The sequence below is a fragment of the Photinus pyralis genome, unplaced genomic scaffold (assembly GCF_008802855.1).
Source record: "Photinus pyralis isolate 1611_PpyrPB1 unplaced genomic scaffold, Ppyr1.3 Ppyr1.4_LG7, whole genome shotgun sequence".
Taxonomy (NCBI): Eukaryota; Metazoa; Arthropoda; class Insecta; order Coleoptera; family Lampyridae; genus Photinus; species Photinus pyralis.
In genome coordinates, this window is record NW_022170738.1 from 38,200,431 (window position 1) to 38,272,519 (window position 72,089).

General features: G+C 36.4%; 3 protein-coding genes and 1 long non-coding RNA gene across 12 annotated transcripts in view; 3 read left to right on the forward strand and 1 right to left on the reverse strand.

Annotated features, from left to right (window-relative positions):
* The window catches only part of LOC116176060 (guanylate kinase-associated protein mars-like), a 2,198-nt gene extending 2,079 nt beyond the window's left edge, over nt 1-119 (forward strand). For both annotated transcript variants that reach the window (XM_031494526.1, XM_031494527.1), the window contains exon 7: nt 1-119. This exon is cut by the window's left edge and continues 70 nt beyond it. The gene's annotated coding sequence lies outside the window, so the exon portion shown is untranslated.
* Nucleotides 120-1,336: 1,217 nt separating this feature from the next.
* LOC116176059 (rotatin) lies at nt 1,337-24,700 on the forward strand. 5 transcript variants are annotated; one of them, XM_031494521.1, is made up of 28 exons: nt 1,337-1,488; nt 1,535-1,722; nt 1,774-2,066; nt 3,434-3,668; nt 3,722-3,862; nt 8,010-8,222; nt 8,280-8,446; nt 8,615-8,834; nt 8,880-9,138; nt 9,183-9,388; nt 9,435-9,644; nt 9,691-9,906; nt 16,262-16,571; nt 16,622-16,825; nt 16,999-17,257; nt 17,305-17,489; nt 17,537-17,806; nt 17,854-18,104; nt 18,154-18,316; nt 18,369-18,556; nt 18,647-18,776; nt 18,830-19,055; nt 19,104-19,300; nt 19,347-19,538; nt 22,769-23,575; nt 23,624-23,835; nt 23,943-24,213; nt 24,268-24,700. In XM_031494521.1, exons 1-28 carry the CDS (start codon nt 1,446-1,448, stop codon nt 24,525-24,527), a joined length of 6,516 nt encoding a protein of 2,171 aa, XP_031350381.1. In that variant the 5' UTR covers nt 1,337-1,445; the 3' UTR covers nt 24,528-24,700. The 5 variants fall into 5 exon arrangements, with proteins under 5 accessions (XP_031350381.1, XP_031350382.1, XP_031350385.1 ...); XM_031494522.1 differs by having other exon boundaries at nt 8,615-8,828; XM_031494524.1 differs by lacking the exons at nt 1,337-1,488; nt 1,535-1,722; nt 1,774-2,066 and adding an exon at nt 2,965-3,079.
* Nucleotides 24,701-29,372: 4,672 nt separating this feature from the next.
* LOC116177217 (leucine-rich repeat transmembrane neuronal protein 1-like) lies at nt 29,373-42,126 on the forward strand. 2 transcript variants are annotated; one of them, XM_031496125.1, is made up of 3 exons: nt 29,373-29,603; nt 34,714-34,803; nt 40,726-42,126. In XM_031496125.1, the coding sequence occupies exons 1-3, from the start codon at nt 29,532-29,534 to the stop codon at nt 42,007-42,009; spliced, it is 1,446 nt and encodes a 481-aa protein (XP_031351985.1). In that variant the 5' UTR covers nt 29,373-29,531; the 3' UTR covers nt 42,010-42,126. The 2 variants fall into 2 exon arrangements, with proteins under 2 accessions (XP_031351985.1, XP_031351986.1); XM_031496126.1 differs by lacking the exons at nt 29,373-29,603; nt 34,714-34,803 and adding an exon at nt 40,445-40,621.
* Nucleotides 42,127-48,163: 6,037 nt separating this feature from the next.
* LOC116177012 lies at nt 48,164-50,205 on the reverse strand. Of its 3 annotated transcripts, none has more exons than XR_004146583.1 (4): nt 49,686-50,205; nt 49,227-49,639; nt 49,019-49,173; nt 48,164-48,974 (listed from the first exon to the last, which is right to left on the reverse strand). It is a non-coding gene; the product is annotated as an uncharacterized LOC116177012 (long non-coding RNA). The 3 variants fall into 3 exon arrangements; XR_004146584.1 differs by having other exon boundaries at nt 48,164-48,407; nt 48,516-49,173; XR_004146582.1 differs by having other exon boundaries at nt 48,164-49,173.
* Between the last annotated feature and the right edge of the window lie 21,884 nt (nt 50,206-72,089).

A 72,089-nucleotide genomic window follows, 5' to 3' on the forward strand; every position in this document is an offset into this window, starting at 1 on the left:
GTATTTCATTGTCAATGTACAAATTATTTTAATTTTAGAGTGCAAATTTGCAAAAATATACATAAATATGTAATTGTTTGAAAATGTGAATTTAAACAAGGTGTTTGTGATTACAAAAATTACGTCTGTCTGTCTGATGTTAGGCATCCGCTCCTCTGGACCTATTCACACATTTGGCACATGATCTAAAGTGGATCTGAGTGCCGGATCAGAAATAATCCAGTGTTAAACAGTAGATTTTAGACGGCTTTGAATTCCTTACTTTTAAGAATTTTTAAAGTCATTATTAAGCGTATAAAAAGCTCTGAGCAACCCATATGATATAAATGAAAATGAAGCTGTTGTCCTGAACTATATACCTATTTCATTCTTTCGCTAACTTATTGTTGAAAGGGAGAGATAATAGAAAGGAATGGTGAAACAGAGAGGGTACAGAAGAGAAATAGAATAATGTGATGGCCAAAGAAAGAAAGGGAGAAATAGAGGGGGATCGCTGGAAGAATAGAAAAAGTACAAAAGAAAAAAGATGGAGAAACTGAAAGATATGAAGAACAAGTCAGAAAAATAAAAATAGAAAAGACCCCCTGGAAGACGAGAAACATGAGAGAGAAAAACACAAGTGGTAGCCTGGAAGCAGCACCTTTATTACAAGGTACAGAGTACGCTCAAGTTCAAAATGTATTTCGCGCAACGTCTACGCGCGTGAATTTAGTATGGCAGTTACTTTGAGTATACTAAAGAAGAGTAGAGTAAGCGACGTAATTTATATTATGTCTATTACAACATTTATATTTTTTCTTAATAAAGAGAATTCCTCTGCCTCTGCAAAACTTGTCGCCTGTGAGGTGTACCTATACACTATTATATCTTCATCTCTATCTATATAGCCCACGCGAAGAAAAGAACAAGTTTTTTTTTTAAGTTTTGCAGTGAGCGACTATACCTACTGCTACTGTTTTTATACTAGACGGCCTGTAATATGGAGTTTCCATACTCCTTTTTACTTCATCTGTTTTCTTCTCAACAACGTACTTATAATTTATTCTCATCTTGTACCACAGTCTAGATTCAAATCTAGACTGTAGGTGCAACGTACAAAAAGTAAAACATACATTTTTACAATAAATGACAAGAATGACAATTAGCTTGTAAAATCTTCCCAGTAAAATGCAATTTCTCACAGACTTTATACAAAACTTTGAATGGTTTGATATCGAAAATCCCGATGACTTGTGCGTCCTATTTCTATTTTGCCACATATTTGCATGGTCAGTTATCATTTGGAAACTACAAGATTAACCATCCTAGATGTACAATTATGTGATTCTTAATAAAGAATAAAAAGCACTTTCAAATTTTCCCGCCTTTTTTAAAATTTACCGTTACGGGAGGATGGTAAACAAATTTTTCAAAAACATAACCCAATATTTTTTGAAAAGTAAAACATGACAGACCGATTTATATCGTCTATACATATTGAAAAATTAGGTGAGAATGTTCTGGTAATTGCAATAATATAACCTTTAAATTTTAGGCCACAAATTACAAGAGATTCGTGAGCGAGCACTGCTTAATATCTTATCGAAATTGGATCATGGATTTGTTTACGACAATGATCTGGCACGCAGTAGAGAATTATTGTCCAAACTTTTCCAGTGGTTCGAGTTCAAGCCGTGTTTATACCAAGAGGAGGTGCTAAAGCTGATACAACGCATACTTACGGTAGCTAAACTCATGAAGAGTCTACTGATCTGATACGTTATTGCTTTCCAGTCAGATAGTGGTTCAATTCTAATAAATCATTATGGCACTAAAACTATTGTTGACGAAATTCGACAAATGCGATCCAACATGGATCGAAAATTGTACCCGGATGTCGACATGCTTTTACATGCAGTTGAGGAGAACGGAAACGGCGGTGTTCCACCTTTACGCAGTGACCTGCCATTAAGTTATCGAAGTGGAGAGGAAGGGTTGGAGATTCGACCCGCACTTACAGTTGGATCTACTGCCACAACAATTGAAGGCATTATTCAACACGATTCCAGTTTGGAACCACAAACTGGGTAGGTACTTATTTTCATGACTTAGCTAGTTTGATGTATTATTATTCTCAAAGGTGTTTGCACTGTAGCTTTAGCCTCACTCTCTTATATGATGTCAATATCTTTGAAGAAATCTGGAATCCTCTGCATCTTTATCTTTTTCGCAGTGATGCTGTATATGCGGGGGTTTCTTCCATCTCGTGGCACTCTGCAAAGTGTATTCTTTGCAGAATTGACTGAATTTGTTTTATTAATTAATTTACATGCACGGACAACATCTTCAAACAAAAACTCTGGTACAGCTGTGACCTGTGTTATTGGCATTATCTTGAATCTGGTTGTTTCTACTCGCATATAAAATTGAATCGGTTTCCTCTGTGAAATTCTTAGATTATCGTAGCTCGAATGGAGTCTGGGTCTAATTTGGATACTTAGCTGTCGGATCTCTCCAAAATTCCCGAAAGATGGAAAATGCTATGGATTTGCTGGGGGTTTCTTATTGTCTACTTTCTACTATACACGGTGTCCATTTTTTGAGTGCCACTATGGGGATCTCACTTATCTTAAGGGATAGAAAATTGGTTAAATGGGGGCAAAGTTGCAAATTTCCGTGATGAATATGAATCTGAATAGTTTTGAAGATATCGCAAAAAAACGAAAATTTTTGATTTTCGTTTTTAATTTTTTTATGATAAACTAATCGTAGTAGGCATTTCTAATTAACACATTATTCGGACACTTTTTAATGGAGATTTCAAATATGGCATCCTGTTTTTAATTACTTTCAAGATGACGGAGAAACACGTGGCAATTTTAGTTTTTCTTATGGGCGCCATATTGAATTTTGACATTTTAGGATTACGTCTTTTTTTCTCTTTATAACGATATATCACACATGGTGGTTCAATATCACATTTTTTCTAAAAATAAAATTTTTAATTTTTTGAGAAGAGTGCTTTGGTATGCTCTGTAAGTTAGCTAAATGAAAGTTAAAATTTTTAAAATGGTCCAGTACACGCCCTGGCTTTAATTGGGTAATATGCTGTTTGAATTGATTTTGGCAGTTTTTTCGCCAAATAAATCACAACCTGCATTAGATATAATGGAAAAACTAAAAAATCTGGAAATTATAACACCTTCAGAAATCAGAAGTAATAGGAATTTTCTGTATGTCTTTACAGCATTATAACAACTCTTTGATTGCGCATATTTTCTCTAATCAACCATCGTCATATCTTGTATGTTACATCCTTATCTTGGACACAGTGTATAATAAAGCACTTTAGTGAGATGATCTTTTGTTTGTCCCTAATACATCCTTCAATCATCCTTGATCATGTTAGGCTTTAACGACTTTAACTTCACCTGTACTTAATGTTCAATTTTAGCGTGAGCACGAGCAAAATCAACCATGTACCTACTCCCGATGGTCTCTGTATCAATTTTACTCTCAAGTGGCAACCATTAATCGCATCTGATAGACACGTACTGGAATCGATCGAGGATTCCTTGAGAAATCCAACTGACCCCTCATCGCTGCTATATTCCTGCGAATTTTTCCTGGACGTTATGCTACAAGACTTCCCGGCCGAGGTCTTTTTACAGAGACCTTCAATTGTTTTAGTATGTATTTTGTTTTTGCCTAAACTTGTGCGTGTTGACCTAATACCTTTTAGCTTTTTCTGGACTATATGAGGACGTCGGTTTCGTCACGGTTGACGAATGCGATATTAAATTGTTTTATTAAACTGACAAAGTGTCTTAAAACTAGAATTTTCTATTATTCTGATCCGTCAATGCACAATAAAAAAGAAAAGGTAAGTGTAATGGAAGGGTAGATAGTGGAGCTCCTCAGTGAAGAAGAATCTTTGTTTTGTGGTGTTGTAACCATTTGGTCTAGAACTAGATAAAATTGTAAAATTAAACTACGTCGTGCGGACGTTCATATTGATGTCAGCACCTATTGTAACGATTGGTCATCCCGTACAAGTAATTGAATTTAATTTCTTGTAAGTGTAAATGTGGTCTTTAATTTGGATTGAACACAAATTCGTTGATAGTAATGATTCGATGTTGATTTGTATTAGAATTATTACATGCTAATTTTGTTTAAATAATCGCTTTGTGTTTTGATTTTTATTTGTTCAGTAGATTACGATAAGAAAGATTAGGGACATCAGGAACAAATTGTCTTGTTGTTTTTTTTAAAGTTTATCGGTTGGTTGTTATCGGTCCATAAGCTAATTAATTTGAATATAAGCAGGTGTACGCCTGAGTAAACAGAGGTGTGAAGTTATCGAAGACGTATATTCAAGGTAGACGAGAGAGGGAGCCGAACTTCGTTTCTAGTGGACTTGATTGGTAAATAGAGAAATAATAGAGGAGAAGGTTTCAGACAGTGTAGAGAGGAAGAATATTTTAAAAAGGCAAACGGGGCCTTTTGGTTAATTTTTTTTATGGACAGTCAGTCTTGGTGGTTGTAAAGTTTTTAGAAGAAAGTTTATATGTTGTTCTGGAATTGTGGGGAGTTGGCCAATGCTGATGAGGGCCCCAAAAGATTTAATTAAAGTCTCATCGAGATTTTCGTTATGACAGATGCTGGACGTGTTCTAGAAAAAAATGTCAGCCAATGGAATCTCACTAATCGCACCGATCAGTGTTTTAAACGGCTATTATTTATCTTCAACTGTATTTAATCATGCAATCAACTCACTGATAATTTCTTAATGCGAGCTGTCAAATTAATTAGTATTTAGCGTCTATTAAAGTACAATGTCGCAAAAGAATTTAAATGTGACAGTTGTAGTTACGGCACTAATCGTAAAGACTAATTGGTACAACATCTATTAACACACAATGTCACAAAAGAGCTTATATGGGACAGTTGTTCCAACACGTCCAAAACCTAAATTTGTCATGCTCATGAATCCAACATGATTTGACATTACACCATCATCTTGTGAAAGATGCAACTGTTTATTTGGAGCAGAGTACGCTATGGTACTATTTTTTTTGAGAAATGATGAGAGTTTCTTTCGAAATTGGTTTCTAGTCTATAACTTTTGATTGAGAAGTCTGATCGAAAAAGTACGAATTGTTTTGGATTCTACGCACCAAAATTAATAAGAAAAAGTGTTTTCCCGAGAAATTTTGGTGTAGTCGATTTTTGGTAAAAAAGGAAGGTTATACACTGCCTTTTTTTGAGGCCCGAAAAAAAATTGTCTCAGATCGACCCGGAAAAAAATTTTCTTATAGAATGTGGCCTGTAGAATCCATAATTTCAAACAGTTCCAAGATTGGGCTACTAGTTCAAAAGTTACAGCCCTTTGAATTTTTTCGAAATTGGTTTCTAGTCTATAACTTTTGATTGAGAAGTCTGATCGAAAAAGTACGAATTGTTTTGGATTCTACGCACCAAAATTAATAAGAAAAAGTGTTTTCCCGAGAAATTTTGGTGTAGTCGATTTTTGGTAAAAAAGGAAGGTTATACACTGCCTTTTTCTGAGGCCCGAAAAAAAAATTGTCTCAGATCGACCCGGAAAATAATTTTCTTATAGAATGTGGCCTGCAGAATCCATAATTTCAAACAGTTCCAAGATTGGGCTACTAGTTCAAAAGTTACAGCCCTTTGTATGTTTTTCGACATTTGTTTCTAGTCTATAACTTTTTATTTATTTATTTATTTATTTATTTATTTGTTTAGCCAGATACCATACAGAATACAATTATTCCAATTACATGGCACTGGGGTGCTGTACTTAAAACTAAAACTACACAGTAATTACGATGTTATATGACTAATTAATTCATTCAAAGAGCCGTGAAATACATCGATGTCTCTCTCACGGCACTTCTTATTTAAAGCCAACAGGCTCCTCGATAGTGGCGATGACGGAGTGGTCACTAAAAAGATGATATCGTTTTTCCTTAATTTAACATGTGGCACTTTGAGTTTAATTTCCTGAAGCAATTCTGGAGCATTTAGGTGATTATTCAGTATCTTGTACACAAAGGTAGCACAGATCACTTCGCGTCGGATTTGTAAACTTGAGATTTTAATACCGTGCACACTATTTAAAAATTTTAGTTGATTGGAGTAAGAGATTAAATGTGGAAAATTTTGAGTCGACCTAAAATACACTATTCGCACTAATTTTTTTTTAACTTTCTCTATCATGTCTGCGTGCTTATAAGTTTGGGGTGTCCAAATACATGCCGCATAATCGAGTTTGGATCTGATGAACGCATTGTATAAGGTAATAATTGAGGAAATGCTTGTAAAATTGTAGGTATTCCTAATTACAAAGCCTAGTACTTTGTAGCACGCATTTATAAGGGATTCAATGTGCCGATGAAAATTTAAGTTGCTATTGAATAAAACGCCCAAATCTCTAACCGAGGTGACTCTTTGGATATCCTGCCCATTTATTTCGTATTTAAAAATCGTGGAATTGTTGGATCTTGTGTACGATACAACTTTGCACTTTTCTATGTTTAGCTTCAGTTTGTTTTTATTGCACCAATTTATCACTGCATTTATGTCTGCTTGAATATTTAAACAATCGTTTGAGATTTCACTTTATTAAAAAGTTTCAGGTCGTCTGCAAATAGAAGTGCTTTGGAGTTTTGAATCACCCGCGGTAGGTCATTAATAAATAGTAGGAAAAGGAAAGGGCCAAGTAGTGTTCCCTGAGGTACCCCTGAAGAGGGGTAAAATTCGGTTGAGTTCACCCCATTGTATTTCACATGTTAAATATGATTTAAGAAATTTAGCCGTTGGGCTACTGACACAATTAAAATGAAGTTTCTGAAGCAGGACCTGATGGGAGACCTTATCAAAAGCTTTCGCAAAATCGGTGTATACACAGTCCACTTGAGCCCTCTTGTCAAGGACGGCGGCTGTGAAATGCGTAAACTGCATTAAGTTAGTACTTGTTGATTTCTTCGGTGTGAATCCGTGCTGCTGATCTGCAATAACACTGCCAAGATGGGAATAAAATTTATTATAGATTACTTTTTCGAAAATTTTCGCTATTGCAGGGATGATAGCTATTGGGCGGTAATTTTCGATTAGTTTCTTGCTGCCGCTTTTATGGATCGGGGTAATTGTAGTGGATTTCCAAACTGAGGGAAAAGTGGAGGTGCGGAGTGCCAAGTTGCATAGATGCAACAGGGGGGTTACCAGGCTGTGTGCGCATCCTTTCAATACGTATGGTGGGATCCCGTCTTCCCCTATAGCTGCACGTGGTTTTAGGACTTTGATTGATTCTAGTAACTCACTTTCCTGTATGTTCGTTAAGTGCAATTTGGATTGTGAAGTCCGACTCAAGCCCATCGTTCGGATCCAGGTTTTCCTCTTTGTTGTACACAGACTTAAAGTACGATGCAAACGCGTCGGCAATGCTTTTGGGATCTTCCAGCGGGATGGTTTTGTACTCGAAAACTTCCGGCAGTTGTTTGGTTGATGTCAAGGACCTAACGTAGCCCCAGAATTTATCTGAATTACTCCGGAGGTCAACTTCAATGTTCCTAATGTATTTCTTATAAGCGTCACGGATCATTTTTTTGAGTTCCTTTCGGTCTTCCTTAAATTCTTCCGATTTGCCTCGTGTGCGATGTTTATTCTTCAATTTAATTTTCTTGGTAATAGCTAAATCAAACCAAATGGGGTACTTGTTTGTGATCCTGATAGTTACTTTTGGGACGCATTCATCAAAAATCTTGTATACAATTTCATAAAAAGTAGTTACCGCGTCGTTTACAGATTTGTAATCGATTTGATTGAGAAGTCTGATCGAAAAAGTACGACAACACCTAATACAATTCTAACAAATGTTTCTTAACTTATCTAAACGTCATTTATAAGAAATTAAACAAATTACACTGCGGTAAAAAGTCAAAAATTAATCATGGTGTAAACTATGTAAATCTACAACAACAATATTAATTGTTATCATTTAACAGATAACAATCGAAATATTTTCTGGCACATCATCACCGTTGAATGCTCCACCGCATGTTCACCATACCTTCGAAGGAGAAGATGAAACTCTGCTAAAATCCAAACAGCTGCTACTGCCTCAGTATTGCTTCACAATAATGTTAGCGATTTTCCAATTTCTCTGCGTCAAACCAGAAAGCTTGAGAAGAGAGTACACAAGCAAGAAATCTAACCTGGTGAGTATAGTGGAAGCACGCGATTGTAGGCGTAGTTTGAATGTTTTATGATTTTAGATTGGCACTAATTTAGCACTTGCGCTGTTAGACGAGCTTATTTTTTTGTTGAACTTGTGTCTTAAATCGAATGCATGGGACAAAAAATCTGCGCCCGGTGTTATTGAGGTTTTACACACTTTCGAAAAAGTTTTAGAAAAATTTGCCGAAGCCCTCGAACACTTTAGGTTTGTTACACATATTTTTTTTACTTTTTGCACAAACAAAAATACTCTTGCGGAACTGAGGCTGGTCACAAAATATGTGAAGGTAGGCGTCTAGGTTTTAATTAAATTTTCTTGAATGAGACTAGTTGTACGGTAACAGTTTCATTAATATAACTTAATTTTGTTTAGATTAGAGGTGACAAGTGACGAAACCAATACAACCAACAGAACCACACATCTTCGGCTTCTTTCCAGCTGCTGCAATCTAATAATCCGCCTGATACCTTTAAACGTCGCCGATTTTATCTTACCGAAACAAATGAAGAACGCTTTATCTAACTGCTTACTTGACGTTTCATTGGCACGTCTCTATCCGAACATCCACGAAAACATCCTCCAGTTTGTAAAGGTAACTGAATGAGGTACAGTTCGCTTCTCAAACGTCAACCGATAGGAATTTGGAGGACGATTTGAAACCGACTCAGTCGCCAAGTACAAGGAGGTCAATCAAGTGTGCCAATCGATAAGCAGCGTGGTCAAACTCCTCCGTACCTCGGATTCCTTGCCAGTTTTAAATGCGATGGAGTTAGCAAACGATGCCGTGCTAAGCTTAGGATTTCATAAGAACTCGTCATTTATTAATCTAGTAATAAATTTATGTGCTAACAAACTACCGGCAACTAAAAAAGAAGAATGCTTCCAAGTTGCGGAAAGTGAGTCATGTGTTATGAGTTGACTTATTTTATGTTCCTTCCAGGTGTTTTACTTAAGTTGTTGGCGCACAACCACATGGAATTACGTCAAGAGACCTATAGACAGTGTGAAAGTCGAATTATAGCAACCATCGGGCCAAAATTCAATGCGACCGGTGCTGGGGCGCCGGGGTCGCAAATATTATTCCTCCTGCGAGCACCCATACTACTAGAAATTAGTCTTTATGGGCTTACCAGTGAGAATAAGGAGGTACCTATTCAATGTGCCAGACCCTGATTTATTTGGGTTATTTTAGATACAAAAGTATGCCGATAATATTCTGGTCCATATATTAAAATGCCAAATACTTGTCACAGAGAGTATATGGAATAAAGTGATCGATGCCATTCTGCCCGTTCTGCCAATTTTAATTTGTCATGCGACAAAAATGACTGTACTAGGCCGTTCCATTGTGGGAATACTAGATCCGGACACGGCGAAAACGTTTCTAATCCCTCCCCTAGAGGTATTTAAACCTGCTGGTTATTAACTTCAAATCAATAATTTCGTAGGTGTTAAAAAGCAACTTATGTCTGCTGTTTGTGGGCGATAGTTTAGCAAGGGAAGAAGCTGTAAGTCGTTTATGCTGGTTATTGACAACTCAGACAAATTCCCGCAATTTACTTCCTCGAATGAATAGTCTCAGAGATAAGGCTTTGAGTAAAGCTTGTCACGTGCAGCGAGTGGCTGATATCAATAGAGAAAGACCAGCACAACACTTTTATCAGGTATCCGATAGTTTATTAGATTCTAAGATGTGCAATGTTTTAAATACACAAAGTTTCGGGTATGTTGTCCAAATATTGACTAGTGGTATCAAACTGCTACAAGAGTAGGAAGGGGGATCTGAAAAGGACCCAAGTTTTCCAATAAGTTGATAATATGACAAAGTTTTTTCTTGTGAAGAATTTTGTATATTACATATTGATCAATAATCTTAACTAAAGAAATTTGATTACGACCTTCAGTGTTTTGTATCAGAATAGCATCACATGGTGCTTCGTTGGTCTACTGCAGAACGAAATAAACTCCACCCATGATCACGGATACCACAGCCCACTATAGCCCGCTTCTTTACTGTTCTTATATGTGTTTGTTGGGGATTGCATTGTTGTTGGGTAGTAGTTCAACTGTGCTAGCAGCCTTCAGGCAGTGAATCTTGATGTCTAGATTTGCTCCTCCCATTTATCTTGAGACAGTTGATTGTTGCGGAAACTAGGGGGGATATCAAAAAATTATTGAAATAAAATTTTCATGTGGAGGGACTCATTTAATGATGCTATTCACATTTTCACATAACTGTCCCTTAAGGGTCCCATGTAGAGCGATGCTATTCACATTTTCACATAACTCTCCCTTAAGGGTCCCATGTAGAGCAACTTAATTTTTTCAAATAGAAACCTACACTTTTTATTGAATATTCTTATTCTACATCTAAAATAATTAACTTTCGTGGGAAACGTTTGTTCTCTATACTTAACATTTTTTGGAGACACTATAAAACCGCGATTTTTGGTTTGAGCGAGGAAGCTGTTTCTGTCAAGAATTTTACCTTTATTACCTCCATACGCTTTAAGTTTTTTATTTGTGAATATATTGTTGCTAGTATTTTTGGAGAGGGATTTTTTATTATGCCATTCAAGCATTAAAAAACAATATGTTCTATTTTTAAAAAAATTGGGGTTATTTCCAGCCAAACCAGAAGTTAAAAAAATTGTCATGATCGCCAATAATTTTCTTTCTTTTTACCCTAATTTGAAAATCGTTAGTTCAGAACATTCGATCACCCCGGAATTTATGGCTCACTCTGTATACATGGCGCATTTCTTTTCTATTTATTAAAAAACATGCCCACATCTAAATTTGAACCCAGCAGAAGTTACCCAACAGGTATTTATTCGAAATAAACATGAAGATTGGAAATTTGTTATTAACTAAAAATATGTGCAATAATTAAATGATTAACAAATTGTATCAGGTAATTAGTGAATGCAGTATTTACAATAGAATTTTTATTTCAGGTAATAAAACTGGGAATTATACATTACAAAAAAAAGGCATCTGGTTCAGAAGGAACTTCAGAATGTGACATTGTAATAGGTCCTGAGTCAGGTGCCAGGTGAGTGGGAGGGAGTTTGGCTTGTTCATTTGTTTTCTTTTATTAGAGGAATCTACAACAAACAATTTGATTAAATTGCTCAAATTATTCAATGCGCATGCGTTGATTTTAGGGCTTTCGTTTTTGGTTAAGTCAAATTCTACTAATTTCGTCCTACACAATAATATTTAGACGTTGCCAGATGGGGGTACAGATTTTGCTATTTATGAGAAAGCGTGCGCGTAGTAACCAGTGGTATGGAGGGGTGGGAACGGCGTTGCTACTGCTTTTTCCAAGAAACTTATGTACTAGGGTTGTCCGTAAATTAATATACTTTTTCATATACATATCATTTAGTTGCAAAACCAATTACAGATTGTGAAAACTTTGATCTTCAGCTATTTTTTTTTAACGTAAGGGTAGGCCCCGTAGCTCCAAAAGCTTTTTCATATCCATGTCATATAATTCTCTCACCAACCTGCACAGGAAGGAATCGGCAACTACCTTCAGCTTGAGAATTTCATTCCCCCAAGTGTTGTTTGAAGTTGGGGAACAAAATAATGTAGTCACTGGGGTCTAAATCAAGGCTGTACTTTCGATGCACTTGTGTTCATGATCATTTCAATTGTGAAAATGCACGAGTTTTCCAGGGTAATATCGGATAATTTTTTGTGTTCATCGAGTGGATCCGTGGCACCCACCTGGCACACACTTGTGATCTTTAATATCCGTCAATATTTTGTGTATGGTAGTCCTAGGGTTCTCCCCTATCTTTTCGGCAATCTCTCGTACACTCGCACGCCGATACGCAGGCACAAAAGTGCTCAATTTTTATCGAAGGTGAAGGGATGCTGGATCACCCGATATTAGTCAATTCTCAGAACATGATGAGCGTTCCCACACTGGATAATTTACCACTACAGCACTGGTAGTAACAATGTTTATTCATTGTTAGTAATTAGTGGTATCCATGGAAATAGCGAGTGCGAGCGATGCACCACTCGCTTTATATACAGTGTGTCCCCATACTGATTTCACTATACACATGTAATTGATCAAACATTTTTGAATCTCGTTTTGATGTTTTGAGATCCTGGCCTGCTTGGTCTGAAAGGAATTTCAAACCCATTTTTTAAAGTCTAAGATGGCCGTGACAATTGAGAAAAAAATAATTGTGTGTTGAGATCAAGGGTCATTTCGGTCAATAATACGGCAAACTGTTATTAAAAATATTTGTTTAGAATATGAACTTATGTCCATATGCAAAATTTCACAAATAGTCCAGTCAATTTGTTCTTTCTGATTACAAAAGGTCCGGTAGAAGATTTTATTTTTCCGACTTGGTTAAATGGTAAAGAGCGAAAAAAATCCAAGTTTGCCAATTCGACTGACGTCGGGAGAAATTCTGTGATAAAAAATCTGCAAAAATTTCTGCCTTTTTCCATTTTTCTCAAATAACCCCTAACATGTATAGTTTAGGTCGTTTAGGAGATTAATTTAAAGTTTCATGTTTATAGTAATTTTTGAAAATAAACCATCTTTTACGTTGCTGGACTTGAACATAAATGTACACAAATAGATTAGGTATAGGTACATATAGAAATAAATATGTAAATGTATTTATTTAATAATAATAATAATAATAATAATAATAATAATAAATGTCTTTAATAGTACCTATAGGTTACATTACATAGAAGTGTGTACAAAGGGCGAGATTCAGTAATGGAATGAAACATATGTACATACAATTTCTGCTCTTCCATCTAACCCATGTGATTCCGTTCATTAACAGAAAATACAAAGAAGAAAAAATAAAAATAAAAATAATATATCTAGCAAAAAAAAAAAAACCTCAAATTAAATTGTCAAATATCATTGAGAAGAAGATTGTTCGTGCAATAACCTCGACATGGTAGCTAATCTAAATGTTTTGTAAGGCATGCTTTTGATGTCCATAGCTAGGGAATTATACCATTTGCTGATGTTGTAGGTAAAAGATCTTTCATACATAGCTGTGGCGTGCGAGGGAGGTGTAAGCAAACCTTTGTTTCTCAAATTTAGCGTATGTACATCAGTTCTGTATTTTAATTTGCGGTATAAATAGGTGGGTTGATTATTAACTAAAATTTTATAATACGTGCTAGCAGCATGTCCAGCTCTCCTATTATGCATATTTAACCATTTTAGATCGATCAACTTGTGACTTACATGATCATATTTTAATGTTTAAATTTTTGCTGATGTCCATTTTTTCCAAAAATTAAAAACTCGATACTTCAACTTGATGTATCTCCTAAAAAACAGTGTAATTTGTGGTTCTTTACATTTGTCAACCTTATTCATTTTCGTCCCTCTCATTGCCTTGGCCCAACATGAGGTGTTAAAATTAATACGTACCTACCACCTAGTACAATACTACATTAGATGTGTCTAACAGCATTTTATAGTTATAGAAACGTTATTTATATTAATAAGTGATAAGCCAACATAATCACACAATTAGGGTTAACTTCTTCCAATATAGCTACCAATGGTGATCGACCTTGGTGATCAACCTGCAAAAAAAGGGATTCACTATTTAAAAAAATTGTAATTGTAAGTAATTTTCATATAAAATACTCATTACCTGCATAACAGAACACATGTAAGCGAGAGCTGGTAGAAAACAGTTACTTTTTCCCTTTTGATTGGAATACCAAGGAAGATAATCCGCCGGTCACCCAGTGATGTCAAAACGGAGTCGCGCAGGAAGGTTATAGTTTGTAGAAACCAATTCATTTCGATGAGACCTTTCATTAGAATACCATGCAGGATAGAACGTGTATTTAACCCCCTCTTCCTCCACCATTTTCAAAATGTTGACAAATTACTATAAACACGTAACATTAAATTAGTGTATCTCCTAAACTATACATGTTAGGAAGCCAAATAAAATATCAAATTGAAAGTACTTTTATACACTATATTTTTTAATAAAGGATGATTTTACCTAAGTATTACCGTTGGTGAGTTATTTAAAAAAAAACGAAAAAAGTCAGAAATTTTTGCAGATTTTTGACCACAGAAATTTCTCCCGACGTCAGTCGAATTGGCAAACTTGAATTTTTCTCTCTCTTTACCATTTAAACAAATCAGAAAAATAAAATCTTCTACCGGACCTTTTGTAACCATGTAGCATTTTTACGTCTAATTTGACTGGACTAAAATATCCGATCATTTTGATTAAATTAGTACCTATTTGATTTGTAGTCTTCCATAGCAACCACAGAAACAAGTATTGTGTCTAAATAAAACAAATGAATTAGTCTTACCTGTCATTAAGATTAATGTGTCATTTACAGAGGCAAGACGATGTATAATTTGTTGTGCCTACTATCCCCTTTACCTGCTCCGCGCATGCCCCCCCCCCCGCCGCCCAGAAGTTTTAGTTTGGAACTTGAGAAATTCTTCAATGATTTCATCCCCACAGAGGAAAAAAATATTCTGCAGGTCACAGGATCCTGAAGAGCCTCTTGATCCTCTGTGTGTCGAGGTTTGAGGAGGTTCATCACCACCATGGCGAACCGATGCGGCAACATTGCTTTCAACCATGTATCTATCTCTTCCTGCATGCGTCGTGAACACTGACTTCATCCAACCCCTGTATAAATCATTTATTCTGCAGTAGACCGTGTTACTCACTCAGTCGAATTAAATAAGAAAGAATTCATCACAAGTGTGAACAATAGTATTAGCCATCTTAGGGATGTATGTCAGATATCGTTTTTGACAATCATTATAGGACCCCTTCTTTCCAATCTTCTGATAGTCCTCCCCCTTTCCATTTCTTCTTTATTAGTTTCCTCAGCTTCTTCTTAATACTACTATATGTTGCTGCCTTCCTTTTCTTCAGTCTGTTTAATTGTTGCTCCATCTCTTCCCGTGATATTTCGTCTCATTTCTCTTCTTCTGTCCCACACTTTTTCTCCTGCTTTTTGTGTAGTACCCTTATAAAGTGCTACTCCTTTTCCTATATCTCTTTCTTTCTTTCTCTCTTCTTCATAAAAACAGCCTTATATAAAATCATGTTACAGAATTGTTTGTAGCTGCTGGAATCACTGCTGTGACTGTTGAAGTTACAAATTAAAACAAAAACACCCTTTTTAGCGCATTTTCCAACGAAATTGAGTGCACCATTGCAGCCCCTTTCTCTGTCCGTCCGTCCGAGGTCTCAACTAATACAGTTTTCAGTATATTTAGTTCGTTTTTTTTAATTCGGAAGCTTATAGCTCGAGCACCTGTATTTATTAAAATATTTCTTTGAAATTTTAACTACAGATTCTTCTAGTAAAAGCAAACATATTGCATATTGTAAAAATCGGATGTGTAGACTGCACAGTGTAGACTGCACAGTGGAGATATTTCTTTGAAATTTTAACCATAGAGATGCCTTTAGTAAAGAAAAACGTAGCGCACATAGTTATGGCCTTTTGCGAAGTACTGATTAATGCATGGAAGAAGTTACTCATTGTAGGGCAAAGACCTTTTTACTTGTTGGGTTGCTGTTTTTGGTTAAGGTGAAAAGAAATCCATGTGGTAGGTATTACTCTGATTATGGGGGCTGCATGTTGAATAAAAATTGTAAAATTCAATGAACTTAATTGACAGGAGGTTGAATTCAATTTATGAGACCTAAGTACTAACCATACTCTTTATTATTAACTATAAAAATCTTAGCACAGCCTTAATATGTTTTGTACAAAATTACTCATATTCATACTGAAACTATTGTATTTTGTGACATTTATCTATGTGGTTCCTTCAACCGTAACTAGATACACATAAAATAGGTCTCTAACGTCAATATTAAAGCCAAGAAACCACTTTTGGATTACTTTGTTTCCAAGAAATCCAGGAATTTGTAAGAACTGTGTGCACTTTTCATTTAATCCATTGGATGACATTCAATAAAAATAAACTGATGTAAACAAATTTCATTACAGGCAAATGCATTACATCATGTGTTGGAATTGTTAAATGCTAAAGATGTCGAACCGACAATCAGAAGGTCTGCTCTAACACAAATAAGCGTCATGCTAGAGGATCCACACCTGCACTATGCCTTTCTCGACAATAATGGCATTGGAATTGTATTAAATGCGATCGAAAACGCCTTGATGGAAGTCGCGTATAAAGATTACGTTGACTGTATTATTCCGTCGATTGCGATTTTGAAGTACATTTGTTTGCATAGTTCGTCGACACGCCAAGAACTGTGCAGTAATTTTGACCTGTATTGCAATATTTTACGAGGTAACTATGCAAATTGAGTAGTAACCTTGTGGTAATTCCGCTGACTTTAGGATTGTTTATCTTTTGCTCAGAGGAGCGTGTCCGGCAAGACTGTAGTACGTTGCTGTGTTTATTGTTATTTAGCGGGTATGTGCTGGGCTCGCCTGCTAGCATGGACTTGTCTTTACCGTTTTTGGTGGTGGACCAACTGTCATTACCGTTTAGTTGTAACAGCCATTGGCGAGCTAGTAAACACGCTTTACCAGATCTACAAGGTATGTACCTAAAAATGGCACTATTTAACTTTGTTACAAATCGGAGTTACCCAGTGCCACTAGTGATTCTATGAGTCCAGCACGTTGTTATCATCTTTGTTTTACTAAAAGAATTTTTTTACATGAAATTATTTGCTGGAAAAGAACCAATATTACTAATATCGCTATTCCAGCATCACTTTTATCTGATAAATGGTGCCGGAATTCAATTCAAATACATTGGAACTCGGAGTGGTTTGGTGGATTTGCCGAAATTCTACGATGGAAGGAAATTCAGCATTCGGAGTTCAGTAGTGATTTACGCCTGAATAACAATTCTTTACTCATTTTGAAAAGTTCGTGTTTAGAATACTGTATTTTCCAATGTTTAATGGACATACAGAACGCAATATCGCACAGTTCCATAGTGGACAGCATTAGCAAACTCGACAGGTATGTATTTTGCAGTTTACCCGTTCTCCCTCACTGGCAACTTACAGTTACATTCATTTGTTTACACTTACGAAACAAGACGATCTTGAAAAGGCAGCTCTACTGAAGTTCGCGTGGGAATCCAACTTCACTCGGTTTCTCAATACTCCCCCTGCGACTGAAGAGGATAATTTAGTTTTAATGGCCGTCCTAAAGCTTCTGTCTAAACTTGTGCCGTTTTACTCTCTACAAGGTAACCATTTCTAATAAAAAAACAAATCTAGTTCAATTTTTTGTTAGACGACACTTGTTGGATTGTGACAATTTTTAAGACACCCTCCCATGTCTTACCGAATTTGCTGCAGATCGAATCCAGTCCCGATTTCGAAATAAAACCATTACACCAAGAGTTGTTATATTTAATTACCGTGTGCGTGTGGCACGACCAACATTACCTCGACTTGCATTGCGTGAGGCCACCCGAAGCACAGACGTCCGCCTGGTTGCATATTATAAAAACGATTTCGGAAAATTTGAAATTTACAGAATCTCAGCATTTTTACAACTTATGTAATTGTGAACGAAGATTATTGCGTTAACTCACGAATTCGTTGTAGCCTACTTAGACTGTATGCTATCCTGTTTGGTGCATTTAACGACGGCGCTAGGTTGGAGTTCTAATAAAAAGAGCCTAATTCCGCGTGATCCAATTCCGCGACTGATAACAGGGTTGTGTGAGCTAGTGAGTGCTTTCCATTGTGGTAAGGGATCTTCAGCGGCCGATTCGTTAATGGGTCTCAGCATAACACGTCACATTACACTCATCTTAAATAATCTGCTGTTAGAAATGCAGTATGTCGATGCAAAGGTAGTGTTACCTTATTGTCAGTTTTCGGTATAATATGCAGTTGTTGTAGGGGTGGGAAATCTACTTTCTCTCGGATCAAGACATTGAGGAAAGCATATTTTATAGCATTTGCGCTCTGTGGTTAAGCAGAGATGTGGTCTTGCGCGCCGCCATTTTGCAATTGCTCGCCGGACTTGCGATGTCGCCGAGAGCCGCAATTGAGTTAGTACAACGTAATTATATGTTTGCGCGTTCGAATTGCGGCATTGATTAATTTTCTTGTAGAAATCAAGGATTGCAAAACAGGGTATGGAGTTTGGGAAACTATGCTCGCCATTCTGTTAGATAATGATGAGGCGAGTATAGTCAGGGAGAATGCTGCGAATGTTCTGTTTAATTTAACCAGTCATACCGAATCGTCGACTACTAATCTGACTATTATAAATAGTTTAGTCCCATGTAAACATCCAAAGGTAAGTTGGCACTGACCATGGCTGTAAAACAATACTTAACTTGAATGGTACAAGGACCAAACCTAATTTTTTAAATTTCTCCTTTTATAGGCAGACACCGCAATTACATTAATCTTGGAGAAACTGCAACAATTTAAATTTTTTACTGAATTACCAAAGATTTTGGAAATTTTGTACTTGAAACCTGATTTTACCAGATCCGACGAAGCAAGAATGACTGGTAGGTGTATCTGGTTAATTTGCTTTTCGTTTACCACTATCGTTACATTTCAGAAATTTCACCTCACAATCTACACGTGAATGATGAAGTAAACCTTGCGTACACTAGAAATTTAATACAGCATACATCACTGCCTAATAGTCCAAAAAATGTAGATGTTGTAATCACTCCTGTACTAGTGAAAAACATTTGCATGTTTGTGTGTAATTTACTTCTGTTGTCGGAGAATAAAGTCATACACCTCCTACAAGATTCTGGATTAATAAAACTGTTCTTTCGGTAAGACCTAAGGGTTGAAGTTAACTGTGAATAACACAGCTGTTTTAGATGCCTTTCAAAACCGCATACCGATGTTAAAAGCACAAGAGATTTGGCCCTTTATTGCGACATTTTAGAAATGAACGCGTCCATATGTTCCGTTCTCACGAGAGCGGTGAACGGAAACGCCGCATGCCGCAACACGGTGATCCACACGCGCGACTGCTTCAACATTTTGCTTTCTCTCCTAAATCCCAACTTATACTGTAAGTGACACGTTTGTAAAAACTGTACCTTTGCAATGAATTTTAGACGAGAGTTTAGCCCAGTTGGTTTATTTGCGCAATAAGTTGTGGACCGAGATATTTGTATTAGTTGGCGCTTTACTGGAAGACACAATGGTATTTGAAGCTTTGGGCGTTGTTACTAATTCATTGAATGAGTGTGGGCATCAGGCATTTTTACTAACGCTTTGCGAATCGATTAGCGCGAATTCGTCATTTGGTAAGTTTCTACAATTTCACAATAAAAGCACTACAAAAATATGCTTTCTATTTTATTCATACAAAAGGTTTTCTGTTCAGCTGTTAGGGATTGAATAAATAAAAAAAAATTATTGGCAAATGACTGGGATCCGCACAGAGGGAATTTGTATCAACAGTTACATTTGATAACAGATCAAGGTGATGCTTCGTAAAGGAGTTTCTTTATTCCAATGGTGCTGCAACAGCTTTTTAGATATGCGCTTTCCAAACGTTTTTCAGAAGCCCCTTATTTTTCTTTAGCTTTCTAATGCTTTGGAAAGCGACTGGAATGATTCAGTGGCTATATAAAGTTTCCACGAATTTCTGAATGACTTTCTGTACACTGTTCAGGTATTTTGTGTTCTGGAACATGTTCTTTGGGAACCACTTGTTCTCTTTCTACAGCTTTTACAAGGTTCTGGATTTGTCGTAGGAAGCCCTGGAAAGGTGACTGTTATTATCTAGACAATGTTTGAACAACTTTGGAGTTCTGAAGAGAATCAAAAAAGGTAAGGCGCCAGCATGCTGTGGAAAAGGCTTAGAAGGCATTTATTGCTATGTAAAGTACTTTTGTAACTTTGGAAAGTACCCGAAGGTTATGGGAAGTGCTTCCAGAATCTCATAAGAACGTATTTCCATAACATTTTCGCGCTTTTCCAAACCGCTCACAGCTTTGTAGCTCTTCTCTAGAGCGTTTTAGATCATTTTCAGAAACCTGTGGAAAGGTCTCAAATAGTACTTAAGAGCCCCTGAGATGGAGTAGACCATTCCGAAACCAGGTGAGCCTTAAATAGTTCTGGAAATGGGCTAGCTAGTTCTTGAAAGGCGCTATGAAGCTCTGATTAGTCTTCCTTTGCAGTTAAGGCGGATTTCTAGAGCATTTCGTGATATTTTTGAGTTTTATAGCGCCCATCCAGAGCCTGTTATGCGGTAACATGCCAGCTTTGTTTAAAAATGCATTAAAATCTTGGCTAAACAATCTAGTTTTTTATAATATTGAATACTCATCGTATTACGAGTAATGGAAGTATGTATTGTTGTGTAAACATCGTCTTGTAGACGATCATGACGGGACGCTCTGTATATGAGAAATATTTCAATTTGATTCAGTGTAAATATGGGGAATTATTTTTCCTTTTCCTTCAATCTGTACCTCAGTGTTATTTTCCCTTTTATAGAATTGTTTATAATTGCATATTATTTTCTTGTTTGAATTTTCTTGCTATTGCAATTAATTCACTTTAGTTAAGTTGCTTTAGTGTAGGCGCATCTGATCGTTAAGAAGTTTGGTTATCGGACGAGAACCAATGTTTTCAACGTGGTATGGCCCGTTGTCAACTTATTATCGGCCGAGATTTAATTAGCGCACGTGTTCTTGTCGCTGAGATGCAGGTCTTTTGTATGTGTGCGTTATTTTCGGCGTAAGTGGGGACACGCGACGCGTTTTTTCGAAGTTGGAGTTATCAAGTCTGATGATGATTGGTGTTTTGAAGACGTCTTGAGAAAGGAGATTATTTTATTGTGGAAGTGGTGTTTTGTTAAATACCAGAAATTATCCTGCTAGCTAGCTGGTTCGCGACAGTTGGAAAAAGCGCAAGCAGCGATTCTTTGCGCTGTTTTTATTCGGGCTGTCGACCCGATTTGATTAGTTGAAGGCGGAGTTTGTCATTATAGTAATTTTGTGCAGAAGCAAGATAACTATAAAGTTGAGTTGTTTAAAGCGTTTTGGAAAAAAACTGGCAAGTTGAAAGTAAGGAGTTAGTGCACGGTGAGGCCTTTTGTTACTAAAAGTTCAGAGTTTGTACCGTCTCAGGCAAATCGTAATTTTATTCATCGAGTTATTGTTGCTTTCCATCAAGATTTGTGTGGCAAAGAAAAGTTCAGAAGCTATCAGCGTTTGTGTGTGGATTTAAATGCGTCTTGTTTATCGCAAATCTTTGTACGACCAAATATTTAGGATTATTAAAAGAGAAAAAAAAGTGTCATTTTAAAATTTTCTTATTTTGTCGAACGCCTGAGTGTGGGGTATTTTTTTTAATAATAATAATAATACTTTATTATCCTGGCGGAGACCAGCTGTAAGCTGTTTTTCCCAACCAGCAGAATTACAATTTACAATTACAAAATACTGATTGAAAATAACATAAACTAAAAAAGGTATACTATTTCAATAACTTGAGTTGTACGAGACTACATGAAAAGAAAATAAATGAAATCTTAGACGAAGACAGATTGACAAAAATGACAAAGTTTCTCCACGTGTGTACATAATATCTAAAAGAAGTATATAGAAGGTAACATATAGAAAGATTAGGTAACAGAAACTTGCTATACTTAAAGGTCTAATTATTATTCATTGTAAATCATAATTTTTACTTTGCGCTTAAATTGATAGCTATTCAATGATTTGTATTCATCAGGCAGCTTATTGTACAAAAATGCTGACATGTATGTAAACGAAGATTTGTAGGATTTTGTCCAAACAAGCTTTGTAAGCTTTTCTTTCTTTCAGTAATTTTGTTTTAATTTTTATTTCGTGTGTTTCGGAATAATTTTTGTCTTTTTCAATAAATTAATTGAAGTATGTACCTCTCGGCCTGCCAAATGTAAGCAAAATTGCACAGAACCTTGAGCTGGTACCTGACTATGTATTTTTCAATTATCATGTAGGAGAGAGGAGAGAGAGAGAGAGAGAAACTTTATTTACTAAATAAATGCCTGCTTGTTATGGTAACAAGTTGCCTATTTTAAGACACAGGAGTATAAATGATTGTTAATGATAATCATAATAAGATTGATTTTTCAGTTATGATTCCAAACTTACATGGAATGGTTTATTTTATTTAAATAAATAAAGCAGATCTCAATACTTATTGACTTAAAGGTATAAATCAGGTAGCGTATTTTGCTCTAGATGGTTAGCTAGGCCATTTTTACAACTAAACGAACTTGAACAGTTCTGGAAAAGCGCTTATAGTTCTTAAACGGTGCTATGAAAGTCTGGAATGTCTTCGGTTACCCTTAAATGATTTTGCAAAGTTTTCTATTGTTCTGAAAAGCTATCGGTGTGATTCTCTGACGGTTATATAATTGGCGAGCAATTGCTATCTTCTATTTTAAATGTGTATTTCAAACAGATTTATTTTTATGATGATGAATAAAGTAGAAAGCAGAAATATAAATATAATTATCAATTTTAATTTGTCATAGATCTGCAAACGTCCGCCTTAATGTCTCTTACGTCATTGCTACGTGCTGAAGCTGAGACAAAAAGCTGCGAAACTGAGCGCGGTAGTGTTGCCTTGAACTCACCGTCAATGACGGCAATATTAGACACTGTGAAAACGCCAAGAAGTTCTTTTGAGCAAATCGAAATTGACAAATCTGATAAGCCAATCGAAGTCCTGTGGGAACAGAAACGTGACAATGCCACGCCTGGCCAGGATAAACTAAATGTATTTGAAAATTCGTACTTTAGTCAAGTGCGTAACAAACTATTAGAACTAAGTCACAAACGCAGCCAATGCGAAACTGAAAGTGAAACTGCACAGGATGATGCACTTATGGCAGGAGCAACGCTATGCAAGATTTTACTGCATCTTTACGACGCCAGCACCATTCGAAATAGAGATAGGAAAAAAACTGTGATTACAAATACATTGACGAGCATTTTGGCAGTTTCCTCTGAGGCGAAGAAGCTAGCACTTCACAATGGACTCATGGAAACAATAGTTAAACAATTGAAAGAGTTGCAAGTAAAGTTAAGTTTAGAATCTGTTGCGTGCTTGCGCCGACTTACCGATAAAAAAAGGGTTTGCCCCATTCTCCGAGAGTTCGGAAACGTGATTGGGTTGACGACGAACTTTATGTTGGGGGACGAAAGCGTGAAATGCGCCGCGGCCGTCCTGGGGTTTTCCGACGTAATCCACAAGTTGTGGGTGTGGCTCTGTGCGGATCGGACATTGTTGAGCGACGGTGTAAAAATGCTGTGCACTTATTCCACCAACTGCTACTTAGGTTTGGCGTAAACCTTGACTAACTGCAATTTAATGTTGTCCAATTTAGCCTGTCAGTCTATGACGTTAACCAGCGCAGTTGCGGGGACCGGCCCTCGCAAGGTTCCGAGTGCTGTTTCGTTGCTTCACGAGCTTGTTAATCTTGTGGATCGAGAAATGGATTTAGTCAGCCGTACTCATGAGTTGGGCATTTTCGAATTGGTCTTCCATTTGTTGCAAAACGCCTGCTCCGTTTTGGAATGCAGACATATACTAATTAAAGTAAGGCAGTGAATTTATTTGATTATGAGAAGATTTGCACAGATTTCTTTATTATAACTACTTGCTAAACACCTTATTCCTTAAAATGTTAATAGAAGTGCTTCCAGGCCAACATCCTTCAGTGTGTGTCCCGATTACATCCGGCAATCACTAAGAGACAAAAGACGTGGGAAAATGTGGAAGTGATTTGGTTGGAATTTCTATTTGCCTTGACAGGATATGCGGAGGGACAATTGGGCGTAGCGAAAGCCACTGAAGCTCTAGACATTGTTATGATGCTTACGACCAGTACAAAATCAGTTAGCAGAAACATGGCACTGCTAGTGTTGAGAAATATATCTTTCCACCAGAGTAACCGCCCTCGTCTACTAAACTCTGGTAACCCTTTTCAGTTATTTATGTTGCACAAACAATCGAAAGTTATTTTTGCAGCTGATTTCATTAAAATTCTTCAAATGAAATTAACTAGCGGTACAATGCAAGAAAAAAACGTGGTAGTCTCAATCATATGGGCATTGATTGCTAATAATCAGCGTGGAAAATTAATACTGAAATGCGCAGGGTTGGATGTTCGATTGCACGAGGTGATTAAGCATATAAGTGTATCGCCTGAGGAAGCCATTGACGTTGAATGCTTTAGTAAGATGCAAAGGGTGTTATCCATTCTTAAAGAGGGTGAAAAAGTGAGATAAAAGTGTCTTGTTTATATTATTTATTTATTTACAATTATTTTATTAGATGTTAAGATTTTATATTGACATATTTTAAGTACCTACACAATTATATGTTTTTAAAGTTAATATTACCTACAGTATACTATAGATTGCTTAATTCCATTGATACTATTATTAGGAAAAAAATACTATTAATGGTAATCTTTACCCCGAAGATCGCAGACAAATGTTCATGTTGGAATAGTACTCGCACCATGATGAAATATTAAAAAAGATTCATAAGATGGTAATCCAGTGAGCAGCTTGGAATTATTTAATTTGCGTTTTTTTGTTTGTTTAGGGATCTAGCTATACTGAGAGGTTCCACCCTGTATATACCTACCACCTATGATGATAGAGAGCTGGCAGCGACGCGAAGAAGCCAGAGCATCAACTCAGCACTCAAATTTCCTAAAAATGGAAAATATGTCCGGTAGGTATTTTCGGAACTTTTTTTTGTTGTGTATTTGTAATAAAAAATCTACTCAATACAGTGTACTTTTTTACGGGCTACATAAAAAAATAATGTTTATGAAGATTTTTCCAAAACGAAACGTTGTATTGAAAAGCGGTCAATGGTGTCTTATAGTTTCAAAAGTGGCAATGAGGAAGTGTTTTTTTATTTTTTTATATCTGTTCAAATAACATTAGGGAAAAATAAAAAAGAATTGATTCTCTGTAGGAAACAAAAAAAATAAAGCCGCTATTATTATTATATGATTAAATTGGCAAATTTCGTTTTTTTTGGTATACCTTCGGAAGTAATCGGAATTTTCTGATTTTCTTTACAGTATGATAACTGTTTAATTGCGCACTTTTTGTCTAATTTGACCATTGTGTTTTCTATGGTTTCATTTTGTATTTGTATTTTGTGTTGTGTTACGTTCTGCCAAGGTTCCTTTTATAATGGTTTCATTCTTTTGTTTATATAATCTAATGATTCACTGTCATTTTGTATGTATTCATTTTAAGAACGTAGCGGTAGAACGCATAGGGAAGCTTTGAGCTTCACTGTGATTGGTTAAAATACCAGACAGTATTACGCTGAAACAAAACACGACTGGCGAATTTTGTAAGCTGGTAGTTTATGTTGCTAACTAAACTGCCGTAGTGTCATTAGCTGTTATGTCAAACATTTATTTCTGTTCGCAGTGCTAGATATTTCTACTTTACAATAATTTTGTGCCGCTTTATATTTTTCCTGTGTGTGTTTATCTTCAAATACACCGCATCTACTACCTTCTTATAATGAATGCAGTATAGGTGCTAATAATGAGTAATCAAAGAGTAATTATTAAGTATTCTTTGGTATAATGTTTATTTTTGAAAGTTTGTCTAAACACTCCAGATTTGAAAGGGCATTATTGAATGGTCCTTCCTTCCCTCTCTCAGACGAATCTACGACAATTAAAAGATGCTAATAAGATGGCTACTGTCTCACCATTTTTCTTTACATGGTTGGTTACCCAATAAAAGGTCCCACATACCTTACATATGTATCGTTACGGATAAGGCTAATGCCGAAATCTGCAGGAGTGTGTTAAGATGCAGTCCCATCTGGTATGAATTACTAGTTTTTCAGGTAAAGCGGAACCCATATGCATGCATTTTATTCATAAACTAATGCGCCATGTTTTTTAGACTCGCCAGGTTTAACAGTCAGGTCTTACCTGCCAACTCGTTTAATTGTAGAGAAAATTTCCAGGATATCTTTTGCAAATTAAATACCTACATTACCTATACTAATATTTTGCCACTTCCTGTTTCTTTGTATTGTAATGTAATGCCACACATTACCATACCTATTCTAATAATCTGTGGTAATGCTCCTTTCACTATTTGAACCTCAGAGTAAAGTCTTACTCTGAGATTTGAACCACCTAATAATGAACATATGTTATAATGAGATTTATTTCGACTAAATTTCTGAACTTTCACAATCTTCATAATAATAATTATTACTTATTATTAAAACAAAATTTTGGCATTTCGGCGTTTTATTTTGCGTACCTTCCTTACTGTACTTCAGTTGTTTACAACTAAAGTAAGGGGTCAGGTTAGGTTTAAGAAGTTTTTGATAATGACTTCCCCTTACATAACGACTTGTCTATTGTGAGTGCTGTAATTTTTGTAGTACGTCGCATATTGTTAGCGCATTTTCCAAAAGGAAAGAAAATGAACGCTATTGTCCGCACTTTGTCCATCTGTACCACTACTAGTCTTCCAGTTTAAACTTTTTCGTTGTGGTTTCTTTCTTTCTCCCCGATACCAGAACGATAAAAGATCTTTTGGATTAGTCCCTTCCTTCCCGAGTTATTACTGATTGTGTCCGCGGAAAATGCGCTTTCGTCGGTCGCGAGTGACCACGTTTTTAACTTGTTGATGTTTTGGTTGATTTTGTTTACAGAGTTCACAAGTAGTCCTTTAAATGCCTACCTAGACATACCTATAAAAGTATATCCCCTCCGTCTTCCAAAAATAACATATCAATGTACATATATAAAATTCTTCCGTTACGGATAACAACGCACAGCTGAAATTTGCATTTAGGTTCTTTGGCGGTTGTAGGGGAACGGAAAAAATATATATGTGTGTATGTTTTTACAGTCGAAACTGCGGAAATAGTAGAGGTTTGACAAGGGTGTACTATGAAATTACTTCCTGAAATTCCCACGGGAACGTACGGCCCATGTGGCGCAGTTCAGTTGAAGCTGGACTGTGATGCTAAGGGTCCCTGGTTCGCATCCGGGTTCGGGCATGGATATTTGTAAATGTATAGTGGGTTGGGTTGGTAGAACAGCCTTAGCTGAAACCCCGCCCACTCAAAAATAAAGGCATAATAAATAAATAAAAACGGGAAAAAACTGAATTAAGACAGATTGTAATGTTTATGCGCTTACGAAGCCGCGGGGACATGTACTTTTTGTATGAAAACTTACGTTTATATATCGATTCGTCTATTGGGAGTGCTGTAATTTTTTGAGTACCTACATCGAATATTTTTGTTTCAATTTTTGTTCATAGTTTCCACAAACCATCCTTTTATAGTGCACATAAAAATATAACTTTTTTGTTTTAAAAATTATACAGGGAATTTTTCTTAAATGCATATACATATTATGAACTATAAATAGTAGGTATATGTATACTATACCTACTTAAAAAAAACTGATCACTGCCATGGCATGATGATATGTACCTATCATGGTATGGAATAGACGGTTGTAGGCAACCAACATTACGCGCGACAAACGAGCTGTTTTTAGCGCATTTTACAACTCGTGTTGTAAGGCGTTATTGTAGTCACTTTGTCCGTCCGTCCGAGGATTTAAAGTTTAACTACAATAACTACTTCATGTGCCAAAATTTTTAATTCGTTCATTTTACATTCGGTAGCCAATAGCTTTGGCACCTCAACCCTTAGATCATACAAACATCTAAGCCTCAACCATTGTATATTTATTAGTAGGTATACAATGCCTCAACCAAGAAAAATCTTGACGATTAATGTGCGCATACGCAGTTTGCGCAATGTCACCTTTCTTATTTATAGAGATATTTCTTCGAAATTTTAACCACAGATGCTTCTATAGTAAAGGCAAGCATATCGCATATTGTAATAATTACAGTGACTCCAGGAGTAACAATGCGCATTCGCAAACTGCGCATTGTCAATATGGAGATATGCATTGTATAATAAAAGAGATATGTGTTTGAAATATTGCCAAATGAAATTATATGTTGCCGGATTTAATGGCGTAGGTAGTAACCATTGTAATAGAATCAACAAAATTAGATACGAAAAATGAATCTGTGTACTTTAAGTAGTGTATAAAGGACGTTACCATTTCCGATGCATTTTTCATAAGATTTATAAATTTATAGATTATAGATAATTATCTAGTAGTGAAAAGAATTGTTTATTATTTAAGTCTGAAAAAATTCTTTTTTAAAATTTTGGGGTAGTAGGCGTGGACAAAATGTCAAAATAATTAATTGATAGTTCGTTTAAATGCTAGGTATAGGTACTTAATAAAGAATCATATTCGTAATGAAAAATGCTACTCAATACAGTACCTATGTACCTACTTTTTTCCGGTCCATATGAAAATATGAAGATGGTTTATAAAGGACGAAACGTTGTGTGTACCACCTTGTAGAGCCAGACAAAAATAAAAACGATTATGAATTATATATGCATAGTGTGAACGATTTGAGTGTTATATATCTCGAGGTAAATCTCGGGTGAAGGATTCATTCACCCTAGCAAATACCTATTCACGCAAAACGCTACAAAATAGGGAATCAGAATTACCGCCAGTAAATTACCATTTTATGTGGAAACTGACAATTATAATTTAATTTATTATACAATGCGATCAAAAATGAGTTGCTGTCGAGTTACCTTTGGAATTTTTGTTTACATGGAAAATCGTATTTAACTTAAACTTCCAAAGGCAACTCGACAGCAACTCATTTTTGATCCCCCGTTATTTGTCAATTAAAATGAAAAGTGGGTGAAAATCATGCTATAAACGAGCATATATAGGTAGTGGCGCCTTAGACCATAATATGTTATGATCGTACTATTTATTTGGCACATGCACAAAATAATAAATAAACCTCTCTGTTTTATCGTAGAATAGTGATAGGGGTAGCTACCACCAGAGTGCCCTACCAAACCAACCCTAACCAATTAAAGAGCTTCCAAAGAAGTACATTCCGCGCGAACGTAATGCTATAAAACGTATTTATCATTGAAGAAACGATTTAATTATTTATTTGGAAGAGAGAGGGGCTTAACTTACTAAAGTTGATATATATGTAAATCTTTACTGTACCCGCCCGCGCGCAACAAGCATTCAAATCGCTATTACCGCGAGTGCAAGTTATTGACTTGATCTCGATCGTGTACTTTTGTGTATTTTCGTATGTTTATTTACATTTTGTGTTTTTGTTTATTGTGATTTCGAGAGTGCGACAATGAGTGACGTTGCAACACTTTTCCCACCACAAACGTACAGTTCGTCTTTTTTCTTAAACGCTTTAGGGGAGGTATGTGATGCGTGTCACCTTTCATTTTGTTAGGTTAGACTGCGTGATTCTGAGTGCATTGCACTTATTTTATTTATATCGCGGTAATCGAAATATTTATGATAACTGATCTGGAGGCGATCGAAATAAATTATGTTAACAAATTCTTTAGCCAAATCCAAATGCCATGCTATGTTTTCGTGATAAGTCTCGGTATGTTCTATGATGGTATTAGTTTTTATTTCAGAAAAGAGAAATCGTCTTGGAAATTATATTATATTCATAAAAAATGGACAAGGCGCCACAGTGGCTGATTGCGGTACCATTTTACTAAAGGCGGGAAATTCAAACACTATGATTTTTCCGATTTCCACAAATTCTATGTTTACTACGATTTTGATTATAAATTAAGACGCGTTCCAGCCGTTATCATTCTGAGACAGTCTGCGCTGTGCGAGGAAATCCAAGTTGTGTAAAAAAATCGCATTCACTGATAATGTTGTCTTATTTGCTTAAGTACTTAAGAACGAGCTTAAAAAGCATATAATTATAAACTAATCAGCAACTGCTATACGATCAATACTTACAATACGAACAACTTTAATCGAAAAGTAAATTATCTCCAGCAGTGTATGGATCAACTGAGGATCAACATTATTTTTGTTGAAATACCTATGGGTGTAAACTATATTAGGAAAGAATTTGTCTGTCTAAATATAGCCAGTAGCTAAATGCATATTAAATTTATATACTTCCTTAGTCAATATTTATTTACAACCGACAGCTTAATAATTTAACTGCCTTGTCACTACTCACCATTCCATAAATTAATCTGCATGATACCTTTTCATTAATAAACATTGTCACCATACAGATTAATTTAGGGAATGATGATACAACATTACTAATGATACAAGTCCGATATGAACATCATAATGAAACGGGTGTTTGTTACACACGTTTCAAAAAGTGAAAACTGAAAATGTCAAATTTCGTTTTCATTTTGTGTAGCTTGGCACTGAATCTGTTATCAGAATTTCCATTTAATAACAGGTGTAGAAACTACAGGCAACAACTTTCTTATTTTTTATACGCGCATATTTGATTTTTACGGAATAAGACAGATAAAGGACAAAAAAGAAAAGCGCTTGTGAGGAAAAGGCGAAGAGTGCACTTTCAAATTTGTTTTTTCGATTTTAAAAGCCCTTATGGACATTTCATGCCTAAGGAGAATACAAACATGAAATAATTTTTAATTTCTGATCGAATGACACCAATACCAAGTCTGTAAGTGGTGTAGTTCCGGAGTCTTTGTGACTTAGACAGACAGACAAACATAGGTACATATAAGGAGCGTAAAAATGCACTTTTTATTTTTTGAAAGTGAAAGTGCACTAAAAAGAAATAAATTGAAGATAATAAAAATTTAAAACATATTTCTATACTTACCGTATTTCCCTAAACGGCACTATTTTATAACGTAGGTAATTTTTTAAAGCTCTGTATTGTGTAATATTTTTGAAAAATTATGAGTATGAGACGAAGATACAAAATCCTCCTCTATTTTAGGGAAATTGTTCGAAAGAAATTCCTCGTATGTGATGGTTTTGTCCATCCGTCTGTACGTCCGTCTGTTCATGTGAAACGTTTGCCAATCGATGTCTACGAGTTCGTATGCGATTCTCCGTATCTTGTTTAGTTTTGTCCAGGATATAGAGCAACGAGCATGAACAATTACGACTCTTTCTCCCAATTTAAAAACCCCGCTCTTTTGTCTGTTCCGTAATTTTAAGTCCTCGTTTAAATCGCAAAAGGACTAATAGATGGCGCCAAAGCTACGGCCTTAGAAGAACTACTCCACCAAATTCAAATTAATTTTAATATTTAACCCATATACAAGGTATCATTTCAGTCCAAATAACGTACACCTGACGTTTACACAACAATATGTTGAATATTTAATAATCTTACTCTCGAACTTACTTCTAAGGCGCTAATACATTTGTACATTTTAATGGGATGAGGGAATGAACACAAACATGTTAAACAGTAAATAATCCAACACATTCAAAGTTAACCTTCCCCCAGTTAAGTTCTATTGATATACACATAAAATACAAACTTTGTTGACTAATTGAAACTTCACACGTTGCCAATATCTTAAAAAACTGAAGGAGTCTTTCCTGTAACATTTAAACTGCTTAAACCAATAAAAACAAGATACCTAATTTCAATCCTATCAAAATTACAATACCCTCAAATGTTGTTTCTGAAATCTGAAAACGTCTGTAACTCGAGAGGGCCACCCATACGATAAATAAATATTAAGTCCGAGGTAGCACGAATCTCAAAGGAAGTCATCTTGATTGAAAATTCCCCTGGGTCAAGGCTCGTTGTCGTGGTATATGAAGTTTACAGGAAATGATAATGGTCGGAAATATAATGTAGATAAGTTTGCCTTACGGCCTGCCCACTTGCTTCATGTTTATACAGGGTGTTTTTTTGGGAGCTTTAGTTAAACGTTTCTGGGAAAGTAAAATAGGTAGGTTTTTGAAAATTTGTACTTAGGAGACCGAATCGATGTAAAATATTTTCAAAATGGCCGCACTTCCCGAAACACCGGAAGTAGATAGTAACTTCGTTATATTAAATGGCAACCCCTATTTTTTTTATTGCATTTTTGGATTCTACGTAAAATTTCAGTTCTTTTGATACCCACATGTCCATATCTGCCATTTATGGTTTTTAAGTTATTTTGACTTTATGAAAAAAATGGCGGATGCAGATGGTACCTTGATAATTGATTACTTGAAAACGGTTATAGTCATGGCAATCCATTTTTATCAGTGCATAGAGAATGAATAGGGCTTTCTTTTAGTGTAGGTACTTAAAAAAAAATTAAGTTGCGTACAACCGCACCTATGGAGATCCAAATTTAAGAAACTTCAAAGTGACCATGTTCTTACTATTGCATGAGATAGAGAATTAAAATTGGAATATTTTGATATTACATGTTCCTATAGCTATCTTTAACATTTTCTGATTTATTCCCATTTCATTGAATTGATGCCATTTTTTTTGCATTTTCAAGAAAAGGATTTTTTAATATCATTGATTCTAGTCTAAATAATTCATTAATAAATAAGTCATTTATTAAGGATATAGGACGGAAAATTTTTGAGAAATCTAGACAGAGTCGTTCAACTGAATTTCTTAAACAACGTATAAGTGTAAAAATTCAGAGAGGTAATGCGATATCTGTTCTACCAACAATTCCATACAAAAAATGTTTCAACGAAGTTTTTTATATTTTACATTGAATTTATTTTGTTAATCTTGCATTTGCAATTCAATTCATTTTCTTAAATATTCACTTGTGCTTCAACGGTTTGTAGTGCATTTGGGGGTACAACTTTTCCAAAATTCATACAATTTCGTTCCAGTGTTTGAATGAATGTACGGCAAGCATGTGCCGCGATTCTGTCCATTTCACCATAAATCAAACCAAGTCATTTTTCGATTTTTGAAAAACTTATGTTAACCTATAACAGTAGGTGACGGATTAGTGTCACTAGAATTGTTTAAAATTCAATTGTTATAAAATCATGGCCGACTACTAAAAAGAAAATTCGAAAAAAATAGTGTCAATTCAATAAAATGGGAATAAGTCAGAAACTGTTAAAGATAGCTATAGGAACATGTATTGTCAAAATATGCCCATTTCGATTCTTTATCTCATGCAATATTAAGAAAATTGTGATTCCATAAAAAAAAAACTGAGTTTTTAGTCTTTGAAGTTTCATAAATTTGGATCTCCATAGGGGCGGTCTTACGCAACTTAACTTTTTTTAAGTACACTAAAAGAAAGGTGTATTCATTCTATATGCACTGATAAACATAGGTTGCCATGACTACAACCGTTTTCAAGTAATCAATTATCAAGGTATCATCTGCATCCGCCATTTTTTTTCTTAAAGTCAAAATAACTTAAAAACCATAAATGGCAGATATCGATATATGGGTATCCAAAGAACTGAAATTTCACGTAGAATCCAAAAACCCAATAAAAAATTGGGGTTGCTATTTAAAATAACGAAGTTACTATCTACTTCCGGTGTTTCCGAAAGTGCGGTCATTTTGAAAATATTTTACATCGATTCGGCCTTCAGCGTAACTCCTAAGTACAAATTTTCAAAAACCTACCTATTTTACTTTCCCAGAAACGTTTAACTAAAGCTCCCAAAAAAAACACCCTGTATTTTGTCTTGTCTTTGTCTTGTTCACACAAAAAAGCCTATACTGGCCCGCTTGAAACAGTTGAAATTCTGTTCTTTTGTGATGTTGACCCGAGGGTTGACCCTTTGAGTTTGCGATTAGTTTTCTTAAAAACGGTCTTTCGATTTAAGCTGCCGCTGCTCTTTCGCAACTTTTTCGAAATAACTTCGCTTCTTCCGCACTTTTTGCAGACCAAACTATACACTATCACGGTCTCTGCTTATCTCGCTGTCTTAATTTTTCCATTATTGTCGTGCTTCAACTTCAAAACGGAACCAACGCAAATTTGACGGCTTGCGTCTATTATCCGCAAACTGCACTCCCCTATTTTTATCTTCTTTCGTTGCCGCTGGGCCATCAAAACGGAACCAACGTAAATTTGACGGGTCGCTTCTATGATCGCGCAACCTACGCTTTCCTATGTATGTCGCGGATAAATCACAACGCGGAAAGTGCGCAATGCAAATACTTAACCCCCAGTCACAATTATTAATCATTTTTATTAGGTAATAAATGCGTTTTATTTGAATGGCGCTAAATCGTTTTTTTACGGTTGGAGATGGGCTTAAACTCAAAATTGCTAAGGAACTTGTGGATAGGTACATCTTAAAACGATTTATTAGCCTAGGTTACGCACGAACGGGTACGGGTAACGGGCGATCAATAATGAGTTGCTGTCGAGTCGCCTTTGGAGGTTTAAGTTAAGTACGATTTCCCATGTAAACAAAAATTCCAAAGGTGACTCGACAGCAACTCACTTTTGATCGCATAGTATTAGCTACCACGAAATGACCTACAATTGAATTAACCAATTTATGACTGTATGATCACCTCATTGCTCATGTTTTATTTGCAGGAAGAAGAAAGTAGTACAAATAAGAAAACTCGATCACGCGTCAAACGAAGCGAGGAATCATCGAAGCTGCTGGATTGCTTTGTTAACAGAGTAAGTGATAATTTTGGTGTAAGCATCCAGTTCGACATTTACATTTTTTGATGGGTCGATCTAGTTAGTAGCGATGATCAGTTTTTCTTCGGAAGTGCTATCCCTTTTTTGACAAATTACCTAATTAAAACTCATAAAGGGATGTGGCAAATGTTAATAGAAAATGAATTGCACGAAGTGGCAATTACATTTGGTATTCGCTTTTATTCAATTGCATTTTTTTTTTACAAAATATTATCATTCATTTGTTTGTAATTTGTATCAATTGTCATCAATTAAAATTAGTGCCTACTATATTAAGCTGATCATAATATTCTATCAATGTAGGTTTGCGTCACGATTTCGTGTTGCTTACCTTTAACAAATTCCGTACGATGCCGTGGATTGTGCGAAGGTATCGGCATAATATTTTCACAATCTGCATACTAAATAAAAATAGGTAGTGGAGAAAATTAAGGTCTTGACGTCACGTACTTCAGTTGCTATGGTATTAAAATGTACCAATTGCGATATTATTTATGGTTTATGATAATAGGTACCCATTTTTGAGTGGGCCTGTTTACAGATCTAAGCAGACAGATTTACGGATGGACACAAAGTAGGTATTATTTAAGTTGACTTTTAGGACAATTCCAATAACTATAAACCGAGAGACGAAATCAACATATGTATAATTTCGAGTATGTACTCTATTGACAAGTTGATAACAGATAAGTAGATAATAATAAAGCACTTGGGTCTTGTGAACAGTTTTGTTCATGGGTAAAGTAACAACCTGGAAACTTGTGCTGCTTATGACTGTTTAAGTTTTTGCAGTTGCCATCTGAGCCACCGTGAATTTATCAATGAAAATAGCTGAAATAGAAAAAAAACCGAGTGCCATAAAGCTCAGTTTGTTTCAAAGAGTAAGTTAGTTCAGTAAATTTTTTTAGGGTGCAATACTTAGGTATGTCAAGTAGGTGCTGGTAGAAACTTTCTAGAATGTTCTGGAGTGTTCAAGGACCCTTCAAAAAGTTCTCGACCAAACACTTCATAATTCTCATGAAAGATTACGTCACATCCGCTTTCGTTCTTTATCGCCGATGACTAATCTTTCATGGCACCTCGATGCATATAGAAATTACTGGAATGTTCGCTACATTATTGAAGGCATGGGTCAAGTTGACGAAGTTTTAGAGTTTTATGGGCTATTCAAAATTGTTGGGAAAATTCGGGCCGGATTAAAGGTTATTTAAACAAAACGGGTATGCGTCGAATTAAAAATAACGGGTTTACCAATAAGAGCGATAGGATTTTAAATTGAAATAAAACACAGTAAATTTGGTCAAATTTAGGTTTGATTGGTTTTATTAGATGCTGTATTTTATGCCATTTATGATTTAAACAAAATATCGTTCAAATGGCCACCGCGGCTCTTTTTGCACTGGCTCATCCGATCGGACCAATTTTCGATGACTCGGTGGATCATATCGGGTGGAATGGCAGCTATGGTCGCTCGAATGTTGGCCTCGAGCTCGTCAAGAGTCTTGGGTTTATTCGCATAAACCTTTGACTTCACATAGCCCCACAAAAAGAAGTCCAATGGTGTTAAATCGCATGATCTTGGCGGCCAATTGTGGGGGCCATTTTGAGAAATCAACGATTCACCAAACTGTTGACGCAATAAGTCCATTGTAGCGTTCGCTGTGTGGCATGTTGTTGGATAATTTCCAAGCGTTGAGGCAACGTGAACTGGTTCATGATGAAATGGCAAGCCTTACTCACAGAATACGGCCTTCTCAGAATAGAAACAGCAATGTTACAAATTTGTATGGTATTTTGGCGGATCCTGGTGGGTGTGCTGTGAACTAAAGCATTAAAATCAGAGTAGCGCCATCTGGTGACCAGCTTCTAAAGCCATGAAGTAATTTCCCCCAATTCGATCTAAATCATAAATATCGATAAAGAATACACAGTTGTTAAATTAAAGTGTATTTAGATACAATCACATTACATTATTTAACACAGAGAACTTAAGTTACAGTTTACAAATTACATATAAAACTCAGAAGTGAGTGGAACTTACGCTTTGTAGATGTTAACACTAAACACTTTGCAAAAAGATCCTTACATAACGATTTGTCGTACGAAATATTTGGTTTTAATTGCTGTTTGGACTAAATATTTTTGTTAAAAAATATCTTGAGAACTCAATTTTTTGTTCCAAGAGGTAATAAAACCGTTTCAGCAAATTGTCACACAAGCTTTTGACAACAAATGTTAACTTGATCCTGGTGCTTACTTGTTACTTGAGAAGCGAGGGTGGGAAGTTGTTGAATTATCTAAAACGAATTACAATATAAGTATCTACTACGTCTATATAAATATAAAACTTAAGTCTACACCCTTTTGCGCCTATATCGTTGGTAATTTATAAATTCCATACCTTGCATAAATAGGAGAGAAATAACAGCACATTTCAACCCTCTTCGCGTTTCAAGCACAAAACAATCTGTTTCAAAATATGGGAAACGATGCCTTTTTGATATTTTATCGTTACAATCCGCCACACAACACTTTTTACGGTCACATAACTTGTTCATATTTTAAATCTTTCAAAAGTCAAAATTGACATGTGTAAAACCATGTGTACGTATAAAATCGACGGTAAAAATATTTCCTGTAACGAGCAAAATTACAGGTTTTGCAAAAAAATATTTGAGTCTGCGATAAATAGTTCTCCGTACAACCACGGGAAACGCTGTAATCAGTGACAATTTAGCGCCATTTATGTTTCTGTTCTGTGAAGGTCTTATTCTGTGGCCTTACTGATGGCAACTGACAGCATATGTCAAATGTTTGGCATCCAACATAGCCGCCTTAAACGTTTAAAATCCTATCGTCCTTATTGGTAAACCTTAGACCATGTAGTACATGGACTGCTATTCGCCCTATGCTTTCAATACAAAATGGATGGTCACGGATAGAGGGCACTGTAGTCGTGGGTATGTGAATCTCAGGGTAAACTAAAGTCGTGTAAACACCACTAGGATCGCTTAAAGAGCAGCTTTATAGTAACCGCGTAGTACGGGAAGCTTTAAATACTCTTCAATATTTGCTATACGTCCACAAATAAGAATAAGTTTGCTTTTTTTGGGATATCTACGCGATTGATTAATTGACGTTTGTTAATTTATAGGTTCACAGTCTCAAATCGTGTCTCATCGGACAACTTCGGGCAGACTCGTTTACCCTGAAACTCAAATACCCAGGCGATGTCCTTGACCATATTTTAGTTACAATTAGCAGTCCATGTACTATATGGTCTAAGTGGTAAACCCTTTATCTCCTTAATTATAGAAGTGAGATGCAAGATGGCAGTTATTAACCTATGAATCTACCAACTTTTTTGGAAAAATAGGAACCATATTGGATTTTTACATAATTAATGAGAGTTTTTGATTCTCTTTTCAATGATTCAAAATAAACTATGATTGAACACAGAATACCTCGCAGAATACTATTACAATTATGTTTTTACATTTTAATCATGTCATTTTTGAAACAGTTTAATAATTAACTAATCTTTAGTCGATAATAGGTCATCGTTTATCGTTAAGAAAAGAATAAATAAGAATTTTTAACCATCTACGAATGTAATATTGCGCCAATTTATTAAAAAAGGTTGGCACAATTGGATGCCAACCGTGGATAATCCAGCGGATGTAGCCACTAGGTATAGAACCAAAATAATGATCACCTGGAGAGATGGTACAAGGAATTTAAGTTCTTATATGAAGAAAAAAAAATGGGTGGCCGTTCGAAAAAAAATATCCAGGATAGCTAGAGATGAAAGGAGTAGGATTCAGAGGATTACTCGAATTGGACTAGATTGGTGAGAGTAACGGCGTGTTACTAGAGGGCAACACATGTTGGTGAGGGGATTGACAATTAGAGAAATTAAACTGGGAAATGGACGGGCGCAAACAACGATAATCTAGTAGTAGTTACCCTTGAGGTTGCACACTTGGGTAGTAGGCATTGGGGGTAGTGAAGGTAAACAAAAAGAATATATTGCCGAGAAATAAACAGTTATTTTATTTTCTCAAATGTTTTTCATTTCTTTTTTGGACGTAACACTTTTGTTAGTTATGTCAAAGTAATTTATTATATCATTAAACTTTTGATTGTAATTAATAAAACAATTGAGCACTATTAAGGAAGTACCCTATCGACAGTATCCGTGACTTTTCCTTAACCTGCCGATCACGGTCGAGTACAGTAAAATCGTCACTTGATGAGACACCGTTGTCTTCTCGCAGTTTGAAAGAAACTCATAATGTACCCGTATACTAGAACACTCGTGAAACCATCAACATTTCCAATGTTAAAAACTTTTTTTGCAGCATTGTAGTTTTGAAGTTATATTTATTGTTCTAGACAAGATTTCCACCCTGTATAGGCAAACAAATCGTAATTTCGTGGGATGATTATGAAATTTGTAAGCAAACTAATGAATTTGATAAAGTTATCCATCTGATCTGCTTTGTGTATTGTTTAATTTTACAGATCATTTCGTTTAGCTCTGACCTTCCGAATGAAATGTATATTGTTTCCATAATATCCAAATTATCCGTGACTATAATAATGGCACTTTAAAGCACTTCCTTTTAAAGCTTTTTCTAAACGATCGCAGTAGCTTCTTCTATGCTAGTCTTCCCTAATTCCTCTTCACTCAAGCTTCTGCCTCCAACTTCCGTCGTCTAGATGATGAAGTCGCAGAATTGTGCTGGCCAAACTGCTGACATGTTGCATTATTTTTACAGACACTATGCTTCCTTTCTGCGATTTGTTGACTTCTTCCCAAAGTGGTTCGTTGTCTATTGTAGTCCTTACAGCGGTTCATCTGCTATTCCATCTGTTCCTGCATGGTGTCGATCTCCTCCTCGGAATGTTAGCTTGGATTGTGTAGTTCGGTTGTGTGTATCAATTGACAATACATCATAATGTCAACCACTAAAAATCTAATAGGTAAATAACTCAACAACGGAAATTATAAAGCTCTTTATTGGTTTAAGGCAATATGTGTTGTGATTTTTAATTTTTTTTAATGCCTGGAGTTCTTTAGATCGTTGAAAAGAATTCAAGAGTACAAAGAGTCCTCTACACTTCATTTTTGTAATGTTCTCTAATGAGGAGGTTACTTTCCCACTTAGATTCTCCAAGGGATGAAAGGTAAAATTTTAGTCAACTTATAATTCCTTCACATCTCATGCAAATCTCAGGTACGATTACTCCAAGCTAGCTAACAAATTGCTGCACGATGGAGCTAAGTTAAGTTGGGCATAATGAATGGATAAACAAATCCAGTGATTGTTATTGAAAGGGAAATTTCGGCGTGGGCAATGGTCAAACTCATAATTACATCTCCAAATATAGCATTTTTCAGTGTGTAATGCAAATGTAAACAATTTCATGCTAACCTCGATTTTAACACATGGGCGAATTAAATTTCGTCATTGTTTTGTCTCGTCATAGTCGTGGGAATCATTTTTTTACTAAGTACCCCAACTGTCTCTTGTAAGCAAACGGTTCATTTAATCTTATTGGTAAATTTTGTTGGTTGTTGACACAATAATGTAGTTACGTATCATCAGAAAGATAACGACTATAAACCACACTAACATTGCTAACTTTCTATTTATATGTTTGTTGTATATTTCGATAACACGCACGCCGAATCCTTTGGCCGTTTGTGATTACGATTTATTCATTGCAGTTTTGTTAGCATGTAAAGTGATCTCGTGAAGTTTTAGTGTTAAGAGGAAAATCAAGGAAGGTACGCCTATTGTTTAATTATTATGCGTCTTTTCCAGTAATTGAAAAATATAGCGCGGGGAAAACCAATTTCAAGTATTTTTAATTAAGTTCTTTTTGTTTCAGATGCTTCATCTAATATTCGTACTCGCTCTTTCTTTCGAATCCACTCTCGCCCAGTCGGAGTGCGTAGACGCGCCGAATCGACTATCTCGAACATTTAAATCCCTGGTGGATTACCAAGGCAATAAGCTCACTTTCAATCCGATGAACAAGGATTTCCAAGGAAATATCGTGCAGTTTAACAAAGGCGTCCCCATACAGAGTCTTCCCAAAAATGCGTTTTACACGTTTGAGTCTCAACTCATCCGCGAGCTATCGGTGAGCGATCACCAAGTGGAGCTAATCCAAGATGGAGCATTTACATCTTTAAACTGTGTGTCTACGCTTCAGTTGGCGAGAAACAAAATTAGTCTGATTAATCCCGATTCCTTTGAAGGCCTCCGTCATCTACACGAATTGGACCTAGGCGAAAATCAAATTGTGGAGATACCAGAAAGGATCTTCAGGTTCAGTACTCTATTAAAAAAGCTCAACATTTCCAGGAACAACTTAAAAGTTTTACATCCGGATTCGTTTTACAAACTGACTAACCTGGAGGAATTAGACCTAAGCTATAATTACCTTTACAAGATTCAGCCCGATACTCTTCGATATTTCGATAAGCTCAAGAATCTACAAATTGGATCCAATCAATTTGACTACCTGGAGATGGAAAAGTGGACCAACTTGACTAGTTTGAGAACGTTAAATGTATCCAACAACGAATTGAGGAGTGTCGATTTTGTGTACAGCTTCAGTTTTAGTTCTAGCTTAACCGAATTGTACTTAGATGATAATTACTTAACTAAATTCAATGTTCGTGGCTTCAGAAAACATTTGCCTCGGGTGACCGTTATTGACATAAGTGAGAACCTGTGGATGTGCGCTGATTTAGTCGAAATACTGAAGTTCCTTAATGATTCCCGCATTGAGTATAGAGGTACCGAAACGACTGATCCCAATTTTGGAGGCATCGCATGTAATCGAACAGTTGAAGAGTACCAAGGGAATAAAAATCGGGAACCGGAAACCGCCCCCTCAACTACCACAACAACAACAACAGTGAAGCCTGGGGCAACAGTAGCGCCACCTGTTGTCAACGAACAGACGCTAAATTCATTGCAGGTCTTAGACTCGATTAAGAGTTTACAAACTACTGTTGTGTGTTTGTTTGTCGTAATAGTTGTTTTTATATTTATTGAGTTTGCGACCAGATGCAAATGGAGACGGTTCAGAAGGTATAGCAGCTCTCCAGTTTTAGATAACGCAAGTGTTGAAGACATCTCCTTATTGAGAGGTCGTTTTTAAATTTTGCCTGTGTTTATCAAGTGCCATTTTAATATGTGATTATTAGTTTGTATTTTATTATAAGATTGAGATGATATTAGACTGAAATTTAATTAAATAAAAATATATTTCTACAGAGAAGCTTACCTATATGGCTCAGTTGAGCTCTACAGTAGCAAAACTTTGTATGTACGTAAATAAAGTGTGTGCACTTTCTATTTTTGAAACAACTTCAGGATTACTACTGAATGAGTAGGCATAGCACGCAAGCAAGCTTTCGTTTCAAAATGCGCCCTCCGTATATAAGTAAATCCTAAGATTGATGAAGAAAAATTGCAAAAAAACACTTCAATTTAAATCGGGAGGGTTTGAGACATTTTATGGACGCCATATTTTACTTAAACATTGTAATATGCATGCACTAGCGAGTGATACCTTTACATACAATTTTAAAGGTTTTAAAATCCCTGTACAGAAATGCCTAAACCGAAGTTAAGTCAGGAGATAATTTAGGAAAACTCAAGCAATTGGGTAATTGTACAGATTCTCTTCTTGCACAATTTCTGGAGAAACAAATCGATGAATATGAAACATGCTCCTAGCTGAAGAAAAATAAAACAAATAGCCAAAATCCATTCTTTTGTATTTGTTTAAATTGAATTAATTATTGACCAAACCCTACCAACATATTAAATAATACGTCACGTGTTAAATTTTTAAGTGGGGGTAGTTGGGGTGCGAGACCAAATTGGTGGATAACTGTCACGAATATCCCCGATAAATGATACCCAAGACATCCACTGAGTGTCCCCTTTACCTTTAATTTCGGTATCAGACCGAACACTCCCCAATGCATAGTACTACTAGGTGTCTTATTTTGATCCTGAACTTTAATTGAAAAGTGCCTTCTGAGGACTCGGATCCGCGATTCATTCAATTATTTAAGGATTCCAGTTCTGGTGTCTACGTCTCTGCCGCATTTATGGGGCTTTATGATAATTCGACGGGAGTAACAGGCTGTGCTAAAAATTACCATGGAAACAATTCTGGCAATAACTGTAACAATAGCAAAATCACCCAACCTATAGTTGAATTATTGTAAAGCCCCTGTTTCAATAATGTTTTTGCTAGGAGAGCTTCTTGTCCATAAGTACGTTGTTCAAGGGATTACATGTCGGAAGATTCAGCCCCCGCAACATTGGCTTCAAGAAAATGTTTCCATGACCAGCTTCCTTGCAGATCACATCAATTATTTCTAACGTCACACCTTCTTTCCGTTCTTTAATTGAAGAAAGAAAAATAGAAGAAAGTGTGTGGCGACATATGTAAGATATTCCGTGGTACCTATCACGAATTCTATACTATTTGCCTAGCTATCATATGCTGTGTTTTTAAAGTACGTACAGTGACTTTGCTATGTAATTTGCAGGCCTTAAATCGCCCCATCTCGTCTAAGAGGTCCTGGATTGACCCCCCCCCCTTGATATTTGCTTTCTCTGAAACAGATAGTGTCTTTTATAATCGGTCTTTTCCACCAGATGTTTTATGATTCTCCGCTGCGTTTAATATTTCCGCCATTTATTTCACGAAGAAATCGCAGAAATTCCGGTTCACTTCCCCCTCTTATGTTTACTGCCTGCAAACTTTCCTCAAACTTAGCCCTTTAGTTAGTTCTATCTATTTGGGTTCCCCGGCTTTTAGGGTTGTGTACAGAAATGCAAATTCGGCTTGTTTTTTTTCCAAGGAGTGCTTCATTCGCAACGTAGTATATGTAACCCAATATGAACTGTTTCCAGCTTGTAATTCAACACCAAAATCTGAAAACGGGGCGACAGAAAAGGAAAAAAATTGCTGGGGCTAGCACAGGTACCACTCACACACCTGCGCAAGCGTGATTCTGCCCCAATCGGTTCAGACGTTTAGCCGGAAATGAGAGTACAGACGGACCGACAGACCGCATTATCGAGATTTTGTTTGATTCGAATGCCTGGTGCTTCAAAACGTGAGGAGCCATTTTTTACCCGAATGCAATACCTCCCTTACTAACGTGGGGGTGGTAAAAAGCTGACTGTATTACTATCGACAAAATAAAACTTGAAACTGTTATGAGTAATATTGTTGCTGAAACCTCGACTCTTTTTAAAGACAGCCTTAAATTTTGATTAAAAATTCAACAGTCTTTATCTCGAAAACGGTAACAAATACAGATCTATCTTCTATAGATTTATTGTTTCATGTAGAATCTAAAAATCGAATAAAATATGGGGTGTCCCATTTACAATTTTCAAGTTGGGGACTGTGGACAGTTTTTGGGACACCTTGTACAAATAATACTGCCAAATTTGAAAAATTGTGTTTGGGTCAAACAATTTTTGTATTAAACTTATTTTTGCAAAGCAATTGATGAATTATCGAAATAAATTACAGTGTACATTCCAGATTTAATTTCAAAATTATGGGGAATTTTTAATCAACAAATTATTTTGTTTGTCATTAACTTTCATTAGTAAATTCTAATGTAGAAAGGATCAATTGTAATTTAAGTTGGTAAATTTCTTGTACTTTAAATTAGGAAGTTGTAATTCAGTTTAGCATATAATGCGACATAAAGTAGTAGGTATTTCTCATGCTCAATCAGCTCAATAACGAAATTACAGTTGACACTTTCTGAAGATCAAGTGTAAATTACACGTCCCAATTTTCTTTTTAATTTTAAGGACTTACTGAAGTATGTACTTCAAGTTGAAGGTCGCGAAACTGTATTTACATGTGTTAATTTTAAGCCCATTTTCAGGAAAATAAAATTGAAGGAACTTTTATACAAGTTCTATTTTGGATCAATTATGTAACTTTTTGTGTCAAGTGAATGTCATCAAGTTGCTATTCAGTAGCAAAGGTGGAACAAACTTTTGTACCGTGGTCCTATTTTGGTTGAGAGTGTATCTCAGCCGGTTTTAAAGAGACTTGCGGTTTTCGTGACCCTATATGCAGTTTTTTTGAAATTTTTAATAACACAAACACAATCAATCTACCTACTTTTGTTTCTGAGATACACATACACGGTGAAAACGTTCACGAAAAGCTTGAGTTTTTGGGATGTTATCATATCTTTCTGTCTATGTAAGATAGAAAAAAAGGTAAAAACGGCCTATTTTAGATATTTTTACGTAGAATCCAGTGGCGCAGTAAAACAAAATTTGGACCACCTTTTCTAAGATTTGATCCAAAGTTGGTACCTATTTTGTAAGTATAACACCTTGTAGATCTAACGTCAATTTTTTTGTATTCTTGTTCGTGATTACGTGGATGTATCAAAACCTATATTTTTTTAAATTTTAGTGATGAACCAAAAATAAAAACCTTATTTTTTACGATTTTTGAATAGCGCACCATGGAATCATGGAGGTTTTGTTTTGTTTATTGTATCCATGGTAACTAAGGCAGCCGATATCAATCAATAAAAATGGTTGACGGTTATTTGAAAAATTTCAAAATATGATATAATATACAGGGTGATTCCTATAGTACCTGCCACCGTTTGGGAGCGTGTAGGTGGTGCGTAGGGGAGTATTTTGATATAGGACACTTGCGGTCGGAAATCTAAAATAAGGGTGCCAGAGCCAAATTTACCTTCTGGAATTTCGCGCCTGTAGGTAGGCAACCCAACCGGCCGGCGGTGCACACGGAGCGATCTCAGGCGGCGATGTGTGGCTGACACTTGATCAGAATTTTGTTTAAACCCACGAAATCCCGTCTGCAACGACGGGTATCAAGTGAATAAACACTATGGCACGTTTTACTAACACGGAATACGCGGACATGCACTTCATGTACGGATTGGCAAATGGTAACGCACGAGCTGCACGACGAGCGTACGCTGAGCGGTATCCAAACCGTCAGTTACCCTGCAGACAGGTCTTTCAAGAAGTTCACTTCCGACTGTGCGAGACAGGGCAATTGCAGGTAAGCTGACGGAGGCTTAACTTTACACACAGATTCGTGATGCACATCGATACTTGGGTCATTTAAGCACCCATTTCGAAAAGTTTGTTTGTTTACACCGACCTCCTCCTATTTCGCAGCCCACTAGCGCCCGTGATCGCGATCGCCCGTTCGTAAATGCCTTAGAGGAGGATGTGTTGGAACGTTTCGAGGCAAACCCGCGTACTAGCACTCGACTTGTAGCAGATCAGGTGGGTTGTAGTCAACACACAGTGTGGAACATCGCCAACAACAACAACTTACACCCCTATAAGTTTAAGAAAGTGCAAGAGTTACGGCCGGGTGACCATGAAAGGAGGCTGGAATTCTGCAACTTAGTCGTCCAGGAGGAAGAAGCTAATCCGAACTTTCTGAGGAGCGTGCTAGTTACTGACGAGAAAGGATTCTCAAGAGAGGGGACCTTCAATCCTCGTAACAGCCACTACTGGGCGGAGCACAATCCTCATGAAACGTTTACGCGAGGATACCAGGACAAGTTTTCTTTAAACGTTTGGGCTGGCATCCTGGGGGACAACCTACTGGGGCCTTACATCCTCCCTCCGCGTCTAAATGCCCATAATTACCTGATTTTCCTGCGCGAGGTGCTACCAGAACTTTTAATGGATGTTCCAGTGAACTTGTACTGGGACCACTGGTTCCGGCACGATGGGTGCCCTGCTCACTACGGGCGGCAGGTGAGGGAACACTTGGACCAAACCTATCCGGACAGATGGATCGGCCGTGGAGGTGCGGTGGAGTGGCCTGCCCGCTCGCCCGACATCACCCAATTAGATTTTTACTTGTGGGGTGTGATGGAAGCGCACGTCTACGAGACTCCCGTCGAATCCGAAGAGGACTTAATTGCGCGCGTCGTCATGGCCGGAGAGGCTGTTCGCCAGGACATAGGAGTCTTCACGCGAGTTCGAGGGGAGTGGTTGGCTAGATGTAGGAAGTGCATTGAGAACAACGGTGGCTACGTTGAACACTTGTAAACGTTATTGCTTTTGACTGTCGTTTTCCCTCCTTCCCTCCCATGTCGCTTCCTCGCGCTAACTCGCTCTGCATCGCTCCGCGCGAAACGTCGGTCGGTTGGGTTGCCTACATACAGGCGTGAAATTCCAGAAGATAAATTTGGTTCTGGCGCCCTTATTTTGGATTTCCGACCCCAAGTGTCCTATATGAAAAGACTTCCCCTAGGCACCCCCTATACGCTCCCAAACGGTGGCAGGTACTATAGGAATCACCCTGTATAATTAGGTAGTTATGTATATATGTAAAAAAATATGACTTTAATGGGCTTAATTATTGTTTCAATTCAAATCAAATTGAAGAAAAAATTACACGTGTAAGCTTTACATTTCACGGCTTTACACTTTCTATAATACACTCAACTAATCTGAATTACTTACAATTACCAATCTCAGAAACGCATCTTATATTATCTGAACTGGAAAATGTATAGTTTTAACTGGATTTTTGTTCGTTAACCCAGTGGGTTTTCTAAATGGGCCTATTCAAATGCCAACCCTAATTTATATTACCTCTATTAATCGACCCTTGCCATTTGTCACTGATATTTGAGGAAGAAAGTATCAATCGACAAATATCAATCTCAATTGAAAGGTATAGCGTCATTTCCGAATCCACACTATTTGAAGTGTCCTGCAATTTGCATAAGTAATAGGAGTGAAGAAGAACGCGGGGTACTGTCTTATAACGACCGCCTTTGTACGTCAAAATAAATGGGAGAAAAGTTGCGCAATCAAAGGTCTAAGAAGATAGCGTCTAGAAATCCTTGAAAAATTTTTTGGTTTGGAAATATTTTGAAAAAATCGGATTTTTCGAACAGTTTTTTTCTGGCGTTATTTGCTAAACCAACACTTCTCCATGGCAACTTTTAATGGTGTTTAAGGTGGAGTTGTTAATTTTTTATTCCGACGTTTCGTAGGTATCTGCGGAGCCTTCATAAACTTCATCTTTTTAAAATACGGCTCTGATATTCCGATATCATATTCTTAAAGCCATTTTTAATCCGAATTGTATTGGCATTTTATGGTTTAATCCGGTTTAGCCGTTTTTGGGGCTTAATTAAGAAAATTCCTATTATGGACCTGTTCTTTTAAATAAATAATTAGCTAGGACAATTAACGGTTGATATCATCCACGTATTTAATAGCCATCCAATGAGTTAATTGATACAACAAGAAATAAATTTGTATAAAAAAACTAAATTTACAGCATATGTCACCGTCGATTCAACACCCTAGTCAGCATTCGTGGACTAATGCTATCAAATGCTTCTAGAACTAACCCCTTCAGTTCTCCTTCCATTTGCTGACACGTTTCTTAATAAACCCTCATATTCAAGAATGCAAGCGGATTTATATCGGGTGAACGTGCTGGCCAGGGTTTTGCGGAATGCTTGCTAATAACTTTTTCTGGAAATCTTATTGAAAGTTATTCCCGAACGGCTCTAGAATATGTGCAGGTACACCATCCTGCTATATCTAACAGTTGTGAACTATCGCATCAAGAACCATACCTACCCTAAATCGTTTGCAGTACACGTAAGTAGCTTGGTAAGTAAATGGTCCTACATATCTTTGACCGAATCCACCAGTCCATATATTAAAACCAAATTGGTGTTGATGTCTTTTGACGTTCTGTTCAAACCCCAGACCAATAGTGGACATTTCGTCTATTGAAAATGCCACTATTCGTAACCATACTCTCATCGGACCATTAGGATTAGGAAAATTCATATTCTCTTGACATCTTGTGTACCATTCGCAGAATGAGCGACGTTTTTCTGAATCACCTGGTCTAAATCTTTCACAAATTCAGTATTTACGGATTTGTTTTTGTAAAATACATAATGTGTTGTTTTGTTCAACCCGACTGATCTACCCAGTGACGGAAAAAAAAACATCTTCATTGCTGGTCTTGTGTCGAGAAACTACACGCTAAATTACCATATGCTTTCAGGTTTGCCACTAATTTGCCAACTAAAAATTCTTTTATTTATCGATTTGACTATTAGGTACCATACTTATAACAGTCATAACTCATAAGGCACTTTCGAATCTTGTTCTGTTACCACGCCTTACCGGTAGGCAATTTGTTACTAATTTGTTGCTATCGGTCGTTGGTTGCATGCATCCGAGACTTGTGGAAATTGAAGCTCGGTTTCTGTGTGATCAATTGCTGAAATATCAATGTAAGGTACCTAAGTCATGTTACCCAAAAAATACATTTACATCATTTTCATCATAAAATCCCTTGAAGGCCTCCAGAACTTCAGCCATAAACGCACTTCTTTCAGTAGTGAAAAAGACAGAAATATAGTTCCAAATATCTTATAGTTTCCATTTGCAGGCTTCGAGTTGCCATTTCGGGGCTAGACGGTAGTAGTATGAGCGGGGGTGGTCTCCGGTGGCAGAAGATAAAATATCTTCACATTTATTTGAGTGTACACATTTAAAATTCAGGGTCTTATTTAAATCAACATCGTGTAAATCTATTCTTTTACACCTTTCCAATTATTGTCTGCATTTCGATCAAATTTCTCATCGGCGGGCGTGAAGAATTTCCTGTTGGTTTGTGGCGTTCTAACATTAAATATGCAGATCAGTTCAGTAGTAACTTCACAGTGAAAATAAATGGACGGCTTCTAAAGGAATGGTGAGTTTGTTTAAAAAGTATTGTTCAATAATTACATAGATCGAACGCTAATCGTAATTTGTCGCAAATAGAGATGCACGCATCCTTGTCTAATTAACTAAGCGTGGTAGTTATCGATGTATTAGACAAAACTGGAAGGCTTGTGGTCGTATGTCGTGTAGATTAAGAAATGTTCTGGCAAGATTGGAGGCCAGCATTGACGTCAATCGGAGTATCACGTGAGGGTTTAAAAAAACATTTTTTTTACAAAATGAGAATGTCGATGATTAGATGTATAATTTAATTATTCGATTTTATTAATTATATCAACGCAATAATTATGGCATTTTTGCAACTCAATTTCATATCGACGTTATTTAGCACCTTAGGTTTAATATTACGCTTAACGGTTCGAATTACTTTCAACCTTTTTTAAATTTTCAAGTTATTGCGGGTGTGTCACGAATTTATGGTTAATTTACAGTTGCACGTTTTATAATGCTGGATAATGCTCATCAAGAGCTATCTTTTTCCCGATCTAAAAATTTTAATAAATCGCCCCCCCGTACGTGTATAAATTTTCGATTTTTAGTAAGTGACTGTTGACTCTTGCATAAGCAAAATCGCCAACGTCATATTTTACAACTTCGCATAATTTATTGGTGCTTTTCTGTTCGTTTTGAAATGCCCTTCTCATGTACCTGTTTACATGGTAATTACTCAAATTTATGGTATATACGTTGGACGTCTAAAAACCACGTAATATTGGCAAAACCAACTGTGGAAAAAAATCGGTTATTAGAAGTTCGCATCTTTTAGCTAACCAAACAAAAAACCACTTCTGTGTGATTTGTGCCATTTTTCGGCAACATAACGTATCGGGGACAAAAAGTGGGGAACGAGCAGTGCGTTTGTGTTGTTCCCAACAAATTGGTAGATTCAAATCGACATGATCACAAGAATTACAATTAAAGATAACTGGCCAAATACCAATAATGAAATGGGTTGTGGAAACTACTCACTTGTTTGTAAGTGGAAGGGGGTGAGTATCTAATTTTTGCACATCATCACTTGGTCAAGTAGGTACAATATCGTCATTGTATGGGTTCCTTGACCTGACCGTTTCGGACATCCCGGAAATTTCGTTCGGGTTATTCTTTACATTGTAATATTTTTTCCTCGTTATAAAAAACGACTTACAGCTGTTATAGTTCTTGTAATCGGAGAGACTGTAGTAAAGATTAATGGTGATGTAATCTAGTAAAGGATGTGGAGATATAAAGGTATGATTTTTAGTGTAGTTTTGCGAATTTATTTGTAAAAAGCTTTTAATCTCACTTTGGCCGGCCGGCTGACTGGCTGTCAGCAAATGCGCACTCGTAGAAGAACGTTTGTAGGAGGAAGTGTGTACATACATGTACCTACCGGGGCCGCGCCCAGCTTTAGGGATAGGGTCCCTCTTTCTCGTGTCGCCAATAGAAACTCGAGAAGTGCCCTAAAAATTGAGTACTATTTCGTGGAGGGTTTTTAGAGAAATCTACCAAAATGTCGAAAGTGGGTACCGACAAAAGGAATATCATTGCACCCAACAAGATCTTACTGATCGTGGATTCAACACTTAAAACGTGAATTGCGGGTGAACGAGACGTCGGAAGCAGGTACCGACTAAGGAAATATGGTTACTAATGGTGGAGTCAAAACGGGCTAATATAATACTGATCTGCTACACACAAATGCGCTGAAGTTCCTTCGATCTCACACGAGGACTCTGATAATTGTTTTAAATTAATACTTAATTTGTATTTGCAATACGGAATAGTATTTTTTCTAAAACTACTTTAGAAACAACTACTTTCGTCTCTAAAACGGGTGAAGGAAATGTGATTTTCCTCTCTAGTGAGGAAAGTAAAAAACAATTGCTGCGGTAATCTTAATAATGACATTTAAAATTGAAACATACATACATCTAGATTACTAGGTATGTGTCAAACTTCATTATTGCATACAATAATTTTTGAATATTGTTTGTAGTTTCAGAAAAAATTATTCTAAAGTTTTTTCAACTCTCATTCAATTTGAACTCGAGTTGAAAAACTTCACTTTCTTCCCTAGTTGTACAAATAACCATTGTTTACACGGTTCTACTTGCATACACAAACCGTATATAGTTTTACTTAAAGAACGTAATGGTCTGTTGAATTCGATTGGTCTCGCACGCATCCTTCGGTTCCGTTCCACATTTCTGTAAAATGTGCATTGCGTCTAAGTCTAACAGAACCAAAAAACATAATGAAAATCCAGGAAGCTTCGAAAATGGCAATAATTACGAAAAGTGGTTACGATGCGATTAAACGGACAACGTTCCGCCCCCGGGACTTGGGATATTATTCGGAACGCACGGACTAACCACAGACTCCTGGAGCGTGGCTTCTGTTTGAGGTGGTCCGCCGTGGAAATTTTCAACTTTATTGTTTTCTTCCTGGGAAATGCTGCGAAAATCTTGGTCCGTAGCGCGAAGATAAGTTGATACAGATGTAGACGATGGGTTCGCTCTTGGCTTACTTCGGGATCCTGCTAATACTACTAGCGTAGGTCGACACCGGTTGCTATCGCCTCTATTCCCACTATTTACACTCATATTTATAGGTACCGCATCTTAGCTGTCGACCTCATAAGCGTAACCTCTTACAATTGATTTACCTCATCATGAATATACCTAACACGTACTGCAGCGTAATTAATTTACTCTATTTACATCTGAAATTTTTAACCGCGCTTGTTACTTTTTATTGTTAATTCCCTTTTAGCTTCCTCACGGATAAATAAGAAATTGTTACCATCTCTTTCTCGCTCATGTGTTGAGATGTGATAGAGAATAAAGAACTCGTTTGAAATGGGTTGACAAACTAGTGAGACAGGGCTCATCTTTCCTGAATTCAACTGTATTTTTAAATTATACATTTTTACTAAACTTTAATTTTCTGTACATATACGGAAGTCTGGTGATAGGTGATACAGGGTGTTATGAAATTCGCCCCCACGGACAATGGGAGCTTAATTTTGAGACAAAACTGAATAGAACACCCTAACTATTATATTTTTGCGATCGTACAATACTAGGTTGCAAGAAAATGAGAAAACTATGAAGAATAAATGTATATTTTAATTAATAACTATAATAATAAAACGAAATGCACGAATAAATTTAAACTAAATCTACGTTGATGGTTAATCTTAGTGCACGTGGATCCCTATTAGTCCAGATTGTGTTCATCATGATTAGGGAATGCAATACCTGGATCGCGGGATCCCGAAATAGCGGGATCCCGCAGCATTTTTGCAGGATTAATCCCGCACATAAATGTAGCGGGATCCCGCGGGATTTGCGGGACTGAGGAATTTGTCGACCAAGTGGACGACTCTGTTTACTTTGTTAATGAAACGCATAACGGAGAAGTTATTTTTTATATAATTGTTAAACTTTTTTTCGTTAAAAATTTACTATGATTTTTGAGGCACTTTAGAAGTTCACCTTTATGTGCTTTACAGGTGAGGTTTTTTTGAGTTCTAAGTTTTTTTGTTAAATATTGTGATAATTAGCGACTTATTTTAATGCAGAAGTTAACCGCACAGAATTGCTTAGTTGCCAATTTATTTAAGATTAACATCTAGCAATCCCGCAAATATCGGGATTGAGATTTTGCTGCGGGATTGCATTCCCTAGTCACATTCTATAAGAAAATGTTTTGTCCGGATCGATCTGAGACAATTTTTTTTTCGGGGCTCAAAAGAAGGCAGTGTATAACCTTCCTTTTTTACCAAAAATCGACTGCACCAAAATTTCTCGGGAAAACACTTTTTCTTATTAACTTTGAGGCGTAGAATCCAACACAATTCGTACTTTTTCGATCAGACTTCTCAATCAAAAGTTATAGACTAGAAACCAATTTCGAAAAAAAATTCAAAGGGCTGTAACTTTTGAAATAGTAGTCCAATCTGGGAACTGTTAGAAATTATGGATTCTACAGGCCACATTCTATAAGAAAAATTTTTTTCTCGGTCGATCTGAGACAATTTTTTTTCGAGGCTCAAAAAAGGCAGTGTATAACCTTCCTTTTTTACCAAAAATAGACTGCACCAAAATTTCTCGGGAAAACACCTTTTCTTATTAATTTTGGTGCGTAGAATCCAAAACAATTCGTACTTTTTCGATCAGACTTCTCAATCAAAAGTTATAGACTAGAAACCAATTTCGAAAAAAAATTCAAAGGGCTGTAACTTTTGAACTAGTAGCCCAATCTTGGAACTGTTTGAAATTATGGATTCTACAGGCCACATTCTATAAGTAAATTTTTTTCCGGGTCGATCTGAGACAATTTTTTTTCGGGCCTCAAAAAAAAGGCCTTCCTTTTTTACCAAAAATCGACTGCCCAAAATTTTTCGGGAAAACACTTTTTCTTATTAATTTTGGTGCGTAGAATCCAAAACAATTCGTACTTTTTCGATCAGACTTCTCAATCAAAAGTTATAGGACTAGAAACCAATTTCGAAAGAAAATTCAAAGGGCTGTAACTTTTGAACTAGTAGCCCAATCTTTGAACTAGTAGCCCAATCTTGGAACTGTTTGAAATTATGGATTCTACAGGTCACATTTTATCAGAAAATTTTTTTCCGGGTCGATCTGAGACATTTTTTTTTCGGGCCTCAAAAAAAGGCAGTGTATAACCTTCCTTTTTTACAAAAAATCGACTGCACCAAAATTTCTCGGGAAAACACTTTTTCTTATTAATTTTGGTGCGTAGAATCCAAAACAAGTCGTACTTTTTCGATCAGACTTCTCAATCAAAAGTTATAGACTAGAAACCAATTTCGAAAGAAAATTCAAAGGGCTGTAACTTTTGAATTAGTAGCCCAATCTTGGAACTGTTTGAAATTATGGATTCTACAGGCCACATTCTATAAGAAAATTTTTTTTCCGGGTCGATCTGAGACAATTTTTTTTTTCGGGCTCAAAAAAAGGCAGTGTATAACCTTCCTTTTTTACCAAAAATCGACTGCACCAAAATTTCTCGGGAAAACACTTTTTCTTATTAATTTTGGTGCGTAGAATCCAAAACAATTCGTACTTTTTCGATCAGACTTCTCAATCAAAAGTTATAGACTAGAAACCGATTTCGAAAAAAAATTCAAAGGGCTGTAACTTTTGAACTAGTAGCCCAATCTTGGAACTGTTTGAAATTATGGATTCTACTGGCCACATTCTATAAGAAATTTTTTTCCGGATCGATCTGAGACAGTTGTAGCCATGCGTTAATGCCAAGTGTTTTTCTTAAAATGAGCCCAAAAATCACCCCCTTAAATATTAGCATGTTATTAAGAAAGACCCTACATAAAAATGCAATATTTTTTAATTAGCGTTCAGACCTCAATCTCGTGGTTGCAGGGATTTGAGCACCCTTGAGTCGCATTAATTTGGCGCCCTGCGCTTAAATTAAAACCAACTAATGTCTCATAATAATTAAAAATGTCTGCACAAATTTTCAGTTTGGTTCACTTTCATTTTAAATATTTATAGTGATATACTTTTGGTGGATAAAACACAGGTTTTTATAAAAAAAAATTATGTTTCCGCATTTTCAGAAGCCGTATAAAATTGAAATTATGTATATCTGAAACAAGCTCATTGAATAACCTCAGGTAGCAAATTGTAGAAATTCTTCAGGTTTGTTTCCAATATCGGGCTCATCTGGCTCTGTCCATTCTTATAGTACAACGTCGGGAGGCACAATTTCGACAAAAACGAATTACTTTTCGAGGGGTAGATTAAGGAATCGCCTTGTTATTTTTAGCTTCCTAGCATGTGCTAGGTAGCTATTGCGATAGCCGTTTTTTGAACATTTCAAAATTTCATCAAATGTCGACGTTTTAGACCATTTTAAGCAACTTTTAAAGAATAAAATTTTTTTCCGTCTGTATACGTACGTACGTACGTACGTACGTTTGTTGGCAATTTTCTGAGAAAACGGCTCGACGGATTTTGTTGAAATTTTGTATATATGTTTTAGGCATACCGAACAGAAAAATAACGGGCCGGATTTTTGAAAAAAAATTTTGGAGCGCCGTAACGGCATCGAACTTTTTTTTTCAAATAGCAACCTAAAATTTTTATTCTATTATTTGGAAGACCTTATTTTCCTGTGTACAACCTACAAAAAATTGGGCCGGGTTATATTATCAAAAAACGGAGAAAAAAATTGTCAAAGTCAAAAAATTGTGTTGCATATGTGCAAAACGCAACGATCTTGTTTCTGAAGCAATTTAAACGAAATTTCTATGGTAAGTCCCTTTAATAAAAGCAAACAAAATTCATGCGCAAAAATCGTGTTGCGCATGCGCAGAAATGCAATTTTCTTATTTATGGAACAATTAAAACGAAATTTGGATGGTAGGTCCTCCTAATAAAAGAAAACAAAATGCATGCGCAAAAAATCGAGTTGCGCATGTGCAACATCCAACTTTCTTATTTATGGAGCAATTTTAACGAAAATTGGATGGTAGGTCCCTCTAATAAAAGCAAACAAAATGCATGCGCAAAAATCGTGTTGCGCATGCGCAGAAATGCAACTTTCTTATTTATGGAACAATTTTAACGAAATTTAGATGGTAGGTCCTTTTAATAAAAGCTAACAAAATGCATGCGCAAAAAATAGTGTTGCGCATGTGCAACATCCAACTTTCTTATTTATGGAGCAATTTTAACGAAATTTGGATGGTAGGTCCCTCTAATAAAAGCAAACAAAATGCATGCGTAAAAAAACATATGTTGGCAATTTTTGGTTTCAGCTAGGAAGCTATTCTGTCAAGAATTTGACACCTGGTTTTTTTGGTTATAGTGAAATGATAAAAAATTGTAGCGTGGATGCATATTTTTCTATTACTTCTCCCTGTTGGGCGAATAGAAAAATGTTTCTCTAAAAATTTGAGAAAAGAGCACCTAGTATGCATTGGCCGAAGTGCCAACAATTTCAGTAAATGACAAAAGTCTGACTGCTGCTGTGCTAAAGAATACAATTATTATGCATTTTGCTCAAAATCTGCTCAGTTTTTAACGTAAACTACCTGTTTAGTTTACGAAAACGAAATTCGTGCGTATGTCTCAAGTAATAATATAAACATGACTAAATATAAACAATTTCCCTTAATCAAACCGAGTGAGTCATGCTTTCAAAATTAGTTCTCATCAAATGTAAATATGTAAACAATTCTTTATTTATGTTTTATCACGGTTTCGACTTTCGAGACGGTTTACGAACCATAATTTGGGAAGCATACTATGTACCTTTAGTTGCCTATATTAAGGAAATTTTACATTCATGGAGCTATATTTGTGGATTTGCTAATGTAAAAAGTAACAAATTTTTGAACATTCGCGTCTGTCAATTAGAATTTGTAGCTTTGTTTAGTGTATACTTTGCAGAAATTTGGAAATAGTCTCAAATTTATGTGAATCATTGTGGCTTCTGAAATTTTATAATTAAGCGAACACGTGCTTCAATTACCGTCCTTATCTTGTCTAATTTAATAATTCCCCATTTATAATGCAATTCTATTGAGGACGCCCCAAAACGAGCCGACTCTGTATGGGAGAAAGCAATGCATTGACGTCAATGAGATCCAGTGGCTCACATTTCCGTCGCTAAACTTTAGTTTCTAATTGTTGGCTTATTATATAAAATAAACGTGTTGGGAACATGTAGTAAAAATAGTGACTTCCATTTAAAAAATTGGGACCGTACTCCACCCACGCTCCAGCTCACCCTTAAAGGGAAAATGAAAATGGACAGTGGCGTATCGCTCTTATCTCGTGTGCTTCAGCAGCTAAAGGTAATATTACCACTTGTATCTATTAATCGTGCACCCCTCCGGCACACTTGCGGTTTTTTCGGCGACGCCAAATTCCCACAGAAATTCCTTTAATTGACGACTGACGTAGGTAACAACCACAAATTAGGCTGTCGGCTGATAAGGACATTGAGAAACATGCGGATGTTAAATTCGTTTGGAAACGCGTCACTTGCTTAGGAGATTAATTAAACAAATTCATCCACACGCGGAATGCAAATGGAACAATCGCAGAAACGCGATCCGATGTCATTTACATAAATTAATGCACTCTACGCTATGAAATTGGCCTCGCCTATAACTTTTTTTTTCAACGATACTATTAATTACCTAACTATTTATGAGATAGGATTATTCATTGTCTGTATCTTTTTAATGGATCGGTATAATTAATATCCAGATTGTAATATTTAAGTGGATTTAAAAAGTGTCTCGTTAATCAATCCTTTTAGTAGCTTACATTGACGTCAGTAGATCTATTATGCGTTTCTTTATTATTTTCGAAGTGTAGGTGATTGTACTTAGTGTTTGTGCTCATCTTGAAAATTTAAATAGGAGAATCCTTATTAGATTTGAGACTGATAATTAAAACATATCTCTTGATGCCGTTTTTAAGTACCTATTTCGTTCTTGTAGGTAGGTAGGTACTCAACTGTAACGCATAGCCGTTATTGAACTCATTGATCTCAGAGCTCCAGTGCAACGAACTGATTCAATGAATACAAACGATTCTGTTATGTGTAACTTCCATTTGGTTCTTGGTTAAATCCATGCTCAATTGATTTTCTAATTTTTTTGGTCATTTACAACTTTGGGTTTATATTTAGCTGGTGTTATGGCATCAAACAATGTGCCTTCTTCAGTGCCAAATTAGATGGATTTTTAGTCTCGTCTTTGGTTTTACTTCTTGGTCTCTATATTCGTACCTAGGTACCTATTTTGAGGACAGTACAAACCATCAAACGCCAATCAATTTACTAATTGGTATGACTATACATTAGCGAAATGTCTCTCTAAGGAATTAACCACATTTCAAATGAAGATTTGAACAGAGAATGCACATCTAGGATTTGACTGCCGTATCGGGAGAATTCGCATCCAATCAATTTGTGTAAATCTTCATTTTATCTTTTAAGAAAGTATATAGCGTCTGCCTTAAAATTAAATACCTTTAAATTATCTGAAAGTATTATTAATACTAAATTACTGGTTCTCTTTTGTCCTATCAGCGCCAAAGCGAAAATGGGCGCAAAAACTTGTACCTATAGATGGGCCTCAAAAAAGAAACTCAATGCAACAGTAAGTTACTAATATTTCCCAATACTTTCTTTAAATTAACTTATTAAGCATCGAAGGAAAGGTGCTGTAGGAAACAGTGGTTCCTCTTGTTTGCGTCCGGAAATCTTCTCACAACTTTTAATCAACTTGAGTTTCATTTTCTTCTGGTAATAACATACGTCTTCAATTAATCCAATAGGGTCAACTACTCTAATAAAAGTAGCGTAAAGAGACGTTTTTCTTTATTCCAAGTGCCAAATTTCATTCAAATACTTTTATAAATAAAAAAGTTTGCAATTCGGTTTATAAATGGTCGAGATGCGAAAAGGGCACTGTCAATTTTGAATCGATTCGACTCAAATTTTGCCATTGCGTATTATATGGCTAAAGCCGAGGGGTAAACCGCTGCTTGAAGTAGGTGTACAAGCAATTTGAAGTACGCTGAAGTACAATGAAGTACGATGAATTACGTAGAAGTACGCTGAAGTACAATGAATTACGTGGAAGTACGCTGAAGTACGTTGAATTCCACTGACGTACAATGAATTACTTTGAAGTACGGCGAATTTCACAGAAGTACGCTGAAATACATTTCTATTCCAATTTAATGCAATAAATAAAATGTTTTACGAAAATCGATCTTTGTCTAGTGCAAGGTGAAATAAAGGAACCTAAAACATATATTTTTTTAATACAATTACGTTGGTCATTTTTTTAACTCCAATGTAAAAAATTGCATCATACTACAATGATCTTTGATCGAGAGTAGCACCGTTAAGTTTTAAGTTAAGAACATATAGGATTATCTTTTCGCAGTTCTATTTTAAAGACCACTTTGTTAGAATAAGACTTTACGATTTTGCAACTTGCCCGTTGCTTCATTTCGGCTTTTAGCATAATCCCTTATTTGGCAAATTTAAGACTTGTCATTTAGATTACGTGTCACTAAGAGACCTTTTTGAATAGTGTTGTTTTTATAAGAAATAATTTTGTGTCGACCGAGACCGCCGACCATTATCAACAACGTGGGCGACAATGTGCTGATCTCGGTGCAAATTTATTTGTAAAAATTATCAAAGTCCTCGTTTGAGATCGAAGGGACTTCAGCGCATTTTTGTGTGGCAGATCAGTATTCTATTAGCCACTTTCGACTCAACCATCAATAACAGATCTTGTCGAAGGCTACTACATTCACTAACCGCTTCCCACTTTCCGCGTGCACCCGCAATTCGCTTTTAAAGATTTAACTCCACCATCAGTAAGATCGTGTTGGGGGCTACCACATTCCCTTTGACGGTACCTACTTCCGACGTTCCGTTCACCCGCAATTCGCGTTTGAAGATTTGACTCCACCATCAGGAAGATCGTGTGGGGGGCTACCACATTCCCTTTGACGGTACTCCCTTTCGACGTCCAGTTTACCCGCAATTCGTGTTTGAAGATTTGACTCCACCATCAGGAAGATCGTGTCGGGGGCTACCACATTTCCTTTGACGGTACCCCCTTCCGACGTCCCGTTCACCCGCAATTCGCGATTGAAGATTTGACTCCACCATCAGTGAGATCGTGTCGCGGGCTACCACATTCCTTTTACGGTACCCACTTCCGACGTCCCGTTCACTCGCAATTCGCGTTTGAAGATTTGACTCCACCATCAGTGAGATCGTGTCGCGGGCTACCACATTCTCTTTTACGGTACCCACTTCCGACGTCCCGTTCACTCGCTATTCACTTCCATTGGCGACACGAGAAAGAGAGACAGCGATTCGAGATTTACGAAACGTTAAACCGCGTGAGTTCGCAACGGAAGGTAAAAGGCGCCCGAAGTTGACTACTTCTCGAAGACGCGCGCGCGCGCCTCGCAAAAGGTCGTTAATTTCGCCCCTATGACAAAAAACAAAATTCCGCCACGCAGGAGTTGTGCGCGTTTACAACATCTTTCCGACGACACCAATTTCAAAAGAATCGGACCAAAACTGTAGTAGAAGATAAGAAAAAACTGAAAAACCTTCACGTTAGTATACTACGCTCGAGGATGACGCCCAGATGTCGCCAACCCCACATCATGTAGCCATGTCCCTAAGGTTGACAAATTTCACGGCCCTGTAGATACACGTACACCCGTTGCTTTTCTACAAGAGTTCTTCTACGCGCCCACATTTGCTGCCAGCCAGCCAGCCAGCCAGCCAGCCAAAGTGAGATTAAAAGCTACTTTTTACAAATAAATTTGCAAAAATGCGCTAAAAAGTAGCTTTTAATCTCACTTTGGCTGGCTGGCTGGCTGCAAATGTGGCCGCGTAGAAGAACTCTTGTAGAAAGGCAACGGGTGTACGTGTATCTACAAGGCCGTGAAATTTGTCAACCTTAGGGACATGGCTACATGATGTGGGGCTGGCGACATCTGGGCGTCATCCTCGAGCGTAGTATACTAACGTGAAGGTTTTTCAGTTTTTTCCTATCTTCTACTACAGTTTTGGTCCGATTCTTTTCAAATTGGTCTCCTCGGAAAGATGTTGTAAACGCGCACAACTCCTGCGTGGCGGAATTTTGTTTTTTGTCCTAGGGGCGAAATTAACGACCTTTTGCGAGGCGCGCGCGCGTCTTCGAGAAGTAGTCGACTTCGGGCGCCTTTTATCTTCCGTTGCGAACTCACGCGGTTTAACGTTTCGTAAATCTCGAATCGCTGTCTCTCTTTCTCGTGTCGCCAATAGAAGCGAATTGCGGGTGGGTGAACGGGACGTCGGAAGTGGCTACCGTCAAAGGGAATGTGGTAGCCCCCGACGCGATTTTAACTTTAAAAGCGAATTGCGGGTGCACGCGGAAAATGGGAAACGGTTAGTGAATGTAGTAGCTTTCGACAAGATCTGTTATTGTTGGTTGAGTCGAAAGTGGCTAATAGAATACTGATCTGCCACACAAAAATGCGCTGAAGTCCCTTCGATCTCACACGAGGACTTTGAGTTGAGTGATAAATAGTAAGCTAAGAGGCGCAATTATATGTAAAATTGCGTTCCAGGTTCCAGCTCGCATACAAATTTCAACAAATGAATATGACTTGCACCCATGTTGAGGGAGGGACGGAGGGTGGTAAACGTGTGATTCTTATGCGTGACGTTTAAGCATAAGAATCACACGTTTACCACCCTCCCACAACATGGGTGCAAGTCAAATTAATTTACTGAAATTTGTATGCGAGCTGGAACCTGACTCGCAATTTTACATATAGTTGCGCCTCTTACTATTTATCACTCAACGGTTAAAACATAATGGGATTTTGTAAAAGCGAATATATAAAATCATGTAACAAAGTAACATTCGTACTTGATTTGGAAAAAAACGAGGGAATCAAGTACTCGTATAATAACGAGTATATAGACGTATGCTGCGTAAAAACATAGTATATGTCTGTTTACGAGAATATACCAAATTTGGAACAATTAAAATGTACTAACATAGTTATAAGTAGGTTAAATTGCACGAAAACAACTTGAAGTACGCTGAATTACGTGTGAATTACATTGAAGTACGGTGACTTACTTTGAAGTACGGTGAATTACTTTGAAGTACGGTGAATTACTTTGAAATACGGTGAAGTACATTGAAGTACGGTGAATTACTTTGAAGTACGGTGAATTACTCTGAAGTACGGCGAATTCCGGAAGTACGGGATGTAAGCTGAAGTAAGTGTACAAATTATTACCAGCGGTTTACCCCTCGGCTAAAGCTATGCCCATATTGAATTTCATGCAATTCAGTTCATAACTAACGCAGATCTAAAAGCGATCGGACATTTCTAAACAAAGTTATCGTTCACACGGACAGATAGAGGGACAGGCAGACAAAGGAACAGACGGACAGACCAACAGACAGCAATACATAATTATTAATGATTTCTAGGATCGTTAATAAACGGCAAAAGTGTAAAATTATGGAACATGTAAAAACGGTTTTAGGGTTTTTTACAATAACTTTTTTAGCAATAAACTCAGAAAAAATTCCTTCCTTGGTGCAAAGACAAAGTGGCCACAATAGCGCATTTTTTTTATTTTTGTGGAAATGCGCTAAAAAGTAAATCGAGTAATTTCAACGCATGTTCCAGGCATTGATCAGTACTTTCCAAAAGCCCATAGCTATGTGCACTATGTTTTTCTTTACTAGAGGGTATCTGTGGTTAAAATTTCAAAGAAATATCTCCATAAATAAGTTAAGTAATAAGTTCATTGCGCAGTCCGCGCATGTGCATGGTGTACATCTGAGTTTTCCTATATGCGATATGTTTGCCTACTAGAAGTGTTTGTGGTTAAAATTTCAACAAAATATATTAATAAATAAGAAAATTGATACTGCGCAGCTTGCGCATGCGCATATTACTCGTCAAGATTTTTCTTAATTGAGGTGACAGAGCTATAAGCTACCGAATGCAAAAAGAACGAACTAAATATCTTGAAAACTGTGGGAATGGAGGCCTCGGTCGGACAAACGGACGGACAGAGAAAGTGGCTGCAATAGCGCACCCACCTTCCTTGGAAAATGCGCTAAAAATATAAGCGGAAGAGGGACAGGAACGTTCGAGGTGCTTACATCCAAAATTTCATTTTCCCATCAAAAAAATTGGATTGCGCAGATACAAAAGTTGGGGCAAATCGGCGTAGTTTCTTGAGGTTTAAGGAATATTTACTAACACAGAAAACCGGACATTCAACAACAAAAATTATTTAAAAAAGCCTTCTTTTCAGATGTGGGCAGTTTTTGGGCTGTAACTTTTTGGTCCGTTAGTTTACTCAGCTGAAAAACAATGGCGCCCTTTCTTATATCCTTAAGCATATGTGTCCCCATTTTCTAAATTACCGGACGTTTCTACACAATACAAAATTTTGAACGGTCTCGAGGATCGTTAATAAGTAATAACAAAGAATCAACGAACTCGTTAACGATAAATAAAGTATGGATACGTGCGCATGCAAGATGCATGTTTCAGAATGTAGTTACCTAATGTAATTACGATGCTAAAGTAAATCGATTAGGCACCTAATCAAATTACTGTAAATACTTTTATGATAAAGTAATTTGTAATCAGTATTCGAATACTTTTTGGAGTAATCATTCCAGCTCTGCTTGTAAGTACAGTGCTTGATTATGATGATATGAAATAGGAATACGATATGGGAAGAATATTTAAACTCGTTTACCGATAATGTTTTGTATTTTCCCGCTTCGATAACTATATCGTTCCGTGACAATAATGAATGTAGTTTCTAAGACGAGCATATTGAGCTACTCTCAACTAGGTGGCAGCATATTCCGGTACATCTTTTTACAATCATCAAGAATTGGCGCGAACCGGTTGGCTTACTATTTGTATTATACTATGCCTTTACTAATGATACTTGTGGTGAAACTTGGTGAGTTATCCTTCGGCGGATAGATACTGGGTGATTTTTTTACGACAGTGGTTTCAATTTTTCCGATAAATAGGTATGTTTTTCAACCATCCTGTATACATGATGATGAGAAACGTTTCAAATACCCAAGGCTTAAAAATTTCACTCAACAGCGAAGCCCCCAAGTGTTACAAAAGTTTCGATATTGCACGGTACTTTTCTTTTTGGTACAACGTGTGCATAGAATATATTTTATGTTATAGCAGATGTTACATTGATATTTTAATGGGTTTTGAATGAGTAGGCTTAGTCGCTCTTTAACCATGAGGGTAGATACAGTGATCACTTTAACGGCAAGGATAGATAAGATGAAACAGATGATTGTGCATTCTAATGACTTCTGTCATTCTTACTTCAAATGGGACGTGGAGCACGTTATAAACTGACGTTCGGAACATATAACAATGCTGTTTCTATGGAAACGACTGCAACGGCCCCGTTCCTAAGCTTTTTGGCGTCTAAATTAAATTGAGTATTGTCAGAAACTTTATAATGATTTATATGGCTTCTGCTATAAAATAAAGTTTTGTATTATACCCGACGATAAAGGGACACTAACCATCTTGTGAAAGTTAATTCACTCAATGGTTAAAACATCCCTTTATCGTACATTATAAATAACTATTATAAACCGTTGCATAGCGAAATCTTATGATTTATCTACTAGAGGCCAGTCATCTTGGTATAGGAATGGTACTAATTCCAATTTTAAACGGCTGCTTACAGCGTTGACTGAAGGATTCCCTCAACTTTGGCGTGATGCATAAGGAATATTTTTATATGAAAAATTAAAAAATATTAATAAAAACAAATTGTTTTAAAGCGATAGTTGTTTCAAAGGTTGTCGCAATAGGATTACTAACCTTATGCATTTCATGAGTAACACGTTTAGACCTTTTTTACACGGGCATACTTACAGTCGCCCGGAGATCGGTATCTCGGCTACGCCTGCAACGGTTGGGTCATTGGAACTGTTTACACGAGGAGAGTTTTTCATTAGACCGCCACTGCATCGCCGAAAAAGTACTTAGATCTCGGATACAGTATCTCGCATAGGTACCGTATCACGGGTGTAAAAGGGGTCTTATCTATGCTTAAAAGCACCCCCTATTGAGAAACAGTATCATACTTATGGATTTATGCATTAGATGTCGCTGCAAAAAATTTAAAGTCAATGAGTTCAATTGTCATATCACTGTAATAATACCAATAATAAGGAATTCGAATTGTGCCAAGTTTATTACTTTAAATTTTTTGCAGCGACATCTATAAGCATCATTTTACTATTTTAAACGGTACATGTGTATAGGTACTACTACTCAATAGAAGGCGTTTTTAAGTACATATGCTGTACATATACCTATAGTGTGGCCATAATGCGATCTCGGCCATGTTTTTTTCCAATTTATCATTGAGCTGATGCGGTTTAACCAAATTAGTAGATCTTGCTATGGTTACAATAATGCTTCCACAATTGAGTTAAGCAAGATAAATTTCATTCCTTTGGTTTCTAGGTTAATATCCACCAATCCGGTGGCCAAAACATCGCGGATTTCCAAACTACCAATAGACAATAAACACACCGTATGACCACACTGTCTCTATACAGTCACTGTGTATATACCTACAGTGAACTACAAACAGTGGCGACAAGAAGCTGTTAGCTCCACCATCCGCCATTAAGAGGCAACATTGTTGGCAAGTTTGTATTGTTAGCTTAAAACACGAAATTTAAATGTTGTGAGTCAATCCAAAGACAAAACAGTTGCTAATAAAAAGTAAGCAAATTTGCCTATTAATGGCGGCCGTGTACCACGTGATTATTCAGGCCAATAAAAATCAATACATGGATTGTCAGTCCGACGGTCATACAGTACTTAGTAGATATCATTTTCTATTGGTAGTTGGGTGATCCGCCATCTTTCCTTTAGTTAGATACACCGGTAGAAATTGATCTGCAGACGAAGATGATGACGCAATTTTGCTGTAAACAATTGTGACAATTATATTGTAACAATTATAGCAAAGACTACCAATTTGGTTCAACCAATCAGCTCAATAATAAATTTGGAAAAATCATGGCGGAGCATATAGTAACACTGTCTTTATACAGTCACTGTACATACCTACATGGGCTACATGTGGCTTTATAGTATGTATTTATAACAGTGTAGTCATGCGGTGGTCCAGTTTTCTATTGGCTCCGCCATGTTTCCTCTAGATTTGAATATGACCAATGGGAGTTTAATATTTAAATTTAAAGTTATCAACTAATGACGTGATGCGCAAACAAGTTTTAAATTCTTTAAGCATATCCGATCTGTGTTAACATTCAAATCTTGAGTAAAATATGTCGGCCGTATACCCCACTGTACGTATAGGTACCTAAATGAAATGCATAAGGTAGCAAATTGTTGTTTGTGTATATGTCGTTATTTCAGGCAAATGGCATTTTCCCGGGCAAATGACTTCAACAAAATAATTTCTATTTAAAAGTCATTTGCTTAGGAAAATAGCATTTGCCGAATCCGTTGTTGGGCAAATGACTTTTAATATCGAATGAACGCGTTGTAAAAACTAATTACTACATTTTGTTATATGTAGGTATTAGAATTTATGTTTGTTAGTTTTATAAGAAGTTTGTGTTTTTTTAAAATAAAATAATAATCAAAGTGAATCGATCATATTGATATTAAAATTTCCATTTGACTAAAATGGGCTTAGGCAAATGGCTGCCTAGTCGAATGGCCAAATACCATTTGCCTAGTCGAATATGGCATTTAAAAACTAAAAAGAATCTTTTGCCCAGACAGATAGCATTTGCCCGGGAAAATGCCATTTGCCTGAAATAACTACCTATTTGCCTACGACATATACATTAAGAAGAAATGGCAAGGGAAGTCTGTATGTCCGACGTCTATCTTTTATACCCGCTGTGCCAGAAATTGTCAGGAAAAAATAAGAGGAGGGAATGAGCAGGCGAAGGAAATGGATAAAGGGGGGGGGGGGGGTTATAAGGGGGGGGGAAATGGATAAAGGGGGGGGGGGGGGTTATAAGAGTGGGGGAAACGCGTAACGATTGGCAGTGTCTTAATAAAAAAACTGACATGGTCTCTTGCTCTTCCTTTTATCATAAGCCAAGCCAACATAACTGACCAGCGCAAAGGAGGTAATATGATGGGGACTTTCGTCGTGTACCATGCTCCCACATCCTCTTATTTTTTACTCCTAAGTTTGAAATGACATCGTTCTGGTGTTCTCTTCTTCCGTAGTATCAGGCTGGTATGGATGGGTGGTGGATAAATTGCGATTTTTTAAAATAATTAGATACAATTTATTTGAAAAAGAAGCTTTTCAAGGAATTTGGACACTTACTTGGAAATCGTTTCTCATTTCACTAAAGAATTTCATGTTTAAGTTTAATGGCCATATTTTAATGTCCATGAACCTAGCAGAGCAATGTCAGCAGAACACAATCAAACATATTGCATAATTAGGTGCTAATTAAGTGCCTTATCCCCGAATTAAATGCTCCTTTTTTAAATTATTAGTAAATGTTTTGCCAGGTTCATATGAACTAAGCAGAACACTACCTCAAAAATCCAAGAAAATGAAAAGTGAGCTAACTATAATTAGGTGCTAATTAAGTGCCATATTCCCGAATGAAATGCTCCTTTTTTTTAAATTATTACAAATTTTGCCCGGTTCATACGAACTCAGCAGAACAGTACCTTAAAAACCCAAGAAAATGAAAAGTGAACTAACTAATAATTAGGTTTTATCTTAATTATTTATTTATTATTCCTCTCTTTTTCTGGACCCTCAACAGGCTTGCGCTCAATTACAGAGCGACCCGCATAATTATCAAGTATCACATAGCATCCTTCGTCCCGTGCCAGTGCTACGCTTGCACTTTTCATAATTCAACGCACAATATAGCAATTTGTTTTCGAAGTACGCCTTTGTAAAATTTGTAGGAACAACTTTTTTAACTTTTTGCGTTTAAAGTAATAAATTAGCACCTTTTAATACACCAAATCACGAACACTTAAAGACGTATTTTTTTTGTAAACACAGTGCTTGTCTGCTTAAATCATGTAAATAGTAGAAGTAAAAATTAAAAAAAAGGAACAGCACAGAATTTGAAAACAGGCCACTTAATTAGTACCTAATCAGCACCTAATTATTAGTTAGTTCACTTTTCATTTTCTTGGGTTTTAAAGGTATCATATGAACCTGGCAGAACCTGTAATAATTTTTTAAAAAAAGGAGCATTTAATTCGGAGATAGGGCACTTATAATTAGCACCTAATTATAGTTAGTTCACTTTTCATTTTCTTGGTTTTTTGAGGTAGTGTTCTGCTGAATTCATATGAACCTGGAAAAACATGTAATAATTAAAAAAAAAGAGCTTTTAATTCGGGAATAGGGCACTTAATTAGCACCTAATCATGATGTAATATGTTTGATTGTGTTCTGCTGGCCTTGCTCTGCTAGGTTCATGGGCATCATACTTTAGTTCGTCAAAAATTGTATATTTATCTAAAGTGTAATCTTTACTTTAATGAAAACAAATATCGATTTGACGTATTTTTTATTTTTTTCCTTATTAATACAAGTCGCTTTCGGCAAACGAAATGTATCTATATGAAACGACTAACCAGGAAAGAGATGCATTTATCAGTTTACGTCAAATTTCGATGAAATCATGCTAAACTTTGGTACCTACGTTCATTGTTTTGATTTCGATTTCTGTAAATATTTACGGCTAAGTAGAAAGGAGTGTTACGTAAGCAAACGCAATTATTTAAATAATATCGTCGAAAGTTCAGTATCCAAATCGCACTTAGGGGTGTTTTCGTTTCAGAGCAATAATATAATAATAACTGTACCTGTATCCCCTCCCCGTTTCATCAATTATAATTTCTTCATAAAAACTCACTTTTCCGAAGCATCTAATATTTTCCATCTTTGTTTAATTTTGTTAACAAAATCGGCCAACTAGCTCCCCGTTGTAGCTCCGAAGGGTAGATACGTGTTGTTTTCCGAGAGATAGCTTCTTGGTGATATCTTATTATTTCCTATGTAATATGACGTAGTATGGTCCGTCTCTTCTTAGGGTGGAACTTGCTGCTATCTCTTTCGTAGTGTTGCTTAAGGTGTGAGAGGTGACGAGAACGTGATCTCCTGGACGGAATTCGTTATTCTTTTGTTAGTTATGTGAAAGTTAGGTATTTATTGTATTAAACATCATTAAAATTATTTGGGGAGGTAAAAAATGAACTTTTTTTAATATGACAACAAAAAACCAAGATCAAGCTATAGTAACATGATGAAATTAATTAACTATTTTCCTTAATTTGAGATTTTCTCTTAAATTTGATTATATAGTACAATAAGTTTCTGTGCTGCTATCTCTTTAAGAATATGTAATGAAAACTAGTGCTAACTATTTAAAAAAAATGCCCCCTTTGACCATGCAGAAGTACGCCACTGACCACAAATTTAAACGTAGATAGCAAAATTTTTGTAATTTTGGATACTATAGAAAGCTGCTTGTTGTTTTGAAGATATATTCAGTGTTTTAGACAAAATGTTCACCCTGTATAATGTAAATTCTTCTTGAAAATCACCCTGACTCATTGTGAGTCCAAAGTATTGACTCGAGATTACCCCAACAGCTTTCTAGCGTTTTGTTTAAAGATCGTATCGTATGGGTAGGTATAGCACTCCCTAGGGATAGACGTTTTCAGGTCGCATCAACAAGTTGAGTTGGGTACATTTATGTTTCGTATTTGACAGTGGCCACCCCCTGGCTATGGGCCTGAGCCAAATTTAGGACTTCCCATCCCAGTGCCGTAAATTACGCGTTGGGGTAGGTCATGTCTATGAGTATAAAATTAAAGTAACATGAAGAGAATTGTCAGATGTTACCTATTCGTTCACTTTCAAGGTAGACGTGAAGTCTAGAAAAATCGCCCGATCGCACACACGCGTGTTATTATATTTTATTTTCTATTCTTCTCCGCTTTTAACCTTGCATTCTTTTACGCATATTATAAAACACCTTCCATAAGCTGCTCGCATAACCTTATACCTACTTTCGCTGTTTACGTCAATGAAATGTAGAGGAAGTTTTTGGCTCTAAATTGGCATACCTGTTTTTTAAGTTACAAAATCCGGCCCTGGCCACTGCTGCACGTACACCACACTTTTAAATGTGACAAATTATAATGCGTTTTTAAATAGTGTAAGTAAACAATATCAGTGGTAAATTTCCTATAATTTGTGAGGTTGGTATAATTTACTAATTTACTGTTGCAAAAAAAACTGGCCAAGCTCAACAATGTCCCTAGGCAAATAATATGTTTCGCGGAGTACCTGAGGGATTTCTTTTGGGACCTCTACTATTGCAAACAGGCATACAATTCCTTCCCGCTGGTCAGTGGTCAATTTTAATTGGATGTTTACTGGTCCTCAAGCGTTTTACAAAAAACTGGCGGCAGTGCCAAAAGCAAAGCGGCATATCTATACTTGAATAATTAATTAATATGTACAAAAAAGTAGCTTGCATCGTTTAAATTTAATGTACTAAATAAATAAAACATAAGATTTGTTTATTCCAATTTTTTATAAGAAAAAAACTGTCCGAATTGTTGTGTGATTAAAAGTAGAAATATATGCACACGTGTTAAACGACAGAATCTTGCAAGGCGAGTAGAACTGCGCCATTTCCAACTAGATAATGAACCCACACGCCGTCATTTTCATTATAATTAATTTAAAGTCAACGGACCGGAATGGAAAATTTCCCAGAGACGGAGGTGCGTAAAGTTAGCACCACCAAGTTTTTCAATCGAGCTGAAATGTTGCACACGTTTAGTGCTATAATCGTGCTATTTCGTGCTTTAATACCAAAATTCATGCTGCATAACAAAACAAGATATCTAAAAAAAACTGTTGGTGGTGCTAACTTTACACTAGCACCACCATGCTTTTTAATCTGTCTGTAATTTTGTCATAATTTAGTGCTCAATTCGTGCTATTTCGTGCTGAAATTCCAGCATTCGTGCTACATATTTTAAGCAGTTATTAGAAAAAAACCGTGGTGGTGCTAACTTTACACTAGCACCACCAAGCTGTCCAAATGTAATAAAACTTTGAAAACATTTAGTGATAAATTCGTGCTATTTCGTGCTGCAGAACTAACATTCGTGCTTGAAATTTTAAAAAAATATAGCACCAAAAGTGTGATTGAGCTAACTTTACACTAGCAGTAGCACCCTTATGCCTCCCGATCGAGATAAAAGGGTAAGGTAAAATATACTTTACCTATGTTTAAAAAAAACAATTTTAGTTAAAAAAACAAATTCAATTTACTTATTATAGACAGTTATTTTGTGATCAGCTTTATTGTTCCAAACGACAGCGGGAGTTTGTCATGACTCACCAAAGTGCGAATTTGATCGTCTTTTTACGGTGGCGTCCGGCATTTAAAAAATGCACTATATTTTATACTTATTACATACATCGTTTTCCATATCTTTTTGAATTCGGGAGACATTCGTTCCCTCGTACTTTTGTTCACCATTAGAAACATATAACTCTAATATTCTCTAAATCGAAAAAATTAACTTGAGAACTCTTATCTGGGTCCTAATTTGGGCTCGATTAATAACAAAACCAACCATTTACAGATGAAACAAATTTATTCGACAATCAATGAAATAAACTGCACAAGAGAAAGGTACTCGAGGCCCAATAACACATGTATTCCGCAATAACCCACACAACCAAAATTATCTGAAAGGTAACCAATAGTTAGACCTCTTATAAAAT

Excerpts from the sequence above, each read along its gene's own strand:
- LOC116177217 (XM_031496125.1), top strand. The coding sequence starts at position 29,532 with ATGAGTGACGTTGCAACACTTTTCCCACCACAAACGTACAGTTCGTCT. Across the intron at positions 29,604-34,713 it reads TCTTAAACGCTTTAGGGGAG|GAAGAAGAAAGTAGTACAAA; the intron begins GTATGTGATGCG and ends TTTTATTTGCAG. Across the intron at positions 34,804-40,725 it reads TGGATTGCTTTGTTAACAGA|ATGCTTCATCTAATATTCGT; the intron begins GTAAGTGATAAT and ends TTTTTGTTTCAG.
- LOC116176059 (XM_031494521.1), top strand. The coding sequence starts at position 1,446 with ATGACAGACCGATTTATATCGTCTATACATATTGAAAAATTAG. Across the intron at positions 17,490-17,536 it reads GCCGTTTTACTCTCTACAAG|ACGACACTTGTTGGATTGTG; the intron begins GTAACCATTTCT and ends ATTTTTTGTTAG. Across the intron at positions 18,557-18,646 it reads TCCCATGTAAACATCCAAAG|GCAGACACCGCAATTACATT; the intron begins GTAAGTTGGCAC and ends CTCCTTTTATAG.